The following is a 72,089-nucleotide window of genomic DNA, read 5'->3' on the forward strand; positions in this document are numbered from 1 at the left end:
GGTCCATAATACACTCAGTAGTTGTGCTAGGTCTTCTTTGAAAAATGGCGCTGATGCCTTTTTCAGTGAGGCCATTTAATGTGGTACATCCCTATAAGGAATTCTCACCGAATAGGTAATGCTCCTATTGAACACAGTCTCATGGTCTGAATGGTAGTTTGAGAACAGATCTTCATCTGTCAAGTCAATCAGTCTATGCCCTTCTCCTACCGCGATTACTGTTATCCACGCCCATCCTGTGTCATCAGGTATGGTATCAGACACTAAAGACAGACAGAAGTGATCACAGTTCAAGGGTGTTTATCAAACTTTAAATGGGTTGGTTGAACGATAATCTAACCCTAAAGCTCAAGATGGGAGCAAGCTACAACCATCAAATAATTATAATGCAGTCCTAGTGGAGTCTTGTCAAAATAAAATGGCCTATACTAATAAACCTAGTGCCAATCCATACTTCTAAATACAAATGGTGTGGAACGCAAGGTTATGCAAAAAGAAAATTGTTCATGAAATGAGATGTAGTGTAGCAGTTGGCTTCCCTTCCTCACGTTTTCAGCATGGGACATGGCAGCACACTCGAGCTTCGCACACACTCTGGCTTCTCGGCCACGAGGATGCAGTTCAAAACATCATTATCAGAGCCTTATGTGCCAAAGTCTCTTTGCCATTCAAATTCTCTTATTATAGAGGGCCTGATGCGACAAACAAACATCAAAGTTCCTTTCTTCTTAGGATTTTCACAGTCAGACATACTCAGATGATTCACTGTTCACCATGGTTCCCCCGCCACCGGGTTCAGACCCTCTTTAACACATTGGCCATGGACACCCCTCGTTTGGGCTCAGACCCCTTTAATTTCAATGTTCACAATACTACACAGCTTTCCTCTTTCTATCAGAAATCAGACTTTCGATTGTGCGATGGATTTCGCTTAAACCACTGCAGCACCACTTTGATTCACAGTTCCTTTTTCTTTCTCTTCTTTAACATTGACAACAGTATTGTATCGTTCCTTCTAAAAGTTCAAACATTCAATTTATCTTTACTCGCATCTATCATCACACGTGTTTAACAATGTTAATTTCTGCGCTCATTATACAATGTTGCCTCTTGCAACCTTGACTTCAACACAGACCGGTCTTGCATCGATCTTCCCAACTCATCGGCTGTGTTGATCCTTCTGGAGCTCATTTGTTCTTGGAGCCAAGGATGATACCAGGACGGCTGCTGCTCCTCCTCGCCTTGGTCAGCTAAGCGGGAGGGCCTTTGGTATCTTCGACACACAATGCAGGATTCTTCAGTCTGGTTTCCTGGTCTTAAGCTTTCTAACTTGAAGGTTTCTTGAAAATAACAGGTTGTTGCCGAAAAGGTCAAGGGTATTTCCCTCCCTGCAAATCCTTCTTGATTTGCCATCTTTCTCCCCTCTTTCAGCTGCCATCTTGAAACTGCTGTTCCTTTGTGTGCTTTGCCTTGCTCAGAGTGTGCTTTTGTGCTCTGTCTTTTATCTGTTTGGAGATGCTTAGTGGAAATCAGGTGTGAGTTGTTAATAGTAAATGCCTGACTTTGACTGACCATATCAGTAGGACATGTTCGGTATAATGCTCGGGTGTGAGTATGTTTTCTCCCAGAGCAGGTTGTCAGCGTGAAATTGTTCGTGTAGGGAAAGGGGGGGTAAAGTTCCTACGTATCCTACCTAGTAGGATGGTGTAGAGGTGTTACAGGGAGGGGGATACCGCGTCTCGCAATCAGGTGTCCTACTCTCACTCCCCGAAGACCACTCACCCAGGTGATCCTCCCACACTGGTCCACCCCCAGGAATTGAATCCAAAAGCGATGGCCATGTCCTGGCCACCTTGATGACAGATCCCTGGGGACTAGTGGGTGAGACCCATTCTGGTTTCTCACACTATCCTCTTGTCCCACACTGTAGCTGTCTCCAGTTCTAGTGGAACTCTTGCCCTTCCTTCTTATCATATGGGACCTCTGGTCTTAACAAAAATGTATTCCCTGTATCCCTGGAAGCAATGCTAACAGTACTTCCACTCCATATTGGAACAACCATGGTTCACTGGCTGCCCCCTCTGTACAATCTGCCCTTAATATTCCTGAATGAGTTGTTCCACATTCATGTTGTGAATTTCAAGAGATCAGTGAATGAGCTGGTCATGTTAAGTCGGCTCATCATGTCCATACCCATTATGTTGAACTGGTGTCTGTCAGGAAACTAACAATGGGGGTCATTACGAGTTTGGAGGTAGCCATAGCGCTATTAGCGGCATGGCTACCTCCAAACCCGGGTCCGGTCTCACTGAATGGGGACTTACCGGGTCATTCCAACCATGGAGTACCTGGAAGTCCCCATTCAGTAAACCATTCCCCATTCCCATTTGAGCCCCCATAAGGCTCAATGGGAATGGGGAAGGCGCTAATAATGGGCCCGCAAATTGTGGGCCCGTTATTAGCACCAAGGTCCCTTAACGGGTCGCGTAAATAACGGCTGGTCAGACCAGCCGTTCCTGCTGGGACCCGCTAAGGGACCTCGGAATAGGGCGGTAAGGGTTTACTGACACCGGCATCCTTACCGGTGCCCATAAACCCTTTCCGCCCAACTCGGAATGACCCCCAATGTCATGGTCAGGTCATGTTCCCCTATGGAAATCGGAAGCATGTCAGTGAAAGGAACCAAGTCTGTAGCCTCAGAGAATCCCTGTGCATTCATGGCAACACCTGATATCAGACATCTCCCTTCCCTAAAACAGGATCTGGTTGCTTCAGTATCTCAGAGAAAAGGGAATATCTTGTCACCTATGGTCACACCTAGACGTGGTTCCTCGTTCGGGTCCTGCGTACCAGATAGGATTTAACACATTAGGTCTGTCTGTGGGCTGTTCCATTGTGGGTGCAGTGTCATCCCTGTCCCTGTGAAGGGGTTACCTCCCACCACGGTCACTCCCCCTAGTTTTTGTACCAGAGTCTGCATTGTAGAATCTGTGTATCTTGTGGCTACAGCATTCTGCTGTGCTAGTGCTTGCTGTGCTGGTTGTGGTGACTGACACTCTCCAGAATCACAGGCAGGTAAAAGCAGGCCACTCGATCTTGACCGCTCCGCTTGGTGCTCAGCACTAGGAATGGATTTAAGTATTGCCGATACCAGCGCTGTGTCGCAGCAGCTCCTCCTTCAGGATAATAAAAATAGTAACAACACTCTCCAGAGTGACAAGCAAGTAAAATCAGACCACTCAGTCCCGACCACTCTGCACGGTGCTCCACGCTTGTAATGGGCTTAAGTATTGACGGTACCAGCACTGTGTTGCTGCAGCTGCTCCTTCAGGATAATATAAATAGAAAACACACTCTCCAGATGGAACAACAGATAAAAACAGACCGCTCAGTCTCAACCACTTAGCTAGGTTTATTTAGTGCATGCATTTTGACTCTGGACCCTGCAGAGGTCAGATGAGGCACCAAATTCTCTATCAGTTTGCCAACTTCAACCAGTAACTCTATATCATAGACACACCGCGTCATCACGAGTTGGGCGGTAGTCCTTAAATGTGGTGGTAAAAATCCTGCTTTTTGACCGTTACACTGCCCCCAACTCTAGGAATGGGAATTTACCGCTGTACCGCTACTCAGGATCCAGCGCTAATACCGCCCAACCCCTGATGAGGACCACTGTCTGAGCAGATAACTACAAGATTTTCCAAAATTGCCACATATATAGCTGGTTTTTTACTCTGTTCAACCATTCTAATCCATTTCACTGATTTACGGGCATGTCCTGCAAGAGCAATATTTTCCACCATCTTTGAAGCTTGTGCTGGTGGATGAGTGGGCCTCTTAGGACTGAGAAAAATACTCAGAGTTTTGTGGTCACTTTTGATTCTTTCATGGATCATGAACTTACTTACCCTGGCCCAGCCCTTACCCGAGACCATAATATAGTCAATGATGGTATGAAAGCGATGAATGCGATGAAAGTGGAAAAGGCTTAGTTCTCGGCTGGTAAAAAGAAATACCATCAAAATTACGAATTTAATCAAAGATCACAATATTTGCATATTTTCTTCAGTGCGCTCATCAAACGCAGTGCATTTCCAGGAAAGCACGTATGGTTGATCACGTGTTTTTTGCCCAGCATTGTGCTATGTGTGCCACTGGTTTTTGTTTTCATTCTGCCAGTTTACTTGTTCCAAGATGGCTGACTGACTTGCCTTTCAGTTGTGCAGCTTTTCCTGCTCCCCTTCCAGTTGGCTACCTTCTCATTCATTTCCAATCAGGGAGGACCGGAAGGCGGGAGCCAGACCACTTCTAAGGCCCCTGTCTGCTCCCTGTCCACTACCAGGATGCTACATGGAGATACTACCACAACCTGACCCTCCGTGGTGCTGCTAGTTCACTCAGCCATGACTTTGGACTACCAAGACATCTTGCTCTTCCGTCTCCTTGGAGTAGTTTCCTTCCATCTGCCTACCCTTCCCTATTCCCGCATTGATCTTCACTCTTCCCTCTGCTTGCTCTAACTTGTCTCCCTGTGTGCTTCTCAAATGCCCACGTCTTAGCACCTGCCTCTAACCCATGCTTCATTTCTTTCGCCTATGTTGCCTTAGCTTTGCCTTTGAAAGTCAAATTTGGGTGTGTTTTTGTAATTGGAATTTGGGTTGTCTTTCACATTACTTTTGTGGCCTCAATTGTAACCTGCTAGCCTGGTGACTTTTCCTTACTGCATTTCTTGCATATTCCTCCTACTTCCATCCTCTCTCTACTTGCTCATGGCATTATCTGTTTCCCCTATCTACTCTAACTGCTTCTCCATTAACTATCCTTCCCTTCTCACTAAGTCTGGTAAAAATATCTTGGCTGCAAATCCAAGTCTCCCCATTGCTGATACCTATTCCAATGCCTCTGCCAGACAAACCCTTACTGACATTCTCTTTTTTGTTCCTTCACCTGATCTATGATATGATATGATATGGCATTTATAACACGCCTATACACAAGTGTTTCAAGGCGCAACGAGGCAAGGGGGGGGAAACAAAGGGAGGACAGACAACAATCCTACTAGGCCAAGTGTCATTCAGATTGTGCAAGTGCATGGGAGGGGGGGGGAGGAAAGGTGCATGGGGGAAGGGAGAGGGGAAAGTGCAGTAATGGGAAAAGTGGAATAAATAAGAAACTAAATTAACGGCCAGCTGGTGGCAAGTGCAAGGAAGTGCAGATCAAAGTGCTGGTAGGGAGACTGTAGGGATACAGAACAACGGTCCCCAGGTGCAGGGTTTTCCAGGGAGGCAGTGCAAGTGGGCAATAGACGGGGCCTGGGCCAGAGATCAGAGAGGGTGGGCAGGAAACCCGAGCAGTTACAGTCAGGATATCAGCAGGGGAGAGGGGGAGAGAAAGCAGAGGCAAAGAGGAAGGTTTTGAGGAGCCTCCGGAACCGTAGATGTTTCTCCTCGTGTTTCAGGGAGGCAGGAAGGCTGTTCCAGAGAGAGGCCCCAGCCGAAGAGAGTAATCTGCCACCAACTCGTTGCTTGGAGAAGCGACTGACACTGAGGGAGTTGGAGGTGGATGAGCGAAGAGCTCGAGAAGGAAGATATTTAGGAAGAGAGAGTTGAAGGTATTTCGGCCCCAAACCCCAGAAGGCCTTGTGTACAATGCAGAGGGTTTTGAACTTAATCCTCGCACTGGGAGCCAGTGCAGGGATTTCAGTCCTGGAGAGATACGATCCCTGGGCTTGAGGCCAAGGAGAGGTCTCGCAGTCCTGTTCTGGATAAGTTGCAGATGGCTGAGAGTAGAGGCAGGCAGATTTATATAGAGGCTGTTACAATAGTCCAGCCTGGAGAGGACCAGGGCTCTGGAGACAGTGAGCTTCTGGGGGAAGGAGAGGAAAGGAAGTATACCTCTAAGGAGGTGCAGCTGGTAGTGTGTCTTCTTAGAGACGTCAGAGATGTGAGGGGAGAAGGAGAGAGCAGAGTCGAAGATGACCTCAAAAGTCACCTATGGACCCCTCATATGATCTCTGTGCTTTGCCCTATTTCCTCCTCTCCCATTAATGGTGGCACCCGCTGGGAAGTCCTCATGGATTTCTTTCACTCTCCAGGGTAATCATTAATGTCTACCTGAATGGCACTGTCATGGTGCAAGGCCCTCAGGCTAATCTACTCATCTTTGATAGATGGTTCCCTCACCTCATCAACTTCCTTTCATCTGCAGCTGTCCCCTACTCTCCTCCCTGGCCTCCTCCCTGGCTACCTTGCCCTCCTTTCCTTCTGCCTCTGCCTCATCTCCAGCAACCTCCACACCTCTGCAGAGTGTACCCCTGATTTGCACCCCTGCCCGGAAGGTTTTTAAGGCCGGCAACCTTCTTCATCTTGCCACTCTCAACTCTGCTGTCAAACACTCCTCTGACATCTGCCACATCCTAGAAGAACTTGACCTTGATGTCCTCGGTTTTACCAAGACTTGGTTCACGGCCAGCTCTGTCACGATTTTTGACACTCTCCTCCCTGATGGCTTCAAGATCCTCTCCGCCCTTAGATCCAACTGGCCTGGAGGGGGTCTAGCCCTGATCTTCCCCAAATGCATTCCTGCCTCTATCATCCCCACTCAAACTTACTCTTCCTTCGAATGACTTGTCTGCAGGCTCTCTCTCTCTTCTGGACACTCTCTCACTGTTGCGACTCTCTACCAGCCCCCTGGTCAAATGACCTCTTTTCTCTCTGAGTGGGCAGACCTCTCCTCCTCCCTCCTGGCCTCAACCACTCAAATCCTCCTTCTTGGTGATCTCAGCATCCATCTTGATTCTCCCTGTTCCTCATCTGCGCTCTTTCACGACCTCTGTGACTCACTCTCCCTCTCTATCCTCCCCTCTGGCCCAACTCTGCTGGTCACATACTTGATGTCTTGATCTCCTCTGGCCTCCCCCTCTCTACTCCCCTTACCACTCCTCTCTCCTGGAGTGATCACTGCCTCCTCTCATCCCATCTGTCCATCTCCTCCCCCCAAGCCAGGCCTTCCCCAAGATTGCCACCCACCTTCTTGGACATCCGGCCCATGAAGTGTGTGTCAATCGAGGCTTTCGCTGCAGCCTTCTCCCCCTTCCACTCTCTCATGCAGACTTACCCCCTGACACAGCCCTGTCCCTGCTCTAATCCTCTATTTCTGATACTCTTGGTGTTCTTGCCCCTGTCATGAGGCTCCATTTAAAGTCCAAAGCCAAGTGCAATTCTTGGTATGACTCGGACCTAGTTACACTTAAACGGAAGTGTAGGGTGACTGAAAGGAAATGGAGGGCTTCCTGCTGATCTTCTGACAAACTGGCCTGCCACCTGCTCCAAAGAAAATACCATCTTGCTGTCTGCTCCAAGAAGAGAGCCCACATTCAAGCCCATGTCTCTGCAGCATCTAACAACTCGGCCAAACTCTTTAAAATCTGCAAGGAGCTGGCAACCCTGCTGCAGTCTCCACCCCCCTCTCGCCTCCCAGGCTCTTTGCAATGCCCTTGCCTCTAACTTTAATTCCAAAACCCAGGACATCTTGTCCACCCTCTCCTCTGCCCCCCTCCCCTCCCCTCTCTGTCCCAGCTTGCTGAGCCTCCTTCAGCCACCCCCTCCCTCTGTCTCCTCCTTTCCTCTTTTCTCACCGGATAAGGTTGCTAGACAAGTCCGATCTATAAAAAGCCTCATCAAAGCAGGTCCATCTCTGTTCCTCTAAAACCATTAAGGACCACAGTGATACCCTTGCTCTGGCCCTTGCAGATTTCTGTAACCCTTCTTTTGCCTCTGGATCTTTCCCTTCCCTGCTGAAGCACTCCCTTGTGCATCCTCTCCTCAAGAAACCCCCAGCTGATCCATCTTGTCCGGCAAACTACTGCCCAATTTCCATTACTCCCTTTTTGGGGAAGCTCCTGGAAAAGCTGGCCATCTGCCAGCTAAACCTTCTTTCTGACGCTGTTGGCTCTCTCCACGACCACCAATCTGGATTCAAAGCTGCCAGAAGCAGGGAAACTGCTCTCCTGAACATCCGTGAAGACCTGCTCTCTAACTCTGACTCTAACATTCCCTCCATCCTCTTCCTACTTGATCTCTCCTCTGCTTTCGACACAGTCAACCATACCATCCTGCTTAATCGTCTCCATGACAACCTGGGTATCACTGATCAGGCTCTGGCCTGGCTGACCTCTATCCTTTCTGATCGACCCTCTCAGGTAACACTTGGGTACTTCCTTTCCTCTATCGCCCTCTTTTCCTGTTGTGTTCCTGGGGTATGTGAGTGAGAATTACACGCAATTTGGCAATGTGTGTCCTCCCGGGTGTGCCCTTCCCCCTCCCCATGCCCCACAGGCAGCCCAAACCACAGGCCCCCCCCTACACCCCTGTCATGCCCCGCAGGCAGCCCATCTACCCCGACTATGCCCTGCAGGCAGCCCACACCACAGGGGGGAACCCTGCAACCCCTGACCGTGCCCTGCAGGCAGCCCACATGGCACCATGCACTTGTGAGCCCCAACACAATCCCCCCCACCAGTTATGGGCACCTGCCAGCAGGCCCGACTCATGTCCCCCCCACCAGTGACGGGCACCTGCCAGCAGGCCCCGACACATGTCCCTCCACCCAACCCCCATTGACGGAAACCTGCCAGCGGGCCCCCACTCATGTCCCTCCACCCCGACTCATGTCCCCCCCACCAGCGACGGGATCCTGCCGGCAGGCCCCGACTCATGTCCCTCCACCCCGACTCATGTCCCTCCACCCCGACTCATGTTCACACCATCAGTGATGGGCACCTGCCAGCAGGCCCCGACTCATGTCCCTCCACCCTACCCCCATTGACGGCAACCTGCCAGCAGGCCCTGACTCATGTCTCCACCCCGACTCATTTCCCCCCCCCACCAGTGATGGGCACCTGCCGGCAGGCCCCAACACATGTCCCTCCAGTCCACCCCCATTGACGGCAACCTGCCAGCAGGCCCCGACTCATGTCCCTCCACCAGTGATGGAATCCTGCCGGCAGGCCCCAACACATGTCCCTCCAGTCCACCCCCATTGACGGCAACCTGCCAGAAGGCCCCGACTCATGTCCCTCCACCCCGACTCATGTCCCCCCCACCAGTGACGGGCACTTGCCAGCAGGCCCCGACTCATGTCCCTCCACCCCGACTCATTTCCCCCCCCACCAGTGATGGGCACCTGCCAGCAGGCCCCGACACATGTCCCTCCACCCCACCCCCAATGACAGCAACCTGCCAGCAGGCCTCAACTCATGTCCCTACACCCTGACTCATGTCCCCCCCACCAGTGATGGGTACCTGCCAGCAGGCCCTGAAACATGTCCCTCCATCCCACCCCCATTGACGGCAACCTGCCAGCAGGCCCCGACTCATGTCCCTCCACCCCGACTCATGTCCCTCCACCCTGATTTATGTCTGCCCCGCCAGTGACTGGCACCTGCCAGCAGGCCCCGACACATGTCCCACCACCCGACCCCCATTGACGGCATCCTGCCAGCAGGCCCTGACTCATGTCCCTCCAACCCGACTCATGTCCCTCTACCCCGACTCATGTCCCCCCCACCAGTGACGGGCACCTGCCAGCAGGCCTGAAACATGTCCCTCCACCCCACCCCCATTGACGGCAACCTGCCAGCAGGCCCCGACTCATGTCCCTCCACCCCGACTCATGTCCCTCCAAACACCACGTCATAACAATACAGACCCATGGCCCTAATGCCACCCACTCCCTAGTAAATTAACCATGCCATGAGAGTCTGAAAAGAACCAGCATGCCCATGAATAAATGTCCTACAGAGCCACACAGTGGCAACACATGACTGAGCCAATGCTCATAGAGACATGCACGAAACCAATGAGAGTAGACCACACCAATGATGGGCACCTGCCAGCAGGCCCCGACACATGTCCCTCCACCCCACCCCCAATGACAGCAACCTGCCAGCAGGCCTCAACTCATGTCCCTACACCCTGACTCATGTCCCCCCCACCAGTGATGGGCACCTGCCAGCAGGCCCTGAAACATGTCCCACCACCCGACCCCCATTGACGGCATCCTGCCAGCAGGCCCTGACTCATGTCCCTCCAACCCGACTCATGTCCCTCTACCCCGACTCATGTCCCCCCCACCAGTGACGGGCACCTGCCAGCAGGCCGGAAACATGTCCCTCCACCCCACCCCCATTGACGGCAACCTGCCAGCAGGCCCCGACTCATGTCCCTCCACCCCGACTCATGTCCCTCCAAACACCACGTCATAACAATACAGACCCATGGCCCTAATGCCACCCACTCCCTAGTAAATTACCCATGCCCTGAGAGTCTGAAAAGAACCAGCATGCCCATGAATAAATGTCCTACAGAGCCACACAGTGGCAACACATGACTGAGCCAATGCTCATAGAGACATGCACGAAACCAATGAGAGTAGACCACACCAATAATGAAGATTAATGAAATTTATTGAAAATCAAACAAAATGACAAAATGAAAACCACACATGCAAATGAAGAAACTATGAATGCAATATGAACAAGAAAGTAAAATCCAAGGAAAAATGAAAATCCAAGATGTGAAAAATGAAAAGTGGTCCATCGCCAAAGTCCAAAGAAATAAATCCAAAATTGAAAAGCATAAAAAAACCATTACTCCATGGGATGACTAAAAAAAGAAAGTATGTACATGTCCGGAAATATTTAAAATGATAGTCTGAAGGGTCCCTGATCCCAAAACAAAAAGAAACCTACAAAAAACCCTATCTAAAACACAACTATTTACAGAAAGTGGAGCAAAGTCTGTGGACTCCAAATAATAAAAAAACAAAATGAAACCTAAACCTAAATAACTATATACAAAAGCGGCAGACTAGTCCGACGACTCACTTTTTGATGTCCCGGGCCAGGGCATCATCTAACTCCATGTCAATGTTCCGGAGGCGGGCCTGTTCCCTGGCCTCGAGGTCTCGTAGGGATGCAGCCATGGTATCCTCCAACTCCCTGGGAGTTGCCTCGAGGCACTCAGCCCACCTCAAAGCCCGGTGCATGGAGTTATCTGGCCTGAACATTGTGAGTCATGCCCTCTCCACCTGCCGCCGCTCTGCATCTATTTGTTGGCCCAACTGCTGCCATACAAAAGACACTCCCAATACAGGGTGCTCCTGCCCGCCGGCCGATGCCTGCCCCCGGGATGTTGATGGCCCTGAGCCATGATGGCTCCCACGCTCAGCCTGCTGCTGCCTCCAATGCAACTGCCTCTGGCACCACAAGGGCATCCAGGATGATGGAATCCTCTGGTGCCGCCGTGCAAGTGCCCTGCTTGTTGATGCCTGCACGTCCCCCATTTGCTGGGGTCCAGTTGGTGGGGTGACCACCCCTGTTGGACCTCCGACTACCGACTGTGGCAGATATGTGTTCTCTACCAGCCTGGTCGCTGGCTCAGGGGCAGCTCCACAGGGGGCCCAGGTGATACTTGGGCAGGAAGATGGCACGGAGGACGACTGGCGCATAGGGGGTTCAGTTGAGGAGGGGGTCGCAAGAAGATCCAGCACACGGAGGAACCCAGTGCCAATGACCTGTCCTAGTAGTACGACACGCCCAAACAGGTATTCGAAATGACGTGCATTGTCCTGACGAGAAACATGCACGTCATCCCGAATACCACGTTGGCGCAACGCCACACCAGCTAGGACAGGCTCAATCCGGTCACAGATTGCCACATCCGCTGGGAGAGGAAGGCCAGTTGTTGTTTGCGCATCCCCTCCCTGAAAACTGGTCTGGACGGAGGCATCCCTGCTGGTGCCGGATGATGCAGTCACAGGATCGGGGACAGGATTACTAACAGGCACCTCCCTGTGCTGCCTCCTGTCCCTGCCCCTGGACTGCACCACTAGCACCAGTGGAATCCCCCTTCCAGGCCCCGTGCGTGGGGCTGTCACAGCCTCCTCCTCAACCAAACCCCCACAAACCTGGATGACTCCGTGCCATCTTCCCCTGTAGGCCCATGAGGGGGCTCAGCTGCCCCTTCTGCTGCTGCTGAGGAGTCCACCTCCAGCCTCCGCCTCTTGAACCTTCCCTTGGCAGCTGCGGCCATGGACGTTTCACCAGACTCCTCACTCCTGTAAGACATCAGTACCTGGAAGGGGAGCTGGGCCTTGTGTCTCCGGCTGGTGATGGGATCCCTGACGCTGTGCTCCACAGCACCGTCTCTGCCCTCTTCATCAGTCGCGCTGCAGACAGTAAGAGATAGAACACAGGCATCAGGGCACTGTACAATGTTCCGATACACACACAAGAGTTGCACATGAGTCGCAGTGTCAAACTTCACAGATGGCATCACACTCCCCAACACTCATATCATTTGAACCCACACACATGCACAAATAAACTGGTATCGTGCAACAGGCATCAGCAACAGGCATCAGCATCCATACACACGTAACTTCGTGTGGTGGACGTGTTTACGCCTGTGTGTGTCTTTTGGTGTGCGCGGGTTTCCCCTATTCGATTCCATGAATAAGTGTTGTTCGCGGGCGTGTGGGCATTCCATGTATTTCCCAGCAGTACTTCCCCAGTTACGCCCTCATTTTCACGCGTTGTTCCCCATTCCGCGTGTTCCGCTCCCTTTTTGGTGTGTGCGCTACACGTTGTGCACTTTCGCTGTGCACGTCACGCACAGCATTCTGGATGTCTCAGTGACGTTTGCGCCTGTGTGCGCCACGCGCAGTTTCGGCGTAGCTCCCTGGAAAAACACGCGCACAGACTTCCATGAATCGCTTGCATGCGATAAACACGCATGCGCTGGATTTTTCTCGCTTGCGCCACCGATTCCGGCGCACGATTATTCCATGAATCGGCCTCATACTGTACTCCCACCTCTCTATTATCAATTGGATTCACATTGTTTTTTCCACACTCCTGCCCTGGTCTTTTTTCAACCTCGAAGGGATCCAGTGGGTCCTTAACAGATCTACATACTCATGGTATGCAATCAACCCCTTTAGTTCGTGGGGGTTCAACGAAGGTAATCAACAAAGAGCCACAGTTCATATCTTGACCAACATAGTTCATAAGTGTCACCGCTTTATTGGCTGGACAATCTTTACCATTCGGGCCATCAATATCATTTAGCAAGTCCTTACTTTCAGTTATAAGTGTGTTGACCTTTGTGATTGGTTTAAATATCCAGGATTGCAAGAGATGCATCCAAACATACAGTATATAGTATTTATAACACTTATTTAAATAATTGATTGATTTAGTCCAAGTGTAAATCCACCTACAAACTGGTTTGACACTTTACAGGATGTGCAGATTACACCAAACTCTAGGGCGCAGGGGCACGTCGGACTGACTAAAGGGGCATCAGTATTCCGACTAGCCCCCTCACAGAGGCCAATATCCTTCAGTATGGTATATCCCACATAAGTATTAAACTATTTTTCAACAAATATATTCTTGATGAAACAGATTAATGATCAAAATGCTGCTACCATCTCCCGCCTCCCAATAATCTGTGGTAATACGTGGTAATTCAATAACAAAAGGGGCAGCAAAAGCTAGCAAACAGTATGCGGCTAATCAGGGGAGTTGCTAGGTCTGGAAAAGACCAGGGGCTAAGCTGATGTTGGAACTGTTGGGACTGGGGGCTAGCTAGTCTTTTGGCTGTAGCTCCTGAGATTCTATCCGGGGCTACAACCAAAAGATCAGGGGCTTTAGCCCCCTAACCCCCCCCCTAGCAACGCCCCTGCGGCTAATACAAAACAGGAAAACTCACAATGTTTTGAAGTTTCCCACAGGTTCTGTGGTGCCGCTCACACACCAGCAGGTCATCTTATAGGACTCATAGGGCGCCTTGCACCCTTTCCCCACCGCGGGTAGGCTTCCTGCGTATGAAGCAATTTTCACTTTCTTGTTAGTCTCTTAACAGTGTGGCCGGGTATAGAGTCAGGTGTGAAGACGGCGAGGAGTCGAAGATCACACTAGTGCTCATACTACTGCTGTGTCTCAGGCTCACACTCAGGGTTATACTAACTCACCTGCTGCACGACTGCCATGCCAGAGAGCGCAAAACAGCAGAATGGGTTTATCCTCCAGGCTTCGCTGCAAGGGTGAACTGTTTTCCGTTTTATGCTGGTGCTGGCGCTGCCATAGGGGGCGTGGCCTCACATGGACAATGGCTTCCTAGGTGCTCCCAGACAGGAACATGCAGCAAAAACCAGCAGAAAGGGCTTATCCGCCCACTCTTCCGATAATATTCTATCACACTTGTCTTTTTTATTCATATAATTTTGTGTTATATGCTACACTTCGTTGTGTTTTCAGTTTTTTTTTTAAAGTATTGCTCTTTATATTTGTGTGTTGCCTCTGCAAATGAGGTAAGATGGAAAACAGTTGAAATTAAATAAAAGTGATTTGGTTAATTTGTTGTTTCATAGGACTTTTTTTGTATTTCTTGTGTATTTTCCTCAAGTTCCTGTCAGTAGAGCATTGCAACTGTATATCTGTTTGACATGTGCATTCCTGCCAGAGCACCAACTGCCAGCAGACAGGTGTAGCATTCTAACTTCTGCACGCCTGATCTAAAAAATTGTAATTGTTTCCTTATCAGTCTAGTTGCTGGGTAGTCTCTAAGAATAAGGCATACCTGGTTATGGTATGGTGACTGATAATAACACACAATTATTCAAGCTAGCCCAATTTGAAATCATGCAAGTGTCAATCCTGTTAGCCCAGGTCAGTGGTGTCATGCACATGTGTATTCATGGCTAGCCTGGCTGCCTCCACTGCAAGTGAGAAATGCCACTTTTCTTTGTATCCCTGGGCGGAATGGCAATCTCCCATGAGGGCAAAAAGTCTCTCAGCAGAAGACCTCCATTGAACCCTGCTTCAATGGAGAACTCAAGTATCAAAGACCTGTGTCACATGGGAAAGGGGCAGGTTAGAGTAGCCAGCTGCACTGGAACCATGCACTTCAGTGGTGGGGAAGGGACCCCAGTAGGTGCCATCCACACTCCTTGGACTTGGAGTGAAGAGTAATAAGGTCTCATCTTGCCCTAGAGGCACTGGATTGGAACTCACACTAACCTGAGAGGTCGAAATCAGCAGGGAATCCTGTTTCACTGCTGCAATCCTCCTTTGAATAGCTTTGGCCACCATGCTTGATGGCTTTGAGCCATCACATGGCCCACAGTGCTGCTTCTGGCTATCTTTGGCGGTTCGAAACACTGACTGGATCTTCACACTGGTTTGATGCTGTATTGCACCAATAGCACTCCCTAGCTGGCCAAACTTGAGTGCAGACTCACTGGTCTGGAGACAGCCAACTCACCACATCTTCCAGCACTGCTTCGAACTGACAATAGCTCGTCCTAACCCAACCATTGGAAGCCATTTTGTCACACAATGACTCACATCAACTTGAAACCAGTTCAACCTCAAGGAAAGAGCAGCGTATCCCAGTTAAACACTTTAGAACCACCCAAGACAAATAATAAGGTACTGCCAAGAGGCCTTCTCACCCTGGTCCATGTTCTGGCACCATCGTGACTCATGAAATAGCTTTTCAATCCTTTTTTGATAGACATATCCTTCTTGAACAGTGATATTGCAGCAAGCTTCCTGGTCAATCCTGCTCAAGGATAAAAAAGTGCCATACTACATCTGTCTGCACATCTCTGTTCTTTTTACAGGGGGGGATCTCATTACTGTTTTTTTGTTATTTGTTTGTATATAGCATTGTTTAGGATTGTTTAATTAAAGTAAATATATTTTTATGGAACCTTGAGTGGACATTCTTTTATGTTGGTATCTTTGTACTAATTATTCTTTGTTCCTGCTATTATTACCTGACCCCCTCACCCCCCTTTGAGGGTATAGCCTGTCCCCAGCCCACATTGCCACAAAAGGCGTAGGAGGTAAATGCATCAGGCTGTGTCTGTTTACCTATTATTGGGATTTCTGCTGGTTTAGTAATCATTTGGGACTGAGTAGGTGGTTTGTCCACTACTCATAGCTACCTGTACTTCTGAAGAGCAGTAGCCATTTTGTCACACCCAGCAGCCAATTTGCAAAATAAACATCAGTTTTTTTTGGTAGATTCCCCTCTGTGTGACTGAAAAATGTGAACAACAGTATCAAACTTTTCAAAATGGTAGTTTGTACAAAATGTGTTACCTACTCCTCCAAATTTGGTATTTTATTTACATATAATTTCCCTGGACGAATTTCTAATCCTTTGCCAAATGCATCCTTATGCTGGAAAAAACATCTTCCGACACAACATTTCATGGCCCCTGCACGAAACATCAGCTTCAAATGCAGGCTTTACAATCTTATTTAATATTTGAGATCCTTTCAAAGCCAAAACTTGCTTGAGGCATTTACCCCATTTTTAGCACAACCATTTTGGAAACTGCAGTAGAAACACATCTCTTAGACAGACAGTCATCAAGTATGCTAAGTGACACCATTGCGCTTAAACAGGAGCAGTTACAAACTCTACGGTAAGAACCCAAAAGCTGCACAAACGTACTACCTAATGTTCAGAATAGCAGCTAAACTATTTATTTATTTATTTATTTATTTATTTATTTATTTATTTATAACATTTTTGTAACGCCCAGACTCAATGGTATCACAGTGTTTTGTATATGCAGACATAGGTAACACAGAAGAGTGGTAGGAATTGCAGAAATGAGGAACAGTTAAGGCAGACATTATTCATACTTACTGATATAAGGGTGGGAGAGAGTTCCAAAGTGCGGGGGCTGTTACTTTGAAGCTGACACCTCCATCTCTGGATTTCTTGAATCTTGGAAAAGAGAACAATGTGAGAATGTGTGCATGGAGTTTTAGGGTAAGGCTCTTGCTTATGTAGCTAGGGGCTGCATTGTGTATTCAACAGTACACCAAAGTCAGGGTTTTGAATTCTATGCAAGCTTTGATGAGAAGTCAGTGTGCTTTGTGTCTGGAGGCAGAAATGTGATCAGAGTGGCGCAGATCCAGCACTGCATGGAGAGCTTTGGGGGATCTGCAGTTTAGCTAGGTTTGCTGAGGAAGTGTCAGCAAGGAGGACATTGCAGTAATCCAGCTTGCTAATGATAAGAGCTAGAGACTGTCAGACAATTGGCAGGAGAGAAGAATTGTCTGCTCAGTGCTATCAGTTTGGCGGTATAAGCAAAAGAGGAGGCAAGGGCGTTGACATGTTTGGTCACGTTAAGTTTGGAATCCAGGTAGACTCCCAGGGTTTTGACATGTTTGAGTACAGTGATAGTGGTTCCGTCAATGGAGAAGGCTGTAAAGGAGGGTGAGAGCTTGCTGAGGTGGAATGGGGAGCCCACGATGAGTTCAGTCTTCTCATCTTTCAAACATAGATTGTGTGTGGCCATCCAATTCTGAATGGTGGCATAGATCCTGTTGATGGTGAGGGTGTCCAGGATGCCAAAAAGGCTTGGTATAGGTGTTATAGTGGGTGAGGGATAGGTCAGAGCCTTGAGGAACGCCCAGGGGTGCTGGGATGGAGTCAGCTGCTGATTTGCCAATGCAGATTCTTGAGGTGCATTCTCTGAGGAAGGATTTCACCCAGGCAATGGCTTCCAGTAAAAAGTGGGAGTGGGAGCCCAAATGTTGGCAGAGCGTGTTGTGATTGAGCAGATCAAACGCAGCAGAGAGATCGAGGAGGCGACGTAAGGCTACATTTCCTGAGTCCCAGACGCTATCCAATTGCAGTTACTGGTCGAGCAGGGTAGGGCAGACTTGGTGCTATGGTTAGGTCGGAACCCTGATTGTCTGGTTCCCAGCAGATCATTGACTTCTATGAACTGTTACACTCGGGATTAGGCCACAGGGTCAAGGATTTTGAGGAGGAAGGGTACGGTTGTGATGGGGCAGTAGTTGGTGGGTATGGTAGGGTCAAGGGAGGTTTTATTGACCAATGGGGTAACCAAGGTGGCTTTGATGCTTGCAGGAACAACACCCTTGTTGAATGAGGCATTGACAAAAGCAGTGATGATTGGCACTATAGTGGGTGCACATATGTTGATGATATGTGGTGGGCGGGAGTCACCCTTGCAATTTGAGAGTTTGAGGGATGAGATAGCCTTGAGAACTTTCTGAACAGTAACTTGGGAGAAGGACAAGGTAGGATGTTGGTGGGGAGAGATGGGAAGGTGGTGGGCTTTTGGATACTTTGGAGGCAAATGGTTTTTTCTTGTTGTTGATTTTGCTTCAGAGTAGATTAATTTTGTTTTTGAGGAAGTCCCGGATGGTTGTACACAAGGCATTGTCAGACCGCGTAGGTGTGGTGGGGCTAACTGGGTTCTCTAATTCCTGTAGAATGGCAAACGTTCTTGTGTGTCTGAGCTAGCATTGGCAATCCTAGCATTATAGGAATTGGCTTTGTAAGAGAAGGCAGCTTTTTTGTAGGTTTTGGCTGCAGCGGACCAGTTGTCATGGTTGGTTTGGGAGGATTTTTTCTGTAGAGATGTTTGCAAGATCTCTTCATTCGGTGGAGAGCGACTAGCTCATCTGAGTACCAGGGGTTTGTGGGGTTGTGCAGTTTGGGCGTTTATGATTTGAGCGGGGTGTGTTGATAGATCCTAAGGTGGAGGCTCTGCTGGTAGTGGTGAGCTAGGGCTTCAGGAGTGTTAATGGGCAGAGGGGAGAAGCAGAGTAGCGATGGGAGAGCAATTCAGGGTCCATTTTGGGGTGTTTTTGTGGGGCCAGGTTTGGGCTGAGCACTTTAGTGGGCTTGGAGCAAGGGGGAAGAGATGTGGTAAATTCGATGAGCAATTGGTCAGACCAGGTCACTGATGATATGGTGGAGATATCGATATGCAGGAGAGAATCCATTCTAGAATGAATCCCTTATTGTGAGTAGGGGAGTTGATTATTTGCGTGAAGTTCATCTCTTGGAGAGATTGGACAATCCTAGCTGCTTTGGTGTCGCTGGGGTCATTAAAAGCAGGGTTCAGGTCACCAAGGATGATACACGCTGTGGTGGGTTTGATCAAGGGGGTGATTCAAAGTGGGATATCAGCATCGGTTTGGCCTGTAGAATATGGCTGGCGGTAAATGAGGAGGAGGTTATAGGTGGTTTGAGGATTGAGGGCGAGTTTCAGGAGGAGTGATTCATAACCTGGTATTTGGGTGGTGTCAATAATTGTAATGCGCAGGGTGGTTTTGGTGATGAGTGCTACTACGCCATCTGGAGCGCTAGTGCAGTCCATCCTAAAAATAGAGTAGTTGGTGGGAATGCGTAGAGAAAGAAGTGGTCCTGAGGCTTCATGCGGCCATGATTCAGTGATGGCGAGTAGATTGAGGTCGTGATTGATAATCAAGTTGTGAATGTCAATGGCATGTGCCCCAAGGGAGCGTGCATTTATCAGTGTGCACTTAAGGGATGCCTCTTAGTTATTGGGGAGGAGGAGAGGGACAGGTGGGGGTGGGGTGATATAAGGGGGTTTGGTGGTGGATCAGTGCACCACCATAATCTGCTGTTTCTTGTGGAAACCGGGACGGGGTAGGTAAGTCGAGGATTGCTATTGTGAGTTAGTGAAGTTCGAGCATGCAATCCCTGGAGGCACTCGGTGCTGGTGATGGGCTGGGGTCAGTCCACAGGTTGTTTTAAGTGGGCTGGGAGGGTCTTAGGAAGGGAGTCAGGGGCTGGCATGGCCGCAGCTGGGGAGAAGGTGGGCCAGGATGTAATTAAGTTAGTGGTTGGTCTGTTTGCAGTTAAGGCGGCAGCAGCTACTGCTGTACCCAGTGTTATGGAGAGGGTAGCAGCCAATGTGCCAGTGCTGGGAATCATGGTGATGGGGACGGCTGAAGGTCTGATGAGAGCGGGTGTAATCGCGTTGCTTATGAGGGTGGGCTGGGTAGGATCTAGAACGAGGGTAGCAACAGGTATGGGGCAACTGTGGCCTTTGTGGCATTGTGGGGCATTGGAATGAGATGTGGGAGGGGAGAGGCTTGTTTGGGCTGCAGGCGTAGGAGACCTAATCAAACTTAGTGATGAGAGCGGGAGAAGGGTAGGTAGGTGGGCGAGGGGGTCATCGAAGGAGAGGTGCCAAAATATTTTAGAACACTTTTGTAAAATTGAACACCTTTAAATCAACATAAATATCTGACTCTTGGTCTACATACTGGACTGATCCACCCTGCTCATCACCAGAATGGGGGCAATTGAATACTGGTCTCAGGCATATTGCCATTATGCAACAGTGTGGATTACACAGGTCATTGCTTAGCAGCCCATGCTTCCGTGGTTAATATCATGACGACACTGGCAATGCTAATGTTTAATGTCTATCGTTTTCCTTTATTTACAATTGTGCATTTAATCAGACCTATCCACAATATAAATGTTATCATCACTATGCTAATCCTTTCACTTGACATGCAAATATATGAGGCATTTGCATGCCTAATATTCACGTTTCTGTTCATCTGCTATTTACTAGCTACATTTTATGACTTATGTATTTCTAGTTCTCGAAATTTATATCTGTGCTCTGACATATTTGCAGCCGGAGACAGTTTTATTGGCACTAAAAAAAGCCGAAACCTACAGCCACTAAATAGTAACGACATAAATGCTTTGCACTAATGCTTGCTGTTTTTATTGCAATAAAAACTTCAGTATGTTGCAATTACCGCTGCACTAAGAGTGATCCAATATATGCAGGAGCATTTTGTGCCATAATCACACGACATTCGCCCTGCTATACATCTTAGTGTAGTTTTCATTCGTTTGCATGTTCAATTCATCAAAGTTTGTTTAAATCAAAACCTCTTTAAATATACAGACACCATGGGCAAGATTGCATGAAATGCTTTGAGTTGTGCAAATGAAGGCTTTTGTGTTGAATTGCAATTTAATTCTTATGCTGGTCCAGATGGGCAAATAGCATCGTGGAATTTTCCACCCGGTAGCTGTAAATTGTATTTGATCCAGGGACAGGTTCAAAATCATGTGGAGACAACTCATGGCCTCCAAGGATGAGATGATAGCCATTTCAGATTGCCGCAGAAACCAGGCACACATTTCACTTTAGGGAATTAGCAGAGACAGTGCAGATGTGTTTGCCTTGCAAGACAAGGACCAGACAATACATATTCACTGCCCCAGAGCAGACAGCAGCAATATGACCAGCTCCCCAGATCTCCACCTTTGTAGATGAAAATAAAACCTAACAGAAACCTTCCTGAACGGAATGTTTTAGGCCTCTATATTGAGGAGTGGGCCCTTTACCCCATCGGAGTTTGTCGTTGACGCAGATGGCCATTGAATATATCACAAAACTGTTCTCTCTGAATGCTCCCACTAAAAGGGGCTTCTCAACCTCGCCTTTCATAACACATCATTGCATTCGTTAACAATGCGAATTTTTAGCTTTATGGTCTGTACTGGCTTCCATCGGGTGCTTTCAAAAGTCCTTCGCACGTGAATGTGCACATTAGCAGGTTTGAGTTAGTCCTTGTGTTAGGCAGAATTATATGCAGTACCCTTTGGGAACACCTCCACAATTAAGACTACAAGTGACAGTACAATTTCACCTTTGGTACAAGCCTGTACTACATAGTTAAAGTGGTAGCAGTAGCAGAGCAGCCAGACTTATCTCAAGAGTAAGTGAGCAGTATCACATAGTTACACAAACGACAGCAATTACTATGATTCAGGCAAACACTGACTCAAGGTTTTCAAGTAAAAGAAAATACATTTATTTCACTCTTCAGTTTTATAACATTGCATTATTATAAGCAGTTTAGCAATCACACTCTTAATACACCACACCACTTCCCTTAAATTCCAGACAAGTTAAGATCACAAAATGAAGTGGGAGCAAAATGGCACTCCAGCAATTTAAAATGGAGGGAAAGACAAAAGTTAACAAAAATGGATCCCCAACAACAGGTAAGTACTCAGGGCAAGCGAACAGGCGAGACTACAGTGATACAATCAGATAGAAAAGGCTTAGGGCCAAAGTCAATGGTTCAAAAGTCTTTCGCTCAAGATAATACAGTTCAGGGTAGTTCGCGGTAAAGTTTGTGGCACGGTTTCCGGACGAGGTTGGTTGGTAAAAAAGTTAGTTCAAAGAGAAGAGAAGGACAAGCCCTCGGATTGGAGAAAGATTTCAAACACTTTCACCGCGGCTGAACGAAACGCACAACCGGATTTGCTCAGTACCTTAAAACGGAGAGGGAGCTGTAGCTGAGGCAGAAGTTCCTGGTAGTTCCTGCAGGCTCACGGTTCTTGTAGCGACTGTTGGACTGATCAGAAGTAGGAAGACTGGAGGGTCCTGCACTACCCAGGGAAGAAACCAGCAGCAGATCAAATCAACAAATAAAAGGTGCGCTCCTTAAAAAGCAAGCAGGGTCCGACCTTCCTGGCTATCGGGCTCACTGTAGCTCTGTACAGCGAATTCAACCAGAGGAGGGGTCCTGGCTTGCAGTTTGGGTGAACTGGTTGGTCCCACCAGCTCAAGGGAAGAAGTTTCCTGGAGGATCTTCTCTGTTGTCGTATCCTGGAGATTCGGACCTACAGCAGGGCTTCACTGGGCAGTTCAGTCGTTGTAGGGGTCCTCTTCTTCCAGTTCCTCGTTGGTTCTTTCGTTCCAGTGGCAACTCTGCTCTTCCAGTCCCAGAGACCTGCTTTTCATGCAGGTTTCCCCCATTCATACAGCCGGGCTGTCAATCACACAGCAGGGTGGCTGGCCCCGCAAGGCCAGTCCCCTTAGACAATCAGACAAGAGTGCGACTTGGGTTACCAAGGGAACCCATGGCAGGGGTCCTAAAACCCCTCTCTCACATCCTGCCTACCTAGATTCTCAGGCGCCTAAAGGAGGGCTTCTGTGTGGAAGCCTGCGAAAAAGCGATGAACAAAGGGACTAAACCTGGTTTGGCACACAGAGTAAAACATGAGAAAGATCTTAACAAAAAGAAATGGTGAATAAACCCGGCCGGAGCCAAATTAAAATGTCTTTGGTCAAGCAGGTTTATGTTTGAGGCTAATATAATAGTCTAAAACATTACCACGTTTGTATAAGATAATCGCGGTAGAAAAGTTAGGGTAGATACCACTGCCACCAGCCAAGTCTTAAGGTAAAGGGAGCGAAACAATGCCACAAGAGGCACAGACAAAAAGGGATATGAATGAACCCTTTCCAATACTCCATGGAAGAATGAGTGTACTGGGTCTGTGGTTTAAAGTGACTAAGGTAAAGTTAATGGCAAGGTGTAGTCAGCCCCAGAAAATGGAGTCGGTGGGAAGTCTAAAAGACAACCCTGTGTCACTGCACGGAAGGTGCTGTGTAACACACATAAAAAATGTGGTGCCCTGGAGTAGGTGAGGCTCCAGTGCCCAAAATCACACAAAAAGTAGAAACACACATAGCAAAACACATGCAAGTGTGGGAAAAAAGGCTTACACTCTTACGAGGTGAAAAAAATAAATCCTAGAAATCCAGCAAAGCTGCTGAGGGACTCAGTAGGTAAGGGAAATCAACCGTTTATGAGAATTCTCCCTAACACTCGTCCCCCGCATACTAAGGGACAGGAGGAATGAATCCACTCCTGGATGAATCTCTACCTCTAGTCGGTTAAAAACATCCTAGAGAGATCATCAGCATTTTGGTGGTGACATCCTGCTCTGTGCTCAATGGTAAAATCAAACCCTTGCATGCAGATTGACCACCTTAGAAGTTTTGGGTTTTCCCCTTTCATTTGCATTAACCATCTCAAGGGTTGGTGGTCAGTTTGAATCACAAAAGTAGATTCATACAAGTATGGTCTAAACTTCTTCAAACGCCACACAATGGCAAAGCATTCACGCTCTATGGTTGCCCACCTTGTTTCTGATTCCTTCAGTTTCCTACTGATGAAGCAAATGGGGTGCTCCCTACCTTTCTCATCCAGTTGACTAAGGACTGCACCTATACCTATATTGGAGGCATCTGTCTGCACAATAAAGGGATGGTGGTAATCAGGAGCTTTTAAGACTGGAGCTTGGCAAAGGGCTTTCTTCAGGCTTTCAAAGGCTTGAGTGCACTCTTCATTCCATCTAAACATTTTAGGGAATTTTGGAGAGGAAACTACATTCAAGGGAGAAGCTATGGTCCCATAGTTCTCTATGAAATTCCTGTAGTACCCAGTGAGATCTAGGAAAGTTCTCACTTGGGTTTGAGTAGTAGTGGTGGCCCAGTTTTGCACAGCTTGTACTTTGCTGGGCAATGGCCTTATCTCACCTCCTCCTACCTCATGACCAAGTTAGACCACTTTACTCTGACCAATTTGACATTTGCTTGCCTTTATGGTCAGATGGGTCTGCTCAAGAGCCTGCAAAACATATCCTAGGTGGTCAATAGGTCCCTTCCATGTAGGGCTGAACACTGCAATATCATCCAAGTATGCCAAGCAGAAGTCCTCCAGCCCATTCAGAACTTGATTAACCATCCTTTGAAATGTAGCAGGTGCATTCTTTAGTCCAAAAGGCATAACCTTAAACTGGTAGAGGCCTGCTGGGGTAGAAAATGCAGTTTTCCCCTTGGCATGGTCTGTCAGTGCTATTTGACAATAGCCTGAGGTTAGGTCAAATGTACTGAGGTACTTGGCTGAACCAAGTCTATCCGCTAGTTCATCTGTCCTGGGTAAAGGATGGGCATCAGTCTTCGTAACTGCATTTAGAGTTCTATAGTCCACACAGAATCTCAACTCCTTGGACCCTAGCTTTGGTACTAGAATAACTGGACTAGACCACGGACTTGTAGAGGGCTCTATAACCCCAAGATCAAGCATCTTGTTGACCTCTCCTTTGATGTGGGATCTCACATGTTCTGACATTCTGTAACCTCTTTTTACAGGTAAACAGTCACCAGTGAGAATATCATGCTGGCCACAAGGGGTCAAGCCTGGTGATAGTAAAACAGGGAGGCAAACTGATTCAACAGAGCTTTGCACTCCTCCTGTTGTTCAGAAGTCAGCTGAGAACAGAGATGAACTCCTTCTATCTGCTTATCTAAAGGTTGGCCTCTGAAGAGGTGAGGTAGAGGTTCACTCTCCTCTTCTTCTTGAGCTGAAGCTAGAAGCAAAGCTCCTGCTTCTGGTCTTGAGACATAAGCCTTTGAACTGTTGGTGTTAAAGACTCTGGGAGCCTCCTTAGGTTTGCCTAAGTCCACCAGATAGTTCACCTCTCCAAGTTTGCCCACAACCTTGAAGGGTCCTATCCACTTGTCCTGAGAGGCCCTCTGCCTTGTTGGCACCATAACAAATACAAGCTGGTCTTGAGAAAATTCAACCATGCTGGCCTTCTGGTCATGCCAATGTTTGACCAGAGCCTGACCTGCTTTTAAGTTACTGCTTGCTTCTGCCATCATATGTGACATTCTCCTCCGGAGACCTATCACATAGTCAGTCACTCTGACTGGCTTGGGGGAAGGAGCACCCTCCAACCCCTCCTTGATCAGGGCCAATGGACCTCTGACTGGATGGCCATAGAGAAGTTCAAAGGGACTGTAACAAACTCCCTCCTGACGGACTTCTCTATATGCAAAGAGAAGGCATGGCAGTAGAAGGTCCCACTTTTTCTTAAGGGGTTCCTCTAAAGCACCTACCATGCTCTTCATAGTATGATTAAACCTCTCTACCAGTCCATTTGTCTGCGAATGGTAGGCTGTAGAGAACTTGTAAGTGACACCACAGTTTTTCCACATGGCTTGCATGTAGTGGGACATAAAATTGGATTCCCTGTCGGATATCACTTCCTTAGGAAACCCTACTCTGGTAAAAATACCAAGTAGGGCCTTAGCCACAGCCTGAGCCGTAACAGTTCTCATAGATATGGCTTCTGGATATCTTGTAGCATGGTCTACTACAACCAGGATAAACCCGTTCCCTGAAGATGTGGGAGGGTCACGGGGACCGACAATGTCAATTCCCACCCTCTCAAAAGGAACTCCCACCACTGGGAGAGGCATCAGGGGTGCCACATTCCTGGCTCCACTCTTGCCAGAGGTTTGGCAAGTGTGACAGCTCCTACAGAATGTGTCAACTTCCGAACCCATTTTAGGCCAGTAGAAGCAGAGAGAGAGCCTTTCCTTGGTCTTCTTGAAGCTCAAGTGACCAGCCAAAGGTATCTCGTGGGCTAACTGTAGGAACTGGAGTCTGTTGGAAAGGGGCACTACAAGTCTTTTGCAGTCCCCAGGGGTAGACTCAGTTGGTTCACTGTAGAAGAGGCCATCTTCCCAGCTTAACCTGTGCTTCCTAACGTCTTGCCCATCAAGTTGGTTAGCAGCCTGTTGTCGAAGCCTTTCAAGAGTAGGACACTCTCTCTGTCCTTTACTGAAGTCTGCCCTGTTGGGTCCACCTTCTGCCAGTAAAGACTGCATCTCAGGATGGTCAACAGGGTCAAGATCCCCAACTAAGACAGTGTCTTCTTCCAGATCTGACTCTTCAGAAACTATCTCAACCACACAAGGTTGCACCTCACACTCTGCCTCAGCAGGTGGACAGATCACAGGTGTGATCTTGGACAATCTCGGTTATGTCCTTGTTGGTAGCACAGGGGTGCTGTCTGTGTTTTTCCTGGAGGTCTTGGGTTTCCCCTTTGCCCCATTCTTTCTAGAAATAGCAGTGGGCAACTCCCGTGAAGTGGGAGTGATAGTTTCCTCTATCATCTCCTCTGGAGAGCCCCTCAAGGTTCTCTCCCTTGCAGATCTAGTGAGCTCCTGTCTCCTCTTACTGGGAGGCCTGGGGGTGCTTGACACAACTCCAAGAGTTTTCAGGTCATTACCCAACAGGACTCTCCCAGGTACTTCACTCTGCACACTAACAGGTATTTTGACAATCATCATTACACTTGATGAGAGCTGGTAACTGGGGAAGCATTTGCACAGGGCCTCCAACTAACTTGGGGAGGTGTTTGGGTGCCTTAGCAACATCCTCCACCTTGAAAAATGATTCATCCACCACAGGTATGCTGGCTCCAGTGACTCTGATGGCAGGAGTCTCCTGACCATTTACAAGAACACTATCTTTATAATAATCTTTAGTATTATCTGGGATGGAATTATAGACATCTAACTTCTGTTGATCCCACAAGCCCAGGAACAACAATTAACATTCTAACGGTAAATATCCTGAAAAACAAAAGTCTCCGGGTGGCACCTGAACATACATGGCTTTTATTGACCTAAGACAAGCCTTCGACCAAGTTAACAGAGCAAGGCTCTGGGATAAGCTAAGGTCTTGGAAGTGCCCAGTGTCCATATTACATCCGATCATTGCACTACACACGGCTACAAGGATACAAGTGAGGCTTGACAACCAAGGAGCACTTTCGGATGAGATTGCAACCAACAAGGGGGTGAAGCAAGGATGCCCGCTGGCCCCGGCTCTCTTCCTGGGCTTCATTGGAGACTACAAAGATACAGAAGACAAGGTTAGATCATTTCCGCCGCAAATTGGTCAAATGAAAATCTCAAGAATCATGTACGAGGATGACATCATCATCGCAGATCAAACCGCAATAGGGCTGCAGAGACAACTTAAGAATTTTGCTGAATACATCAACGCAAATGGTCTCAAAATAAATAAGCCCAAGACCAAAATCATGTTCTTTGGAAAAGGAAGAAGCAAAAGCGACCCATTTGTATGGTCTTTGGAAGGGGAACACATTGAAACGGTCACAGAATTTAAATATCTGGGCATTACGGTGGACAATTCGCCAAAGGAGATCGCAATGCAAAAACATCTGCTGCTAAAAATAAAGAACCTAACATTGCAGGCAAAAGCGATAGACAGAAAATATGGCCGCTTTTCCCTTATACCAATTGTTGACTTTTATAGGGCCAAGATTGTTCCTACACTAGTGTACGGAGCAGAAGCTATGCCTGGGTTACCACTTCACATCTGGACCAAACTTGAAAGCCAATTTTGGAGAGAAGTTCTAAATCTACCAAGCTCAACACCATTGGTCCTGATCAGACGTGAAATGAGCCAACTTTCACTAGTCTCGATAGTGGAAAGGAACAGCATGATGTTGTACAGAAAACTATTGTTGGAAACTCGCCCTAAGCTCCTGGAAGCAATAAACAAAGAGGCAGAAGGAGGTCGTTTGGCTGTTTTGAGCAAATGGTACAAGGTTCAAGAAGAGAAACTGGTCTCCCTCCATTGTTCCAAAAAAGAGCTAATGGACAACCCGATGAAAATCCCAAAAAAATTAAACGAGCTCGACTGGATACTCACTCTCGATCAGGCCGCTTCATACAAGTTAACCTCGCACCTGCCACAGACGACCCACAAACTTCACGAACTACAACCGTATGTGAAAAAATATCCAACCGTAAGTTGAGGAACATCTTTCTAAGAGCCCAACTCAACTTACTACATACAAATGAAATCCTGAAGATACGAGGTCTGGCCACCACAAATATGTGTAGATTCTGCAAAGATCCACCTACTGTGGAAATGACAAAACATCTGTTGCTAATGTGCCCTGGAGTAGAGGCTATCAGAGATCCTTACCTGAAAGACTCATTAGCTGCGGCTTACACCTTTGACGTAGAGACGTGGTGGTCGAGGTTAATTGGTGGTGGACGAACTACCTGGGTCACTGCAACAGCGAAAATTCTAGACACAATTCTGTCAACTGTAGAAAAATGAAAGTATGCAAATAACTTGTAAACTGAAAGGAACAAAATGCAAAAACTTTTAAAAACCCTCGGGTTAAATAAAGTATAAAAAAATAAAATAAAAATAAATCTAGCAATTTAAGCTAGCTTCACACACTCATAATCCATCCTATCCACCTCCCCCAACTCCATCGCAACATCAGATGCAACAGTGGGAAGCAGTTGATTCCCTGTGAGACCTTGAATACCATGGTTATACTCATACATTGCCAACCAATCCAAAATATGAATATTAACCTCATACATATCCACAATTTCTTTAGGCATACAGGGTCTCTTAGGACTGGAAGACCTAGAGGACTCTGGGAGAGAAACGTGATCAAGAGACAATCTTTTCATTTCTAGTTCATGACTCAACTCCATTTCTCTGAGTTTCAGTCCTTGATGGTTTTGTTCAGTTTGAGCATTTAAACGTTTGAATTCCAGTTCAAGCCTTATTTTCCCTAGAGCAATGAATTCAGGACTGAGTGTAGGACCTGTGGGGGTCTCAGTGTACACGGGTTGAGGTTGCTGAGCAGGCAAGGGAGCAGAAAGACCTACATTAGGAGACACATCTACTTCTTCCAATTCATCAGTGATATATACATTATCACCCTCAATACTTTCCATATTTGCTAAGGAGTCAGGCATTTCAGACCCACCCCGTAGACTTGGACTCTTTAACAATTTTTCAATCAATTCAGACTTTTTGCCTTTGGCAGAGAGTTTCCTTTCTTTACACATGTTTCTTAAATAATCAGCAGTGTGATTCAGGAGGGTCTCCTGACTGTGGCTTTCCATATCAGACATGATTAATATTGCTTTTTAGTGATGTTAGCATTGTGGTTAGTTGATCCAAGGTAATAGCAGCACTTTAAGTGTAATTACTATACTTTGATCCTCACCGCTCTACACCAGTGTTTGGCAGAATTATATGCAGTACCCTTTGGGAACACCACACACAATTAAGACTACAAGTGACAGTACAATTTCACCTTTGGTACAAGCCTGTACTACATAGTTAAAGTGGTAGCAGTAGCAGAGCAGCCAGACTTATCTCAAGAGTAAGTGAGCAGTATCAAATAGTTACACAAAGGACAGCAATTACTATGATTCAGGCAAACACTGACTCAAGGTTTTCAAGTAAAAGAATATACATTTATTTCACTCTTCAGTTGTATAACATTACACTATTATAAGCAGTTTAGAAATCACACTCTTAATAGACCACACCACTTCCCTTAAATTCCAGACAAGTTAAGCTCACAAAATGAAGTGGGAGCAAAATGGCACTCCAGCAATTTAAAAGGGAGGGAAAGACAAAAGTTAACAAAAATGGATCCACAACAACAGGTAAGTACTCAGGGCAAGCGAACAGGCGAGACTACAATGATAAAATCAGATAGAAAAGGCTTAGGGCCAAAGTCAATGGTTCAAACGTCTTTTGCTCAAGATAATACAGTTCAGGGTAGTTTGCAGTAAAGTTCGTGGCACGGTTTCCGGACGAGGTTGGTTGGTACAAAAGTTAGTTCAAATAGAAGAGAAGGACAAACCCTCGGATTGGAGAAAGATTTCAAACACTTTCACCGCGGAGAGGGAGCTGTAGCTGAGGCAAGACTTCCTGGTAGTTCCTGCAGGTTCACGGTTCCTGAAGCGACTGTCAGACTGATCAGAAGTAGGAAGACTGGAGGGTCCGGCACTACCCAGGGAAGAAACCAGCAGCAGAGCAAAGCAACAAATAAAAGGTGCGCTCCAAGCAGGGTCTGACCTTCCTGGCTATCCGGCCCACTGTGGCTCTGTACAGCGAATTTGACCATAGGAGGGGTCCTGACTTGCAGTTTGGGTGAACTGGTTGGTCCCACCAGCTCAAGGGAAGATGTTTCCTAGAGGATTTTCTCTGTCTTCAGATTCTGGAGATACAGACCTGCAGCAGGGCTTCACCGGGACGTTCAGTCGTTGTAGGGGTCCTCTTCTTCCAGTTCCTCGTTGGTTCTTTCATTCCAGTAGCGACTCTGCTCTTCCAGTCCCAGAGATGTGCTTTTTATGCAGTTTTCCCCCATTCATACAGCCTGGCTGTCAATCACACAGCAGGGTGGCTGGCCTGGCAAGGCCAGTCCCCTTAGACAATCAGACAAGAGTGCGACTTGGGCTACCAAGGGAACCCATGGCAGCGGTCCTAAAACCCCTCCCTCACATCCTGCCTACCCAGACTCTCAGGCATCTAAAGGAGGGCTTCTGTGTGGAAGCCCACGAAAAAGCGATGAACAAAGGAACCAAATCTGGTTTGGCGTGCAGAGTAAAACACGAGAAAGACTTTAACAAATAAGAAATGGTGAATAAACCCGGCTGGAGCCAAAATAAAATGTATTTGGCCAAGCAAGTTTATGTTTGAGGATAATATAATAGCCTAAAACATTACCACGTTTGTATAAGATAATCACGGTAGAACATTTAGGGTAGATACCACTGCCACCAGCCAAGTCTTGATGTAAAGAGAGCGAAACAATGCCCCAGGAGGCACAGACAAAAAGGGATAAGAATTAACCATTTCCAATACTCCATGGAAGAATGAGTTTACTGGGTCTGTGGTTTAAAGTGACTAAGGTAAAGTGAATGGCAACTTTACCCTTTTCTGGGGGACTATAGTCAGCCCCAGAAAATGGAGTCGGTTGGAAGTCTAAAAGACAACCCTGTGTCACTGCACTGAAGGTGCTGTGTAACACACATGAAAAATGTTGTGCCCTGGAGTAGGTGAGGCTCCAGTGCCAAGATCACACAAAAGGTAGAAACACACATAGCAAAACACATGTAAGAATGGGAAAAAAGACTTGCACTCTTACCAGGTGAAAAAAATAAATCCTAGAAATCCAGCAAAACTGCTGAGGGACTCAGTAGTAGGGATGTAACGGTATAATGGTATACTGTTAAAGATACCGTGAAACACTCAATTGAACAATAATAACCGTCACATTGTTTATACCGGTATACCGTTCATACCTTTAAGTGTGCTTTTCAATCTGATTTGGAAAGGCTGCAGTAAGCAAGTGCTGCACAGTCTTGGTCTTGCACTGTTGGATGTGCCATCTGCCAAGTAGTTTTAGTTGGAGCCGTTTTTAATGCCATTCCATAAACCACACGTGCCTCACACAAAGTCAATATGTTAGCAATAAGAAGAATAAATACAGTGCCAAGAAGGGAAAGGGTTTTTTTGGGTTGGCAGTTTTGGGGTTTATATATTTATAATGGATAATGTTTGATAAACATATGACAATGGGGGATTTCCCTGGATCTATCATTGAATTTACATGTAATAAGTCACACTCCATTGATCTGTAGCATGCAGGTTATAAAGATGGCAACATGTTCATCTTCACCAGTAGCCAGTGGGGGAGCTAAAAGCCAAAATGACCACTTAAGAAAAGCTATTCAGTTTGCTTTGCCAGCCGCAGCAGAGCTCCCCCCTCCTCCTCTTCACACGTGTATTTGTGTTTGGTGGAAGGAAGGGGTGGCATTTCAGTAGAAAGTATCTTGAAAAGCCCAATTCTGGCCCTGGGTGCCTGGTTTTGTTTGTGATGATAAATCTGACAATTTGTGATCTTTTAGAAAATATTTATTAAGATTGGTTAACTCCACCCGCTATACCGCGATAACCATGATATACCGTCATTTGGCAAGAAGGTTATCGTACCATCATAAAATTAATACTGTGACACCCCTACTCAGTAGGCAGGGGAAATCAACCATTTATGATAATTCTCCCTAACACCTTGCATAGGGGAAAGAAACACAACCTGGCCATAAAACAAGCATTTCTGGGAGCCAACAGTTTGAACATTCAAGATGCAGATAAAATGAGTCCACTGGAAAGAAAAAGCATTAGTTCGTAGAGAAAATGTTAAAAAAATACTGCATCGAATCAATCAAGCTTTTAGTAAAAACCATTCAGACAAGCAATCTGCGTCCTCATCCCCCTTTTTTGCATTGCAGAGCAACACAAAACATCCACTTCCCCTCGCCTTTTCGCATCAATTTCCTTTTCTAGCTCCCGATCAAAGTCAGATATCTCTCTCTGAAGTCTAACACTACAGTCAAGCCTCCCTTCAACAGTGGTTGAAGGTTTGGATGTGTACAGGTTAACATTTCGCCTATTTTCTCCACAATTGCAGCAGCATATCAAATCTAGTAAGACAACAGAAAAAAGTATCAAACTTGTAATGGCAGCTCTGACTGTTTTTTCTTGCTGAAGTTCAGATATCATACTGTCACAAAAACTGCCCAGGGTGGCGTACGGGTGAGCGACCTAAAAAGCCTGTTTTTCCTCATCAAATTATATTGTCTATCTGTCATTTTACTTTATCAATCTTCTGTATCTGAGGCAAGATTTTTGAGACGTTTTAGAAACTGTATGGTATTAACCGGAACCAGTTCTTTTTTAAATCGTGTTTGAGACTTACCAGCTCTGACATCTCCAGCTGCCAGTGCAAAAGAACTTCAGGAATCACGAATGGCTTGCTGAGCTCTCGCGGCCAAGCTTGGTACGGCACATCTTTGATTATGCTTGCGAGCTGATAATTTAGGAAATATTGAACTTCTGTACAAGCTAAGTCCCATTCCAAGGCAGCTATGATACTTAATTCACCAACATTTGTGTCAATTTTAGCTGTGCCCTGGTGATAAGCCCAGATTCTCTAGCTAAATGACCACAACAGTTATGAAGCGACTGTCCCTGATGGAGCTCCATTCCGCAAGGACTGTGTTTACAACTTCCCATGCTCTATCCCTTAAATCACTTCTTTTTCTTTGTGATTGTAAAAATTGCCACTGCTGGACCAGATGAAGGCACACATCCTTTGTGCAGTCAGGGAACTGTGAAACCAAGAAAGGCAGACAAAGGCTATGTAGAACGTGCTAAAGATGCATTATCAAGGGTATGAGCCTCATCACGACCCCGGCACTAAGCCTTAAAAGTGGCTTTAACAGATTTTCCATCACAATTGCCGCTCTGCCAGATCATGAGTCTGCACATATACCACTAACTATTACAGCTGGCGCAATTACATCCGGTGCAAATACTGCCAGCGCTGTTACAGCTGGCGGAATCTGCACTAATACAAATAAGTGCAATTACTGCTGCATCACAAGTCCCAGCACAGCAGAATTACAGCCAAGACATGGCTCTAATACCACCAAAAACACAGCGTAATTACCTCCAGCATCCAGGTGGAGGTAAATGCATACAGGAGGCACAAATGAAGCCACAGTTGAACCCAATACACTCAAGAGGGCTACATAAGGCACATCCATACCCCAAACACAATTCCCAACACCACGCTGCCAGTACACATTGTGAGATGGGACATGCAGCTGCTCGTGCTGGGCCTGGAAGTAAAGAGGCGGGACAACCAAAGCACAGGGTGCAGAGAGGAGGAGAGGGCAAGCAAGGTGTGCACCAATAACCTGAGTCACGCCCTCATCCTGGACCCTCACTGACAGTCAGTTGGATGCCCTGTACTGCATCAACAGGGAGACCATAAGCGAGCTGCTCACCACAATCCAGGGAGACATAGAGAGCAAGATCAACATCCGGAGAGCTGTGCCCCCCCTGCTAAAGCTACTGTCCGTCCTGCAATTCTTGGAACTGGCACGTTCCAGCACTCTGTGGCCATGCTGCCCGGCATGACACAGCCAACATTTTGTGCAGTGTTAGTCCACGTGCTGGGCGCCCTCCTGCGGCATGTCTCATGCTACATCTCACTGCCCACCACCCCAGCACAGGTGCACTCCATGGAGGCACTGTTCGCTGCCATTGCACAAATGCCAAATTTTATTGCAGCCTTGGAATGTACCCATGTGGCATAGGTGGCCCCCAGGACCACAAAGCAGTGTACCACAACAGGAATCACTACCACACACCGAAAGTGCAGGTGACCTGCGATCCTAACATGTACATCACACACTGTTGTGCCCGCTACCCTGGTTTCAGCCAGGATGCCATGGTCCTACGGAACAGTACACTGCCTGTATAGATGGAGAGGCACAGAGACAACGGACATGGATAGTGGGTGAGAAAAACTGTCAGCACACAGGCATTGCACAATGCATGCCATGACAAGTCAATGTACAAGACAGACCTGCCCACCTCCCGGACCAATGTCACAGTAACACCCAAAGAACATGTACATGTGAGACATACCTGTATGGAAACTGTGATGGACACACACAATAGTGACTACCAACATACACATGAATACAGGTACCACAATGCAACATGTTTGACCCGCTGCCCCCAGAAGCCTATGGAAGGCCAATAGTTAATCCATCAGGCAACATGCATGAAAGCAATACACTGGCACAAGGTAGCCACCATGTCAGCTGGACATGACGACAGACACATGATGACACATCTGCTGCAAGGGAACTGGGTGCATGTTGAAAAAATGCAATACATGAAGCGAGTGAACCAACATCAACAAGCATTGAATAAGACACATGCCACACAATGAAGCCTCATAGGCATGCACATGATGCCCTTTGCCCTGATGCCGTGAAAGGCTACCCCACACAATATACTGTGACTCATGGCTCTGCCTTTCTCCTTGCAGGTGACTCTGGATACCTGCAGCTGCCTTAGCTCATGACACCTTTGTGAGATCCACAGACATCACAGGAGTTGGCCTACAATCATGTTCACAGCAGGACCTGTGTCTGTAGAGAGTGTACCTTTCGCCTCCTGATGGCCCATTTTCGCAGCCTGAACCATACAGGAGATGCCATAATATGTAACCCAGACAAAGTGGGGGAAACCATGCTGGTGTGTGCCATGCTGCATAATATCTACCTCCAGATGAATGTCCCTCTACACCCTGATGTGGACATGCCACCCCCCAGAAAATGAGGATGCAGTGCCTGTGGCAGAGGCGTCTGCACGCATTGCTAGGGACGATGTTAGGGATGGATGAGTGGCTTGCCAGGAACCGATGGATAATCTTTTCTAAGACACTCACAAGCCACATACCATGCACTACTGTGTCCCACACACATTTATGAATAAACACTATGACACAATGAAGAATGTCTTTCCATTGATGAAGTTGAATTATATTTTATTTATTTAGTCCACAAGCTATCCCACTTCCCCCACCCCAACACCACCCCCAAAAGGCTGAACTTGAGTGTATGGACCCTAGACCACGGATGTATTGCAGAGTCAGTTTCATACTCTGCTGCATGGACTTCACAAAGGCAGAGATGCCCTCGGTCAACTCCCGGACACACTGGCCATACACTGTCAGTGTGCCAGTTGTTGCAGCTGCCTCTGCCCGGTTATGCTCCATGTAACGTACAATCCTGCAAGTGGCAGCCTGCCTGCAATCACGTGTGGCCTGGAGGTGGACGGAATGAGTATTATCAATGGTCTCCATCTAAATTTGCCACCTCTTCATGTCGGCCAGTCTCTGAAGGATGGAGTAGCACAGTGTTGGTGGGAAATGGGTTGGTGGCTCTGTGGTGAGGCAGGACTGAATCATGGAGACCCATATGAGGGGGGTGTCCATTTCACCCTCGGGTGTCTGTGCCTTCTGGCTTGGATGTATGCTATCAGGGCTATGTGGTCCTAGAGCGCCCTGTGGCTATTGGCTGGATCCCTCCTGGGTGCCATCAGCACTCCTGCCGGCAGGTGTGTCCTCGGTCACAGCTACTGCAGCTGGCTGTGTGTGTGCATGTTGTGTGGTGGTGCTCCCGGAGACACGTGGGGTTGGCACAGGGCCTTCCCTGCCACCAGCAGACTTGGTCTTGCTGGGGTCAGGTGGGCATGCTGAGACTTGTGCTTCAGCATCACATATGCCAGCCCTTCAGGGGTAGTAGTGGATGTTGAAGCTCTAGAGCCACCAGCCATTGATGGGCCTTCCCCCTCATCCTCCTCAGCCTCTTCCTGAGCTGCCTGAGTCCATGTAGGGGACAAATGACATACTGCCAGGCATTGTGCATTCACGTGGCTTGGCATGCAAGCCACAGATGCTATTGATCTGAGTAACACCCCACTCATGTGGCAGATGTGTATTGTTGTTCAGGGGCCATTGCATGTGCCCACAGCATTGTGGGAAGGGTCGCAGTTATGCATGTGTGACCCATGGCCAGGTGGCCTTTGGTGCATGTGTGGTCAAGGCGGCTATCCATGCAGGGGCAGCTGACTGGTTATACAATGCATGCATGGGGCCCTGCAGGGTCACACATTTTGGGTCATGCTCTCATGGTCATTTGCTGGCATGCACCACAGACTTTGTTCTTGCCGCACATGGGACGGTCATATGTGATCATGCCCCACAGCCCCTCCCCTGGCAATGTGTGCCTTGTGGGAGTGGGTTTAATAGCATTGTCTATGGCACTGCCATGGCTAAATGGGATGCTGCTGTGCATCCAGTAGCGGAGCTCGGTCTAGTTTTGTGTTTGGCTTACTGCACCCATATATGTGCAGGGAGTCATACACTGCCATAGGGCTTGTCTGCCATGACAGCATGGGACTAGCCAACTGGGCCCGCAACATGTTGCTTTGACAACTGCGCAGTGTCATGGATACTCACACGCCACACTCCTGCTAGCACGGAGACCTACAGCATTGGAGTGGGGTGCATTGCACTTGAATTGGCCAATTGCCACAACTTCTCACTTCTCACAACCACTATGGGATGCACTTGGTGCCCTCCCACCAGGCTGCTGTGGTGTGGGGCTGGTGTGACACCCCATCAGTTCACCTTTTCTTCTAGGCCAGATGCTGGACCTAATGGCATGTGTCCCTTTCCATTACTGCATTTTATGTTAAGGCTAACATTTATGGATGGTCATTTGCTGTGTGACTCACCTCCTGTCTCCTGGATGCTGGCACCTGTCTCCACTTGGGCGACTCCCTCAATACCCTCCATGTCATGTTCTCCTCCCATGGTTTGAGGACAAGGGGCTCAGTGGTTCACCTCCTGTGGCCATTGCCTCCTGCCAGTGTTGGGAGATGAGTCTCTGCACCGTGACCCTTAGGTCATCCCATTGTTTATGGCAGTCTTCTGCATCCAGGGGGACCATGCCAACCGCTGTAACCTTCTGGCTTATTGCCAGGAAGATAGCGGTTTTACGCTGACCCAAGGTTTTCCTCTGCCTGCTCCTGTATAACTCTTCGCAGCGTCTAACCACCTCATCTGCGAGGACTATTAGCTCCCCCTCACTAAATTTCGGCTTCCTGACCTGGTTTCTGAGCATCTTCCCTCGGGTCTGCTTCTGTGACATGTTCCCAGTGCCTTTTGGGGTCGCATGGCTGCAGAAAGTGGGGGATTCAGGGTGGATTCTGTTTTTAAAGGTGACTGCCACCATGTTTTCCATTCCAGTGATGATGCTATTTCCCCCGCCGCTAAATGCGCCGCTGCTATTAGTGCAGACGGATGGCCAGCAGTAGCGCTAATTGCCCCAGGGTTTTGGCAGAGTGCCTTGTTTCGATGCTCATTCAGCCGGACGGAATTACTGTTAACGTCAAAGTGGTGTGTGTGTTCACGCCAGGTTGTGATTTGGCGCTAACTGCACCACAGGTCTCAGCAGTAACGCTAATTCCGCTCTGCGGAATTTCCACCAGAATACCGCCAGACTCATGATGAGGCCCCATATGAGACCCAGACCTATAAATCTAACAAACCATTTAATACATAATGACTTTGGTGACACTGATTTTTCACCTTTAACTCTGTTACACTCACAGCATAAGAAATAAAGGCCTGCACTAGAGAACGCTAATAATGTCCTGCTTAGACATCATGATATCAATACAAATAAGGCTTACATACTGACACCCTTCTCACTACTGCCTTGTTTTTATGTGGTCAATTGAGATACCTAATAGCTGTACTTACCAATTTACCTATTAAATTCCCCGCCCACTTCTATTTCTCCCCTCCATATATGTCAATAGCCTACTATGGCCACCATGTCCATAACTTCAGAGAAATAAAGGCTCCTACTTGTTTTCTTCTGGGCTACTAAATGAGGCTTGATGTCCCATGCCAATACCTGGGCAGTAACAATCCTCTACCAGGTTGCAACATTTTCTTTGTACCAATCACCATCCATGAAATGCAGAGCAGAAACACAGTAGGAAAACAGATTAGACAAATGTGACAGCTTAGACCAGATCAATTAATTTGGGACAGCTGGCATATGAACACGGCCTGAGTTTTTTTAATCAGTTATATGATATAAGTCATTAATAACACGGTTGTACACAAGTGTTTCTAGGTGCGACAAGGAAGGGAGGACAGAGAGGGGACAAAACAATGATCTTACTATGCCTTGTGTCATTCAGATTGCGCAAGTGCGAGGGGGAGAAGTGCCAGGGGGTGTGAAGGGGGAGGGAAAGTGTAGGTAGCTCAGTAGTGCTGCCGGTAAGTGGCTCATAAGTGCAGAGAGTAAGGGGCCTGTAGGGTTGCAGATACAGACCCTTAACGGTTTAGGAGGCCCAGAGGCAGTGCAAGGGCAACTGGACATGCAGGAGCCTGGACCCGAAGTTTAGTGGGTGGCCAGGTGACCAGTTTACAGATCAATCAGGGACATCTGCAGCCAAGAGGGAGAGAGAAAGCAGAAGCGAAAAGGAAGTTTGTAAATTGCTTTCAGAACCAGAGGTGTTCCTGCTCAAGTTTGAGAGAGGGTATTTCAGAGGGAGGCCCCAGCAGAGGAAAGGGATCTACCCCCCACTCTCTGCCTGGTGAAGCATCTGACCCTCAGAGAGTTAGAGGTGGTTGAACGAATGGGCTCAAAAAGGAAGATGCTTAGGAAGACAAAGTTGGAGGTTGTGCGGTCCCAGCCCCAGAAAGCCTTGTGGACGATGCAAAGGGTCTTGAACTTGATCCTTGCAGCCACTGCGAGCCAGTGGAGAGATTTCAGAGCCGTAGAGATACGATACCTGGGCTTGAGGCCAAGGACACGTCTCTCAGTCCTGTTCTGGATAAGTTGTAAAGGGTGAAGAGTAGAGGCAGGCTGATTTAGAAAGCAGCTGTTGCAGTTGTCAAGCCTAGAGAGGACGAGGGCTAGGGAGACAGTGAGATTCTGTGGAAAGTGAGAAAAGGAAGAATATCTCCCAGTAAACCTACTAATGGGGGTCCTGTTCTTCCTAAACCTTTGACATAGGCCTCATGGACAACCAATTGGGAGTACGTAACACACAGGCTCGGACTGGCCCTTGCAGACCCAAGATGCTATCGTGGGCCTATTGGTTTGGTCATAGTGGGCTAGTTTTCTGGCCAAAATGGGTCAGTTTGATGAGTCAAATCCCTTTGCAGCTTGTAGTTTTGACCAAAGTTACTGAAGAAATATTGCTTAAAATGCAAAATGTGCATCACATTTTACTGAAAACGTCTGCTTGAGTAGTAGTACTCAAAGAGTTCTTCACAAAAGAAATGAATTGCCTTTTTCAGGTATCAGGTATTAATATTGCCACATATATGGTCGCCATAAATAATATCGCAGGGAAAATGTCGTGGCGATATTATTTGGGTGACCATATATGTGGCGATAGGGGCAAAAAAAATGTAAAAAAAAAAAAAACAAATGAGGGGGTTGCGGGGGTGTCCCCCGCATGTTCCATGCAATAATGTCGCCACAAAAAACGACCATTTTTCGGCGATATTTTTGTGGCGACATTATTACATGGAACCCTTTTTCATTGGTGCCCAAGCCAATTGTATGGCCTAGTTTGAACCTCTTGACAAGTGTGCACGACCTACTCTCATTTCACTTGGCCACTGAGGGGATACATCCCAAAATCATATTAAAACTGTATTCACAGATGTTCATCCCAGCCATGCCATAACGTACTGTATACAGTTTCAGGGCCGAGATTTCACATAGGAGATTGCAATGATGTTTGTAAAATTAACTCTCTCCTTGTTGACATCAATATGCTCTTTAGCTGCACTTGTTTCTGCCAGAGACACATGTAATTCAATACCATGGGAAATAACAGAGTCCTGCTCTCACGCTAATCATCAGCAGACTCCTCTCCATGTTATGGTGTAACCCTTCTCTTATAGCGAGAAGAGTGCACACATGTGGCCACCTCTCTAATCGTAGCACAGTCCCAGTAACCGAGATTGTCTGAAAAGGGCTGTGCCATATCAGTGCCAGTGCTGTCTTGCAGTGGAATTATGTTGCAAAGATATAGTACCAATGCTGGATGGAGAAGTCAGTCCTGTTTTCTAGCTGGCTATACTTCACATGCTAAATGACCATAATGGCATGGCTCTGGCCAATTGAGGGCAGTCTCTGAGCAGGGCTTAGCTAAACAATTTTTCACAACTTTCTTCTGTCTCTCCACCGTGGGTAGTGTGGACAGTGGAGCTTGTGCCGAATATTCATGGTGGTGCACAGTTGTTACAACTGGCCCGTGGAGTGCATTAATCTATCACCTTTTATGCTGGCTAGCACTAAAAGCTTTGGTATACAATCCCTTATTACAATGTCTCCAACATTCACAGTATCTGCCCTCCTACATTGAAAGGATTCACAAACCCATTATTATCTTATTAATTAGATCCTTTGCGCTCATGATCAGTGACGAGAATGTTTCTGTTATATTTAATGGTGAGGTAGTCGAGGGAACAGTAAATTGCTGTATAAAGGCAGGTAAGAGACTGTCAGAGGAGTTTCGTCCTTTATCCAAACGATGTGGATTCCAATGGAAATGGTTACCCCATTATTAACAAATATGTCACCAGTTAAATCATATAGACTAGGCCCAGCAGTCAGCTGGAGGGGCTTAAGGAGTACACAGAAAGGCAAATGATCACTTTCTTCACGGAATAATATTGCCATGTCCTCCACCAATGACAAGCCCCTTCAATTTAAAAAGACATAGGGCCTCATTACAAGTATGGCGGTAAGGCAACAATGGTGCCGGTAGCGCTACCGGCACCGTTGCTACCGTACCGACATACTACGAGTTCTGCTCGCGGGTGCCTTTGCTGCCACCAGGTCTGACCTGGTGGTCGTACCAGCACCCGCAAGCAGAACAGGACTGTAGCATTGGTAACATTATTAACGGTACGGGTGCTACCACCTTCCCCATTCCCATTCAGCACTATGGGACCGAATGGGGATGGGAAGTCCCTTATTACCGACACCCGCAAATGGGCAATTACCGGGTCTGCCAAACTCGGCATGACTCGGCAATTGCCCATTCGCGAGTGCAGGAAAAAAATGGATACCGGCGGCAGCCGTGCCTGTGCTACCGTCAGCCTCGTAATGAGGCCCATAGTCAATGGTGGAGGCACTATTGCCACTAACTTGAGTGTATGCCTTGTGTGCATCACCCGCACAAAAAACATTTAGGCTAACACAACCATAAGCTTCCAAAGCGATTGCCCATGCCCTACCTTGTCGATATGTTCACTGTCTGCCTTATAGGTGCAGATTCAGATGTCATGTTAAACTCATTATCACTAACATCAACAGCAGCATTAAAATCTCCCATGATCCATTCAGGAAAATTCTGCATGTTTACATCAAGGATGAGTTTCACAGATAACACATTACTATTAATGGCAATTCGTCTAGGTGGATCATAAACATTGATAAGGATAATGGTCGCCTTTGCATAGGACACTTTTGCAGATTGAACCATAGATGAAGACCCAGGCATCTCAGATAAGGACCAGGGGTGCCTAACCGATATCAATAAGCCACTCTTCGGACAGCCAAGTCAACCTTTTGTGGCCAATTTCTGCAAAGTAGTACGGCTGTTCAAATGAGTTCTCTCAGTGAGCGACGTTACCTGCAAAAAAATGACTGAAAACAAAACCATAGCGGACCATAAGCTGTCTTCACCGAAGAGGTGAGAGAATCCCTGCGTATTCCAGGAGAACAAAATGTTAGTGTCATCGAGACATCGAAAAGAATTAGAAGTTAAAGACAGACAGCAGCTATTGCCAATAGCCATCACTGGGGTCCAGCCACCCGCAGTCAGTAGCACCCTGAAAATTTCAGAACTAGAATTAGGAGGAGTCATTCATTGACTAGTTGATACACTGACAGTATGGTTAGTAGGGATTCAGCCGAGTTGGTACACAGCCGAGTTACCAGCAGTCATTGCAGGGGTTTCAATGATGCTGGTGCTAGGAGTACACCTCTTACTTTTCTGACTAGAGGAGTCAGATTTACTGGGTCTAAGTTTGGCTAGAGTTACATTCACTATGTTGCAGATATACCCAAGTCTATAAAGCTAAACTTCATATTTGAAGATATAGTCCAACGTAGCATCAGATTTGAACCATATATTAGAAATGCTGGTGGAAATGTTTTCAACCCGATCAACAATTTTTATGTCATCTGACAAGATGACTCTTAAGGCAGCAACAGAATGGAACATACTAAGAACAACAGATCTATCAAGAGGAGGAAGATAGTCCTTTGTAGACCCAGGCTGAAGTTATAATGCTTTCATATATACACCTGAGGTAACAGTGGCTGTGTTAGTTACAGCATTAGTGGGTTGCAAAGACGATGTACCCTAAAGATCAGTTAGTTTTGCTTGTCCAAGTTGCCCAGATGGAATAATAAGACTGGGGGCCTGTGCGGCACATACATTATGAGGGTCCTCAATTGCGCATATTCCAAAAGAGACATGCGTAAGAGTATTTTCAATACCGGGTAGTGGGAACGCAGCTCCCACTATGCTAGTGCCAACTAAGGCCCCACCATTTGACACTAGCGAAACTGAGATAACACCATCAGAAGGCATAGTTTTATTGCAAATCACAGAATCAATGGATTGGATAGTATTTCCAGGCATGCAAATCTCAGGTGCAATACGTCCATTCTTACGTATTTTTGGTCTTTTGGAATACATGAATGCCTGGGATGTGACTTTGGCTTTCTGTTTAGTTGTTTCCCATTGAGATGGTATGACCACCTTAGCAGTATAAGCAAAGGTAATGGTACTAGCATAAATGTTCAGCTCAATAGGTGTTTTATTTACACTAAGGGCATATCCAGATATCTTGATGTTAGAGCGCTGATCCTTTACAGTTATCCGGGCACAATTAATGCTATTATTGAGAAGTAGAGATTGGATATCAAGTTTATTCTTCAATTTCTCACACTTCTCGACCAATGTGGTCAGCAGACATTCAAAGGCCATAAACATTTCATTCGAAGTCATGCTCATCATGCTAACATCGTTTGAGGCAGAATCAATCAAATCACAGTTGGGAAGGTCCACCCCTTCATCCCTCAAACTATCTATGGGTGGCTTTATGAAGTCCTTATAATTCGTATGACCAACACGTTAGTTGTATTCTACAATTTTAGAGGTAGATCTACTTTCAAAAAAGGTTTGAGAGTTGATAGTCAAGGGACATGGAGTAGTTGTTATGTCTATTAGATCACCCATGTATTCTACCTCAGGGACTTGAGTAAGAATATCTAATTCAATTACGTATGTCTGAGGGACTAGCAAGCCCATCATGGGAAGAACTATGAATCATAGCGGTAATGATTTCTTTCACTGGCGTCACCACTGGTTGCACGATTTCCAAAACATTTTCCTTCTCAGTTACTTCAGAATTAGAAGGACTGACATGGGGTGGCAGAGTATCAAGTACAATAATACAATTCACGATTTTCGAGACTGTAACAGCAGACTCCAAAGGCATAAGGCCGCCTCTACAGCAGGCATAGATTGAAAAGTCACAGAAATAACACTGTCTATGCTAGGGGTGAATCTGCCGGAATTTGCCAATTTTCAGCGCAATTACTGTGCGGTAATACCCAATGGGGAATTCCCGAATGGGTCCAACGGGGAATGGGAAATTCCTGTTCCGCCAAACTCATGATCCGACGCTAATAGTGCCGGACCCGTTGGCGGTAGTGCTTTTAGCGCTTGAGGTATCTAAGCGGGAATACTGCTGGGATTCCGACCAACTCGTGATGAGGCCCCAAGTGTATTTAGAAGCCCTAAAGGAATCCTTATTTGAAGTTCAATCTGAGGTAACAGAGTCCAGGGTCCACAGCAGTCGCAGCCAACAGCACTTGTCAGGCACTTCCCAAATGAGCATGTGCAAATGCACGCTCACTGATCCTTATGTAGTGGTTCCGGGATCAAGGGGGCGGGGCTTCACACTATGACAGGATTATAAGGCAAACCTGCAATACCCTGTCTGTAGTTAAATCCGAGGTAACAGGGTCCAGGGTCCACAGCAGTCACAGCCAACAGCCAGGTACTTCCCAAATGAGGCTAATGTACTGAACTCTTTATAATAGCTACCTGTCTGGGCAGTAATCAGGGCTTCATGGAGGGTTGCTACATACTTATGATGTTTAATTGGAGAATTAGATGAACTCAAGAACCCCCTCTGTTTCCACAACTGTCCAAAAACATGTGCTGCACAGAAGGCATAGCAGGAATCTGTGAATATGTTGACTTTTTGTTGCTTAGCTAATTTTCACTGTGTGCCAGCATGTAAAGACTGGAGGGGGGTGTCTGTACTTCTGCTCTCTATGTGGTAGAGAAGAGGCACAGAGGACCCCAGCCAAGATTCTCTATTATTGGTACATGGTCGAGCAATCAAGGCCTAGCTTCTCAGGAGGTGATGCAGGCTGGTTCTTAAGTACAGTGTAGTCCCCAAGCCCCCACAAAGGAATGTCCACACACTGTATTACTGAAAACACAGTCTTTATATAATTTATATTCAAAGGTATGTACACTATCACAATAACTCACTTTGTACTCATAAGTCAACAATGGCAAATATATACAATTCTAATGTGGTACCACCAATATTATCAGACCTCTTTAAAGTGCATCAACTATACTGTTAAAATGTCACACAGATCCATAAAAACGAAACCAGCAATAGAGAGAGGAGGGAAAGCAAGATGGTTGAAACAATAGGCAGGAAACTGAGTCAGTTACCTAAACACAGTTCTGTGTGGAGATCCCCCCACCTGGGCAACCTGTAAAATAAAGATATAGCACAAGCCCAGTCCATATATTGCTCAATAGTCTTATTTCCTCCTATAAAGTTTTTACCCCCCCCCGCCCAGTGTACCTGGTGGAGCAGAGTTCTTCGAAGAAGCATCGATGGATCCTTCTTGAGTGACCCCCTTTCAAGCAGGAGTCACGGATCGTCGAGAGGCGTCGAAGGAAGTGAACTTGGCGTTGACGGCGTTGATGAGAAGTTCGAGGGTGCCGACACCACGCCGTCGATCCAGGCAGTGCTCGTCGGCGACGTCCTGCGAGGATGAGGTGTGCGGGGCACCTCAGTGTTTGATAGTTCTGGACCGCAAAGAGTTTCAGAAGAACTGTGGCCCAGCAAGGGCGTCGAGGCGTCAAAGTCTTTGTGGCCTTCAGGTGGCAGGAAACCCACCGGCGGATTCTCCTCGGCGCATCAGCGGCCTTGACTCTCTCCGGCAGGATAAAGCGGTCACCGGTGCGGACAAGGGAGTCCTTCGATTCAAATGTTCTTAGGCAAAGGAGCGGGTGGCTCCGGTCATCAGCGGCATGGCGTCAAGCAGTCCCCTATTCTGGGGCAACACAACTTCGACGGGCCTCCACCGGTTACACAAACCTGCAACCACGGGTCGACAGCAATGGACTTTGTAGGCGGCGAAGTCCTGGTGCTTCACTTGGATCACCTCGGCGGTCGGCAGCCTTTCGAGGGTCTGACCCCAAGGGAGCTTCGGTGAAGGTCAGCAGTGCTCGATGGTCCCTTTGGAGCACGGGAAGAGGGTGCCTTACCAGGTCCTCTCTTGGATCAGTGTTCGACGAATTCGGCAGCTTTCAGATCAAGTCGAAACAAATGCAACAGCAAGTCTTCTTCTTCCAGCTGAGCATCGAGGATCAGCAGTTCCAGTTATCCTTCAAGTGTAGACACAGCTTCTGGACAATATCCAGTGGTGAGAGGTCCCCAGATATAATATCCTGTCTCTCATCCACACTGCTGGGTCACACTCAGCAGCCACTCATACAGAAGGGCATTCATGCAATCTTCAGCCAATCAGGCACACAGTGCATTCAGGCCATCCTCCTCCATCTCAGACACTCACAACAAGAAATGTGGATTTGGACAAGTACCCAGCCATTGAACACTACACACTGCATTCAGGCCAGTTTCGGGCAGGGCTGTCTCAGTCTTTGCCTCTTATACCAGAATCCAGACAGCCACAACAAGAAGTGCATATTGGTCACACACTCCATTCACCCAGGTCCCACCCACAGGGTGTACCCACAACATACAGTCACTGGGAAGGCTCCAGCCAGTCTGGACTGGACTTCACAACAACACCATATATGGAACTTCCACCCAACGGTCAGTCAGGGGGAAGGGACAGAGTCAGGGCTTCCCAGGACTTTGCGAAAACAAGGTAACAGGCAATAGAAAGCAAGAAGCCACAGGGGCCATGTTGTTTTCTATCAGGAATCAACTGATTCCAATGGCAGGGCTTGGGTATCCCAAAATGGAGGATACTCAGAGAGCCTGTCAAATTCAGCATGGCACCAAACCAAAAACAGGAAGAACTGCACTGCCAGGAGTCCCACATGGACTCCTGGGCAGAAAACAATACAGAACACAAATGAAAAAGGACTACAGGACAAGGACAGGGAGGCCCTGTCCCTCCAATGCATTTCCAGCATCACACAGCACTAGTTTTTCGGCTTCCTGTGCTGAAGTGACATTGGAAAATCATCCATTCTCTTTTGCATGCACAAAGGAACAACTGGCATATACAGCCACTAAACAGCCTGCTTTAACTTTGTAACAAGATCTGCCCGGAAAGTTCAAGAGTTCGACAGTGATATGGTCATGAGGCTCACAGTAATGGGGATATTTGTCCAGTGCGGTATGTACAGGCTGAAGTAAGTACTTGGCAGTGAGGCAGGGTATGCTTCAATTACTTTAAGAGTCACATCTCATACTTTGTAGATGTCGATATGGATGTGCTGTGTTTTGGATTTTATTAATGAGGCAACTGTGAGGGACTGCTACTTCTTCGGCTTATCCTAATACTATATGCATTGTTGGGCGGATATGTGAGCTGCTCCTATGGATCTGAGGAACGGAAGTTGTCCTGCTGCAACTGGATATTGAACTGCACTATAATAAGTTATTACTGTTTGTTTCTCTGTGCCTGTGTGAGGATGACTAGTGCAAATTATTTTCATGACAATAAAGTATGAATATCTCCTTTTTTAATCTAGTTAACCTAGTGCATTTGCATACGATAATGCTGTTTTAAATTAAGTCAAATGTCCAGTATATGGGCTCTGATTTATAGTTTCAGTGCACTGATGTAGGGGTTTCACCATTTCTTCACAATCTAATATCCGTATGCATTTCTTTCATTAACCCACCATTCCCAAACATACTCGTTGTTTTATCGTTTGGGGTTTGCAAACCTTCAGAATGGCTTCTGCATGGCCTGATATGAATCTGTTCCCTAACATAAAATGAAAACCTAACTAATGGACTGTTGCCTTACATAACTGTAATTTGTATTTGGAAGATTTGTCTCTTATTAGCTAATGCAGTTCTTAGTAGTTGTATGTAGTGTTTGCAGTTATCATGTGAGGGTGAGGCAAGTAATTATAACTGTTCTTTTATAATGCGCTTAATACCAAAGAGGTTTCTAAGTGTGGACCCAGGATTCACACCTGTTTTGTTCTGCATCGTTTTGCTTCCAAGACGAGCATGTTGCCACTGATCTATACTACCCGAAGTAAGAGATTGGGCCTCATTACAAGTAAGGCAACAACGGCGCCATTATCGCTACCGGCCCCTTTGGTACCGTACCGCGCTACTAGGAGTTCTGCTCGCGGGTGCCCTTGCAGCCACCGGGTCTGAACTGGTGGCCGTACCGGCACCCGTGAGAAGAACATGATGGTAGCACCGGTACCGTTATTAACGGTACCGGTGCTACCACCCTCCCCATTCCCATTGAGCCCTATGGGGCTGAATGGGGAAGGGGAGTCCCTTATTACTGCACCCGTTAATGGGCAATTACTGGGTCCGCCAAACTCAGCATGACCCGGTAATTGCCCTTGCGGGGGCTGGAAAAAAATGGATACCGGCGGCAGTCGTGCCTGTACTGCAGGCACGGCTATCGCCAGCCTCGTAATGAGGCCCATTGTCTTGTTAGCAAACCTGAACTGACCAGGTAATTTAACATCATCTTAGTCTTTCTTAAACTGTTGTGAAGAGAATTTTATTGATTCTATGTACCCATGCTGTAGCCAACTTCACATATATTGAATTCCGCCATAGGAAATACGAACAGATACTGTCTGGGTGTATGGGTGCTGACTTAAAAGGATGAGCACAAATCGACTATTGTAAATTTTGTAGCTGTTGGGAAAATACAGGAAATGATGATCCCTGACTTTGGTACTACTGGAACATCTGGCATCACTAGTCCGTTAATGACTCTCAGGCCTGAAAAAAATCACCATTTGTCTCTTCATAGTTTTTTGAGTGGCAATATAGTGGTATTATAAATGCTACCCCTAGCGACTATTATTCCCTGCTTCAATAGGCTGTCTATCACATGGGCTACAATTTTTTCAGCTTATGGGCGTATTTGGTATTGTGGAATTCTGAGCAAATGCTTTGAGCAATCTATCTTAATCTTAACTGATTCTGCATTCCTTATGCACACTGATTGGCATGAGTGGACCGAAGTGGGTCAGGGACCTAATCTAGCAATTCCATTACATCTGGGGTCACTGGTGTGAATATATGGTCTATTGGTCTTGTCAGTGCAACATGTAACGTCGTCAGCACCGCTTCTCCATTTCTGCTTGGCATGTCTAGAAAAGCTCTGCCAGGTGTGTAATATATTATGCAGTTCAGCTTGCATAACAGGGCCTTTCCTAAGAGTGTTTGCATATAGTTTGTCCTAGCATAATGGGTACGGATTCAGTGAGAAGGTGTAGTATTGGTGCATTTGAAATGCCTAAAGCAATGACAGTCTCAGAGGATAAAGGAGCGCATGGGAAACAATGACACTGGATTTCTGATCTGCTGGCACCAATGTCAATTAAACACAAAATAGTTTCCCAATTACTTCACACTGAACCAATGGGATATCTCACTCTAGAGGGATAAAAAAAAGATTCATGATGATGTCTTCATTCAAGCTCTCCTTCTATTGTTCCTTATATAATGGATTTAATGGTTTGTGCAATGGCTTATGCAGACTGAACTTTGGGGTAATGAGATTAGAAAATGAGTCATGCTCCTTGAGTCGATGTGGATTATTCTGCTGCAATCTATGTGGGCATTTGTTCTATCAGTGAATAACCATCCGGTTGGACATTCTTGCACCTTGCATGTCCCATAAAGCTCCCTCTGAAAGACCCCCTTCCTACTTGAGGACCTCGCCCCTGGAGATTCTGCAGCTGTAACACCATAAGATTGTTCTGTATGTTCTCTTTCTTTTCCTCCTGAGAGCTGTGACGTGGATCACCACCATCATAAGTTTAATCAGGGAATGCTTTTATCATTAACTGGGTCAGTAGCTTTGGCTGCAGCCCTGTGATGACTGCATTGACTACTGCCTCTTCGGCGGTATCCTCGGGTTTGATTTTTCTAGAGTGCTGGATGAATTGTATATTCAAGTTGTCTAGGTAGTCTGCTGGTGATTCCTCTTTATTTTGTTTGCCATGGTTTAAATTGCCTCAACCAGTTTTCTGAGGGCATACCTCAGCGATTGTAGTTAACAGTCTATTTCATTGGTTGGATATTGACTGTTCGACAATTGGTCCCTGTGACCGCAGCTATCCCACTACATTAGAGGGTTAATTAGTCATAGTAACAGTGATAAGAGGTGATAGAAGAGGCAGTTGCGTCATCTGTGTACTCACCTTGGTGAATGGTTGTTTGTACACTTCCAAAAAAGTATGTGATATCCTCTGCAGTCTCCTTATCCTGCTTATCTTTTCCCTATTGAGGGTAAAGCACAGTGGGTGCCAGCCTCATTTCTTCCCTTAATCACCCTTTATTCTTTAGATTTGTTTTATCACTTAGCCTTTGATTCAAATATTTTAAAGACCTCATTTTAGGTTTGTTTTGTCTTTTGGATGCCTTCTCATGACAGACGGCAGAGGCCGTCCACTGCTTTATGATTACCTTATCCCCCACTTGAATCGAATATGCACTTCAAATTGGCTCACTGGTTTTGAATAAAGGTACCTTTGAGAGAGAACTGGTTATGCTATTCTGCCATATCGGATTGCGCCCAGCCTCTAAATGTTTGTATGGTGCACGATAAAAATTCATAAAAATGATTTATACTTATGTCCCCTTAGGTGGTATGGGAACTTGCTGAGACTGTTCCGTTCCCATTGCTGTCCCCGATTTTAGTTCCTTTCTCACAGAATTTGGTTGCTCATGGTTCAGAAATAGTGGGGTGGGGGTGATTCAGAGCATGATAATATAGTAAGTGATCCTGATTAACACTTACCCTCCATGTGCACCATCTTTCTGTACATGATTTCATCACCAGTTGCCCAAAGTAATACTGGTACCAGACTACTACTTACCAGAGATTACATCTTTCAAAGGAAAAGGTTATTATTTTTATATCCTGATCAGGCACTGCCTTACACCACTATTCTGTTTCACTGGGCATTTATTTATTTATTTATTTATGTTTCCATTTGTATAGCGCTCACAAGCCTGAAGGCATCTGGGCACTTATCAGTTACATGAACCCATGACAGGGTGAGAGCCAGTTTACAAAGTCAAAAGTTACAGTTACAGAGGAAGAAGCATGTGTACAAGCAGGGCAATGTGGTTATAAATGCATTACAGTGTTATAGTTTCAAGATGCAGTTACAGATGAGGAGGGACAGGTGTACAAGCATAACAATTAAGCTGTACCTCTCATTCTTAGGAGAACAACCAAGTTTTGAGGGCTTTCCGGAAGACCCAGTGGGATTCCTCAACCCTCAGGGCTGGTGGGAGGATGTTCCAGTATTTGGCTCGTTTATGCTTGGGTAGGACCAGGCATTAACAAAATGGACCTGAAAGTCTGTGTTCTATTGATGAAAACTCTCACCTCCTCCTGAGCAGATAGGAGAAAATGGCATTTATAGTCAGTCTCCTTCTGACCACCCCTCTGGTGTTTAGAACGTGGACTGCTTAACTCTTAGTTAGAAGCGCAAGATGTGTTCAGGAGAAAGTGTTCTGCAAGATAGTGGTGATACAACAGACTACAAGAGATCCAAATTGTGGCTAGAGAATTGTAGGAGAAACCAGGCTCACAATTCAGTTTAGCATAGTATCATAGACAGAGACAGCATTATTTGTCTTGCAAGATAAATACCACACAATACATTTTCACTGTGTGGGAAAAGATCACAAAACATGACCCACCCCATTCCTCCACTTTTATAGGCCACCATCAGATGACAGGATGAAATCAGACAAGAGCCATCTGAATCTGAAAGTCAAAGGCTTGTATAGTGGCAAAAGGGTCGGCCACCCCAATGAAGTCAGTCATTGACATATATGTCAATTTGAACAGTTACAGCATCCTCCTAATCCTCCTACTAAAAGGGGATTACCAACTCACCTTTCATAACATATCTTCAAACTTATTAACAATGTCCATTCTGAACTGTGTGCTCTGTACCGGTTTACATCATATGCTTACAAAAGTCATTGGCCTGGAAAAGCGCAATACAACAGTTTTGAGTGGTCCGCGCATGGCAGAAAGAGCCAAAACATTGTGCTATTGACTTGGCTTAGGCAGCTTTTGACACACTTTTATCCTTGAATATAAGTGTGAAGACCCCTTTCAGCCTACCTTTGTGTGTCTGCAGATGTGAACCATTGCCTGAGCAGTTTGGAGTCCCTTGTATGCTTGGGCCTTAAGGGAGATTTATTTGGGCAGTCAGGCAAATGATTGATGGTGGTTTGACTTTGCAGTCTGCCTGATGCCCTAAGGAGGATATACAAGTTTGCACAGAGAGATTTCTGAGGATAATCCATCTTTGTCTAAATTGCTGACAATACGAAGCACCACAAACTGTAGTATAAATAGGGAATGTGTCAGGTTGTCAAACTGTCAGACGGTCAGCCTGGTATTGCCCTTTATGATTTTCACAATTAGCACAAGAACATTTATGTTTTGGCCATTCATTGTTGAGATTAGAAATCTATTGTTGAGTTGAAAATACATTTAAACAAGCTCTATCTGCACCACTTGTGTGTACAATTCTTGATGTAGATCTTTTTGCCCGGGTAATGTTGTGGCTGTGATAATAGTCTTGCTTAATTTTGTGCCATTAGTGTCTCTGTTGATGTGGCTAGCTGACTTCACCGGGGGGCGGCCTGTTGGGATATGAACCTAAGAGAATTGGAAAGGTCCCTAAAATACCCCTGAAACTCATCCCCTAAAATCTCTGCTGAGCTGTGGGCACCAGATACTGTACAGGCAGGTGTAAGTGGAGCATGCAGCCTTCTGCCCACTACAATTTAATGCAGCGTTAAATGGTGATCAGAACCAGGCTGGTTCCTCAAAGCAAATAATGCCAAGGGCAAGCAATGCAGCCAGCTCTTGTGAAGTGTTTTGTACATCTTCGCAAGACATCCCTCTAGTAAGCCATTGAGATGCTTCACTCTCCAGTTGGCCTGTGGGTGGTAAGCCGAACACAATTTATGTTTTATGTCCATTAATTAAGATATTTCTTTGAAGAGGTCATTGGAAAAGTGTGGCCCATTATCGGACATCAACACCCCACAGACACATCACCATGGAAATATCTCGTGCATAAGGAATTTAGTTGTTGATTTGGCATTGGGGTGGACACAGGGACCTGCTTCAAGCTAATAGGAGAATGGGCACACAACAACGATCAAATAGTGAAAACTATTGCCTCTATTATGCATATCTACAAAATCTATACAGAGATGTCGAAAAAAAGTGCCTGAAGGTGTCATGATGCCTGCCCCCGGAAGACCAGACCAGGCCCAGCAGCCCGGAAGCAGGCATCATGCCACTTGGAGCATGCCCAAAAGCCCCAGTTAGGGGCTGTTTTGGTGCAGTCCTGGCGCCATGGGCGCCAGGCTCATTATTGATAACTTACCTGAAGCAGACCATGCTGCATACTCACCTGAGGCAGACCATGCTGCATGAAGACTCAAGCCAAATGAGGCTTAGGAGGGACTATTTTACTGAAGGGACTATTTTGTTACCTAAGTGGGGCTGTGGAAGAATACTTACCTGGATCTTCTTCCAAGGCTATTTAAACCACGCCCGGACAGCCACACGTGCTTCGCGTTATTCTGCTTGCTGCAGCGTAACGCTCACCGTGTTTTCAGCAGCTCCAGTCTTCAGCCACGCCCGCTTCAGTCCTGGGACTCCTGAAACAAGAAGAAAAGAAGGATAAGGGTTAGAACAGGAGTTTTAACTTTAATCCTTACCTGAATCCTGATCCATTTCGCCACGGAGCTGACAGACAGAAGTCTTTGAAGCATCACTTCGCATTCCTACGGCGCAGCGCTGAACTCACCTGCTTGGCGGTACTTCAGCATTCCATCACGCTCTCTCCATCTCGCGGCCGCCCTCCGACACCTAAGGAGACAAAGACAGCAAGGTGAGCAAGGGGACTCTCTAAGGCTATACAAGCTACCCCCAAGGACTTACCTGATTTACCACGGGGGGTACTCACTTCAACTCGGGTCGGCGCAGACAACTCTGCTTCATCGCCGTACCCCGGCCCCTAAGGGGAAAACCACAATAGACTTACCTGAATCTTACCAATTGCCATTTGGAAATCTTCGAGTGGATTAATCGGCAACCTGCAAGGAATCGGACAGAGTGAAGATCAGACATTTGAACTCTTATGAACAATTGGACTTTAGATTCAATAATGGAACTCACCAATTCCTCTACGCCAGTGAAGTAACTGGTCATCAACGCGCCCCTGCGGTCGACGCAGGATGGAGAGCTCATCCTTCCAAACCATCAGGTGAGACTAAGGAGGGGACATCAAGAGTGATCTGTGGGAAGACAACGGGAGTGGGGAAGGTGGGTTGACACTCAATTCCACGGGTGGTTAATTCCTCTTCTCCTTTGCAGAAGAATATTCCTGCGAGCCAGACAAACTAGGCTGAGCGGGCCAGTCCAGTCAGTCATCTCGGCGCTACATGTCACGCTGGTGGAAACAGCGGCCCAGTTCCGGTCGACGCCCCCGTGGAAACCAGGTGAGCGTAACAGAAGGGCTCAGCAATGTTGCCTTTACCCTTTTCAATGTGAGCCCATCAGTATAACATTGACATGTTACACAATTGGTAATAAACTCAGTCACATGCTCTGGAACAAACCAATCTTCATTCAAGCCAGCTGCAATGTACTCTTCAGATGTGTGTGTTGGGCAATGAAATTGTACAAGAGCAATCCTACATAACTCCTGGGGTATAACAGGTGTTCCTGAAATATTTTGTCACCAAATCAAATATGTGGAGGAAAAAGAAAAGCCTACCTTCATCCATAGTTCCTGCTCTTTCTGAGAGGCACTTCCCTGTAACTTTATTATCCGAGCCACGGGTAGGGCATTATAGGGTTCAGAAATGTATTCTTGCTGTCGCGGAATGTTTGTAAACATGTAAACATTTTCTGCAATGTGTGGTAAATATGCTGCTTCTTTTGCTGCTATGTCTGCTACATCATTGCTCTGAGATATGAAGTATGTACCCCTGGTATGGGCTACACACTTCACAACTGCTAATGCTGATGGCTGGGGCAGCGATTCTATCAATCTAGAAAGTAAATCAGCATGTGGCATGGGCGTGACTTCTGATTTTCTAAATCCTCTCCTCTTGCATCTGGACAACACTGAGTGCACTGTTGATGTGACGTGCTGGATCTAATTAAATGGTGGCGCAACACCCTTTTCACATTTCTACTGCTGGTATTAGTGCAACAAGTTCTGCTGCTTGTGCTGAATAGTGTGACGGAAGTCTCATTTTTTATATGACCTCAAACTCTTCATCCTCATAGTGTACCACTGCTGCCATGTGTGTCTGTAGCCCGTGTTCTGATCAATCGTTGATGATTCTGTACCATGAGGCCTCTGCCAAAAAGTAATCCCAAGAAAGAAAAGTAATCCAAACAAGAAGGGTACTCAAAGCAAGAAGTAACTCAGATTTATTGGACCCACACAGCTGGGAACTACATCGCAGACAGCCCCATGTACCTGAACTGAATGACATGATCTTGACATCGCCCACTGTGGATGTACGTTTTATACATGAATTCCAGATTTACAGAATTACCATACAATGTTGTAATAACAATTTTGTGAGAGGTCACCATGGCTGATTGGTGGAACTGCATGAAACCCCTATAGCAAGCTATATCATACTTGACTCTTATTGGGTGAAACATTTCATGGAACACAATCACATTAGCACCCCTGTAACCTCACAAACCTTCCCACCCCACCCCACAATTACGTGATTGTGCTGATCCATCAAAAACACATATTGGCGATTAGTTGGCACTGTTCAAAATACAAATGGATAAACTGATGCATACTGCTTGGACATGCCATCTTTAGATGTCAAGGGGCGAGACATTCTCACTGAGTTTGAGCAATGTTGGACCCTAGGGACACCAAGTCCACCCCACTCTGATTGGCTCCCTGTTGCATGCCCCACAACCCCAAGTCCATTGTTCTGACCACACTCTGCAGCCAAATATATTCTGAAAAAAACTGTATCACACCGTGGCTGGATTTTAATTAACTGCATTTGATTTCTATTTCTATGCCAGTTCTTCTCAGACACCCAGGTGCCTAGCCCAGTGGCCTCGAAAGTATCTCATAGAGCGATTTTGATGGAACTGTGTTCTCCTGGAAAACATCAGTCTTGAATCATGTCTGTGCACTGTTTCTGCTGGATATTCATAAAATTACATTTTCTGTCACAAAAGCCTACAGCCCTTTATTATGAGCTGTCTACACAAATGTTTTCCTAACCTGGGCCTAAAAAACATGTCTTCTATACTGGCCCACAGACCCCCACCATATTACACCACAGAACACCTTACACCCCTACTTCCTAGGTCCGTGCTACATCAGTTTAACAAATTAGCCCCAATTACAACCACCCTTTTTGGTTCTCCCATATGTCTAACAGCGCTGCTCCAGCACCTGTGTCTTGACAAACGCTAGTTATACTACCTGTACCTCATGCAGTAACATCACTACTCCCAATGTCACCTAGCACATTACCCTTGATGTCATGATGTTAGTTGCATAACTGGTACATGAGCCCCCCTTGGCAGCATTGGTCCTGGAACCTACAACAACCAGTCAACAAAAAGAATCTCCACTTATTTTAAGGTGTCTTACTAAATCTGGGCCTTTTCATCCACTGTCTTCTTATATGTAGAGCAGTCATGTACGTCATCACCCGACTGCACTGGCTGTGTGAAAAATGTCACTGTGTCAATTGAGTGATTGGACAATATCACTTCATAGCATGAATCCTGTTGGGTGGTAAGGTTAGATTTGGAATGTCCCTGCATAGCAAACACTGCACGCTCTACATAGGATCAGCCCATAGTAATGGTGGACAGTTTTGTATGGCAAATGCTGCTGTTGCAGGTGCTTGCTTACATGCACAATGTTCCTGCATGACTAGGCCTAGAAGACCATTGTAATAAGCCAAAGGCTTGTGTCCTTGTGAAGTCTTCTGGGTGAGGACAGCCATCATCACCTGACCATCAGAAGGTGAAAACAGGAAAAACACATTATTATAGTCAGGGTTTGCTAGGACAGGTGCATTAATGAGTGTGTTTTTTAACTCTTTGAATGAATTGATCTTTTCAGCTGTCCAAATTATGTGGCCCTTCAATTTTTGTGCTTCCGTAAACCCCTGTAGGACGGGCTTTGTGTAAGTAGAATAATCAAAAATCCGGGACCAGCAGTAATTCCACAGGCACAAGAACTGTTTCATCTGCTTCACTGTGCATGGCTGTGGTGTGTTTTACACTGCTGCTGCCCTTTCTGAGGTAACTCTTCTCTCTGTTGATGATATTATCTGCCGAAGATAGACAACCTCTTTCTGGCACTACTGGAGTTTCTCTTTGTCCACCTTCTACCCCTTCTCTGCCAATTGTGTCAAATGAGTCACTGAATCATTCGTACACTCTTCTTCCATGGTGCTACACACCAGGAAGTCGTTCACATACTGAATCACTGTGATACATTTCCTAACACTGTTTGTAACACTCTGTAATACTTGGGGACTCACAATACCCTTGTGGTAAACTAGTGTGATAGAATCTTTGCTTGCAATATATGTGAATGTTGTAAGGTACTGAGAATCTGGATGTAAGGGATTGGAAAAGAATGCTTTCTTGAGATCAACTAATGTGAAATACGTTGCTCCCATTGGTATGCTACATAAAATGGTTGCTGGATTGATTTTGCACTACTGGGAATTCAGTTGTTTAAAGGGTGGAGGTCCTGCACCATCCTCCAAGACCCACTTTCACTTTGTTCACTCAGTGTATAGCCGTGTTACAACAGGATTCTGATGGCTTAATGATGCCCTGTTACATAATTCTGCAATGGTGTCATAAATTCCCTCATCTGCTTCCCATGACATGGGGTACTGTTTGACCTGGGGCATCATTGCCCCTGCTTTCAGCTTGTTGCGGACTAACCCTATTCCTTTCAAGAGACCCACAACATGAGGGCTGCTGGTCCATATTTCATTAGCTACCCTGTCCAAATCCTCTTGTAAGAATGCTGGTAGTGTCTTTGAGAGAAGTAATCTTTGACAGACCTCTCTGTGCTCTAAAACCAACTAACTTATACAGTATACATATCCCGAACACCATTCCCCTTTGTCATCATCATCTTGTTTGAAGAAGCTATTCATCAGTCAAGTCTGTCAAGTGCTGTGCTTGGTCAATGATTAAGAACATGCACAATTCAATGCCATCTTCATCTGAACCAATTACCTTGTCTTTCCTTGTAAGTGCGACCAAAGTATATTATAATAGTGGTGCCTGGTGCTCCCTCCTTGTGAACTGCTGGGCTGAATATAAATTCTGTGGGTAATCAAAATGTGTGGTCTTTGATCCAGCGCACCCATCCTAACAGCACTTGCACCCCATAAAGGAATAGCTCAGGGTAATGTTGTGCAACTAGCTGAGCACTGTGAGTGAAGAATTATTGTATAATGCATTAGCCCATGTGTAATCTCTGCCTGTGGTGGTATACACTATGGCCCCTTCGGTGAATGAAATAGTCATGTTTAGTTTGCTCATAATATCTCTGGCCAATGTGTTAATCTGCATTTGTTCTTAATACAAGGGTACTACAACATCTTGTGTGCCTATGGTAAGGGGTACATCTTTAGTGGAAGGAACTGTTACAATAGCCCCAGAAAGCCCCTGCATGCCGATTTTTCTGCCCGACAAAGGAAACCTTCCTTCCTTAATACAAGACTTGGTAGCTCCTGTGTCGACCAAAAACAAGAAGGTCCTGTCGCTTATCTTCACTGCACCCAGTGGTTTTACTTCCGGGTCTGCAGTTACTCATAGAACTGGGCATATCAGAGCCCTCTGTGGGCTATCCTATTGGAAAGTCATGTCTCTGACTGAAAATGTAAAAGTGTTACCTCCCAACACTGTCACTCCTGTGTAGTGTGGCACTGCAGCCTGGGGAAACACATTTGTGTCCCATTGTTGAGCAGGGGCTTGCACTTCTGTATGAAGGGGATTCGGTTGTGGGTATTGGGGGAACTGCTGCTGCTGGACTGTATTCTGTATATTTTGGAGGCAGCTGTTGTGGGACGCTTTGTACATTTGGAGAAAATGGGTATTAAATCTGTGGGGGTTGCATCTGTGGGGGATCAATGACAGTTTGACACGCTGGGATACTCCAAGAACCATAAATTACCTGGTTTATGCACCTGCACTCACGCGCAAACAGTCCCATTCTCCTGCAAACCCAACACTGTCCAAACCTTAGTCTTAACCCTCCAAGTCCAAACCCGTGCCCCCACCTCTCGGAAAGCCATTCCTCCCTTGTGATAAATACCCTCCTTTTGGGATGAACCACCGATATGGAAAATACCCCTCCCTGTGAAAAATACCCCGTCCCTCTCCCCCTCCCTGCGGGGGGTTGTACTCGTGTTGTCCATCAGGGGCGCTTGCAATTAGTGCTCCTTCCATACTGAATTTTGCTAATTTCTTTTGTATCAACTTTGCCTCTGCCTTCTGAGCTTGGCCTACCTTACTTCTCTCCTTGCCCTGCTTTGCTGTGCAATGACCTAGTATGTGGGCTTGTATCTTGTATCATCCCTTCATCTCAATATGTACTACCTTCCCCAATCATGTCTGCAGATCTGCGGGGAGACCCATAGACAATATGTGATCAAAAACTGGCATATTCCTTTCCCATGATAGTCACATCTCTAACCACCACATCTTCTGTACCTGTTGAATGTACTGTGTGGGGTCCTCATCTGACCTCATTGTACGATCCAGAATGGACTGCATGTCTGATGTGTCTGGGTACATTTCCCTCAGTGCCTTCCATACAGGTGCTCAACAGTTATTGAATGGTGGGACGACATGGGCGTTGGTACTCAGAGTTACCACTCCAGATCCTGAATTTTTACAAAGTTCGTCCTATTCACCTAATAAAGAGGGGAACAAGCTCTTCATATCTCCTACAGCTAGGCTAGTCACTGCTGTCCTTTTCTTGAGAACATAAATCCACTTGCCTGTCCCTGCTTTGGGGACAGCAAGCTGTTCATAACATTTTTCTTATCCATGTTGCACCATGGCACGTACTATGACCCCCACTCGACCCTTTTGCCAATGGCGGAACTGCACTCCCCGTTCTTGAGGCGGCAAGGTCATCCCCTGCTCCTTACTCTTTGCTATTGCTATGCCATTGGGTGGTTTTTGGAGCCGGTCGGCCCATGAAACCCTGTGCTTTGTGCCCTCTGTCACTCACCCTCCATTGTTGTCTTCCACTTCCCAGTCACTACTGAATCACTATCTATCGATTTAGGGTGGGTAGGTCCTGCTCTTTAACAGTTTTACTATCGATTTTAAACAAAATCTGTCCAGCCCGCCACTGGTCAGTGGGTACCAATACTCACCGCCCCTCCGCGTTTTTCCTGTGTCACCTTTGCTAACTGTGCTTCTGCTTCTTTCAATGCATCTTATATCTGCCTTCATGCATTTTTCCCTATTTCTGAAAGTAATGGGCTTGTAACAGTGTCTGTTCTTGCATTTCTGGTAGCATCTTCTCATTTGTTTATGGCTCATTTTTATTGTAAATGACAAATGCATGACAGGCTGTAGAGAAAAGGAACCATAAAGGGGAGGGCAGATGCTTCAGTAACCTTCTCATTTGTCCTTTGATGTCATCATCAGGGGTATTAACCTCTTCCTCAAACATGTTCCACAATTCCAATATGCGTTGTCTATTCTTCAGCTTTTTCTCTTCATATGTGGACAATGAGTGTGTGTACATGTGCTCTAAATCATCTTTTGCATGTGTGTCCTCTGCGGGCCATGATTTAAACATTCTTCCTGCGGTCTCACGTGACCACTCTGCGTGTACTTTAATGTTTTATCCCTATACTGCAGAAGTGCCTTGCACAGGTGTTCCAACATAGCGCTATCCATAAAGTCAATGAATCCCACCCCTCCGTGCTCAATATCTACCAACACTTTTCCAGCAGTGTTGGGTACTCCCCCAAACTTCTATATCACTTCAATAAACCAATTTTGCTTAAGATTTAATTGTCAACCATTTTTTCTACCCCCAAAGGCAGGTGCACTCACACATCAACCTCTACTCTCCTTACCCACACATTTTTCGTGCCAAACAAACCATTCACATCCCAAAACAAAAACCTCTAAATACACGGCTACAACAAATTCAACCAATAATATTTACAAGAATGTCTTCCTCTCGCCCCTCACTGAGAGGGACGCAGGAATCCCTTTCTACTTCTACACTGCACTGGCCTTCCCCTTATAAGGGCAAATCCCACATCATTTCACAACTCTATTCAACCTATCACATCATGTTTCCCCACAACGGAAGAGATAAGCTGCATGAAAACATACACAATTATGCCTTTCGCCACTTCGAGCAGTTCCCGTTAACTGAATCTACTAATCAATATAATAACAAATTCAGACAAAACATCCTCACTGCTGCACTTTCATGCAAGAGTGCACTCACATGATATGGCCTCCGAGTTCCCTCAAGGTTGAGTCTCCCCTCTCAACTGCCTGCACTGCCCAGAACAGCGGGCCGCCCATGGGATGAGGCAGACCGGGTAATATGGTGTCGGCTCACCTCCTCGGTTTGTGCACACAAGAACTGTTCTCTGTAGGCTGATCCTGCAGCACAGGGCGTGCAACAGGGAGCACCCCAAATACTCGTGCACACTGAAGATCTTGTTGGTGCCTCCAAATGTAAAGGTCACAGATCTCAAAAGTAAGGTAAAAAGTAGTCAAAAATGGAGTGCAAAATTTGCAGGAAAAAAATGTTTTTCATTTGCAAATAAGGCTGGGAGAGTCAGACAGCTCTGTGGAACAGAACTGAAAAACATCTCAGCAGGCCCATAATGGGCCACAATTGCTATAGCTGAAAACGGCAAAATTGACAAGTTCTATAAATGCAATAATAATTCTAATTCTACCATTTCCATTGGCTACTCGTCACTAAACCCTTAAAGAATACTATACGTTAGGCAATATAATTGACTGTTTCGTTTCTCGTGACTATCAAAATACCAGCCCTCAAACATGACCTAATTGCGTGGACATCACAAAATACAGCATTTCATTTGGTTGGCATACGTCATGTTGCAAATGATAAGAAGGTCTTATTCTTTCCAGGTAGCCCAGACTGTATTATCCCACTGAGATGAACCAATTATGCAGTGAGCAGAAATCAATGAGGGAAAAACTGTGTCACAACCCATCGAAGACCAAAATCCCTTTGCCAATCATGCCTTTTGGCCTCCATGCCTCAAACCTGCTCATTCTGTGACTCCCATCTCAAAACACATTGCAACATTTGGAACTCAAACTCCTAGTTAACTTCTCACAATGAATAGCTGCATAAAAAATGTGACTGAAGCCCTGCTCCTGGAAATTAATTTCTCCTATATATTGGTTTTACCCAGGCACTTTACCACCGAACTGAGTGCCTTAACTTTCAATGGGGGCGCCTTGCTCACATCTTAGTTCTATGTTTTTGGCAATGCTGCTGCTGTGCCTTCTCGCATTCTTGCACAACCATTATGTATTCATTTGTGTATCGACAGGCAAGGCACCTGTTGCCTCCAGGCTCATGTAGGGCCCCTGAGAACTGCATCTCTTGCAGCAATGAACTGGCAACTATTCAGCACCCCTCTCCTCCATGACCCTGGCCACTTGAAGTTTTCTGTCCAAAAACAAGAATAAAATCTAGCAAATTAAGCAAAATAACCATGGCTCTGAAATGCATCCTGCCAAAATCAAGGGGGGTACTGGGAGTCCCTCTGCCGGATATTAATCCCAGTTACGAGAGACTTACACAGAGTATTTAGCTCACTATCTTTCACAGAGGAGAAATATTGAAAGCATATTAGTCTTTATCCTGCCTTTGTCCCACCCTGGGGTAGTCCAGCACCGAAATGTTAAGCAATTCTCCTCTGAACAAGAGTACCTACAGGAACCCCAGTCACGTGTTTCGATCTGGTTGGACCTCATCAGTAGGGTACTGTGGGTACTCTTGTTCTGAGGAGAATTGCTTAAAGACTATGGGTAAATCTCTCGTAACCGGGACTAATGTCCGGCAGAGGGACTCTCAGGACCTCCCTTGTTTTTTTGCATATTTAAGTAACTTTGGGTCTCACCCTAAGTTACTAGGGGAATCTAGACGTGGACCCCTTGCTCACTATTCTAAGAGAGGCACAGCTCCACCCTACTGATGAGGTCCAACCAGACCGAAACACCTGACTGGGGTTGCAGTGGGTACTCTTGTTCAGAGGAGAATTGCCTAGCATTTCGGTGCTGGACTGCCCTAGGGCAGGACAAAGACTGATATGTTTTAGATATTTCTTTTCTGTGAAAGATAGTGAGCTAAAGACTCTGGGTAAGTCTCTCGTAACCGGGACTAATGTCCGGCAGAGGGACTCCCAGGATCCCCCTTGTTTTCAGAAATGCATCCTATCTCACTAGAATAACAAAATCTATAACTGCTTGAAGAGGTTTATTCTAACATGGCAGGCCTCTTGCTCGTTTTGGCCAATAACGCCAACACTAATAAAACACAATCTATGTAATAGGAATAGCTTCCAACTGCAGAATACGTATGTTCAAAAAAGACAAATACTTTGCAGTGTGTTAAAAAGAATGCTTTGCTACACATTGCATTTACTCTGCCGCAAACAACCTAAACTCCCTGTATTGTGGCAAAACTACTTCTATTCCAAATATAATGTCACCCTACCAAAGCCATGTCACAGCTATGTCACCACTAGTGCCTAACACCTTTGTTAAAAGAGCTTTCTCGGACGCACACGTTCTGGACGGTACACTTGCATCTGTAAAACTACCTATTGCCCACCAAATCTGTTTTTTTCCTGAATAAATATGAATTCATGAGTGCAGCAAGCAGCATATATGTTCCATCCCTGTCTACTCCTCAGCTTCAATGCTTGTTGCTAGTTCATCTCAACTCTGCTATATTCCAGAGCACGACCTTTCGCAAGAAGACGAACACACAGAGCAATCACTTGTCTCATTGCTAGGAACTCTGTATTAAAATGCTGCAGCCACAAAGAGCAGTGACCACATGTGGTGCTACCTGTTGCCTATTAACTACACCACAAGGGCGCTTGCTGGACCTGTTCTGGAAGTCGTTTGGGAAAATTCACAGGGGTGAGCAAACTGAGCTTGCTTGTAACTATTAATTGCTTAAAATAGGCCCAGCGTGCACTTAACCATGAGCACATTGCTCTGTATTACTTCCATGTTACCTTCCCTGTCAGTCAGCACTCCTCGCGTTATCCTTCTCAGTCAGTACACAATGTTGAAACTAGCTGATTTGAAAAGGTGGGCGTATTTGTATCTGCCCCGTCCCCCACACCAAGAAGGTACATGAAAATGTATTTCCATGTGGTCTGCTGCATTGACGCAATAAAAAAAGTTCATTTTAATGCAACACTTCACATTTTATTCTAAACATAGGCAGCGCACAATATTGCATGTTGAAATCAGTTTCCCGGTGTTTTATATGTATTATATATGCAATGTGCACCAGTGCATGGATGTCTGCAGTGTAGTGTCTGTTTTCCCGGTAGCCCTGGGGAAACTTCGTGTCACATCTAATTTTTCACACAGCGCCGATGAGAAACACACTGGCCTGCTTTGAGGTCCATGTCCTGTGTGAAGGAGAATAGCAGCAATAAAATAACAGCACAGGTGGCGCAATTCATCGGTGGCCCAAAACATTTCCGTTGGATATAGTGAAAAGAACCCTGAAATATCTATTTTCTCTGGCCTTTTGCATTTGTTCAATTGTTTTCCTGTGGTATTTGGAAACGGGGATGCTGCAGCAGAGCACTGTGAGCCAATGGCACTTAAGCCAGGACGCTTCGAGTCCCGTGATCCATTGGAAGCAGCAGTTGAAGGCAGCTGTTCTTCTATGTTTCACTACATCCATAATGGAGTATTATGAAAGCGCCTGACAGTCACCAGCAACATGTCTTGCAAGCCATGTTTGCGTTGTGCTTGTGCAGGTGTTTCCCCAGGCTTTCCAACAACTGCCCGCCTTTTCTCTGCTACATTGCTTTTAGCATGGCCGTGAGGATAGCTGAAAGGCAATGCGTTTTCCCTGAAAACAGGACAACGCAGAACAATGCAGGTTCGAATCCCGGTCCTCCCCTTAGAAACTGGTTTCTGGTATGAAGCATGTTCTAAAATATTATAACGGAATCTGTAATGACTTTTCTCTTAGCAACTTCAGGTAATTCTGAGACTGAGGGCCTCATTCTAAGAATTGCGGAATGGGTTAACGGGTGCCGCTAATGGTGTCAGACCCGTTGAACCCATTCCGCAATATTACGATGTTCCCTCGCGGGACCCGATGTGGACGTCTGGTTTTACCAGACGTCCTTACCGGGTCCCGTGAGGGGACCAGGGAGCTAACAACGGGCCGGTCGTAATCGGCCCGTTGTTAGCTCCAGCGCCCATTGCCATTGAGCCCTATGGGGGCTCAAATGAGAATGGCGAAGATCCTGGCCTGGGTTCCCTGGGTTCCCTGAGAGAGGAATTACCGGGCCCTCCAAACTCGGAATGGCCCGGTGATTCCCCATTCAGGGAACCCGGACCCGGTTTTGGAGGCACTCATGCCCTTATTAAGGGCATGGCTACCTCCAAAGTCATAATGAGGCCCAGAGTACCTGGTGAACAGTTGCTGCTTTGGTACAACAAACTTGCTGGCTGAAGGCTGACTCACTCCAAGTCCACGGGTCATTGTTATTCAATTTATCAAACTGAGCCAGTCCACCAGTGCTACATGTGTGACATTGACCTAACTCATTCACTTGTCTGAATGCATTGAAGGTGATGATGCTCATGATGGACATATATGTTTGCTGCCCCAGTCTACTTGTATCTTTCATGCTCCTGCATATTTGTGTAGATGCGGGCCGGACCACTGGGCACATGCACTGCTTACTTGAATCGTTTATTTTCCCTGTTCTCATACATGGTGGGCAGCAAAATGCTGGTGTGTGCCAGGGCGCAGACTCAACTATCTTTGTTGTGTAGCATATATGCCCCCACTAGCGTCTGCAATAAACATTGCTTATTACATTAAGTCATCAACCTGTAAATTATATTTTATACAGTTTTAACAAAAAACTCATGTGTCTTTTAAAAACAATTGTTCCAAATCCCAAAATCCACGTGACGAGGCCGCAGGCAACAGTTAGTACTAAAATAAAAGAATGTTTTAGCAAGTCTCTATACAAAAAGGAGACTGTAATTAAACAGAAAATACATGCAACTAGTAAAACACTGTAAGGGAAGATACACAATATGCAGATTTTAAAGATGAGAGAGGCACTCTAGGTCTGAAGCCAAAGGGAGACAGGCAATATTTTCAGCAGCAATGATCAAGTTCATTGAAGATGTCTTCACAAAGGTAAGAAAAGTGGTCTTAAATGTTACGAGGACCCTTTAAGTCCTGACAGGAGGGCAAAACCAATACAAATACCTTGATGAAATGCTTGAGAGGCTTGACAGAGCGATTTAAGGCTTGTAGGTGCTTTCCATTGGGTTGAATAGGCACAGAGACAGTCGTGTCTGTTGTTCCCAATTGATCGAGTGCATTGAGACAGATGAGCTGGCTCGACACATTTCGGTGATGCAGAACTGTAGCAGAGATCAACTCGCATTGGGTGACGAACTGGCAGGAAATGGTTGAGTCGGCATCTCAAAATAGTCAAATCTGTTCAACGAGTTCAAACAATGTGATGCGGTTCTTCAATGCTGTTCGGCGTGAAGATGACTGGAACGCAGGCAAGTGATGGTAAAGTAAGCAGCTCAATATTTCGAGTTGGAATGAAAAGCGGTCAGTGTCAAAAGGAACTTCCAGGGTGCCTGCAGCAGCCTGAAAATAGCTCCAAAGCAGTTGAATTGGCTTAACAGCAGATTGAGGTGAGAAACATAACTCAGAGTTCATTCTTGAGTCCTTGATTGCTAGCGGCCTAGTCCAGGGACACCAGCGGTAAGAGGAATCCTTGTTCGGCCCTTCCCTGCCAGGAATATTGCCATGGACCACTTGAAAGTTGCCGTCACCTCCAGTGAGCAGGATTCTGTTTCCAGTTTTCAGGCACCTTGTCAACACACTAGTTCACCCCGAATGCTGCTCTGGGATGGTTGAGGTTAGGGTTTAGCTCCTTCCTTGGAAAATGTTATCTTTGCCTCTATGTGACGGAATTTGAGTTAGGTAGACTGCACTCTAAGATCCAGGTGAAATACTTCTTCTGAAGTCGATGTTTCCATTAAAAAAGTGGTTTCACTTCCTTATATGATTAATCTGTCACAGAGGATTGGTCCATGTCTAACCATCTAGAAGGTTTACATCCTGGCTGTTGTGATTAGTGTCTTTTCCTAGAGATGACAGTCCCAGGGTGTTTTGGCTGCAGGATGTGTGGAGGGAGCACATGAAGTCTGGGAGCCATAGGAAATTCCAAGACGTAGGGGCGTTGTCTGGACTTCAGCTGCTCTCCTTGGCTGCTCTAACTTCAACCTCTCCCCTGTCTGTCAAAGAGTCCCTGGTAGTTACCACTCTGGTGTATTTTGCTGGCAGAATGCCGTTTGGAGCACGGGTCCCATCCCGGCCCCATCGGGGCAGATCCTGCTGTCCCAAAAGGTAGCAAGCCTCCCAGAGAGAATTAAATGTTTGCTGGGGCTGATCCCACATTATCTGTTTGGGTGAAAAACAGTCTCAGACAGGTCGCTACACAAATTATGACAGGGGAAATGAGTCACTAGAAACCAAGCTAACAATAAAATGACACCAAAAGGTTTTGACCAGCATAATTGTAGATTCCCAGAGGCTACCATGTCAAAGCTAGATATGGCTTATATCATACACATGGTACTTTGGACCTCCAGGTCCCAAAATAAAAAGTCCCAGGTTTGATACCTCAACGCTCCTGGTTTTGTGGGCTTCATGGTGACTGGAACACTGCTTCTTCTTGGCCTGCACTAGTTGCAGGCTTTCTGGGCTACCGTACCAAACTAAGTAAATGATGCAGTGTTGTGAGCAAATGAATCAGTGTACATAGACATCAGGGAGACATATAGAGGGATATCTGGTGATGGGCTAGACTTACTCCCTGTAACTCTATCCCCTTCCTTTCCATCTTTTTTAAACTCATAATAGCCTCCCTAAGCCCAGTTTATACCTCCTCCAATCACCTGGTCCTCCCCACGGCAATAGACAAACCAGAACCTTGCTGTTCTTACTAGATTGTTCTGCCTTCACCATCTCTGAATCTTCGCATTCCTATATGCCTTAAATTCCTTTCTTATCATCTTGTCCTCCTCATGGGATTATTTACACAGTACCGCTGTATCACCTCTAGTATTACTGTCAGTTCCTATTCAGGGTTCTCTGCATTCACTGTTTTCAAGATTTGTCTCTGTAAATCTACCAGTCTCTGCTGTTGCCCCCTGCTCCTTCTCCTGAAATCATGCAACTTCTTCCTCTTCCTGCACCCCAACTCTTACCACTTACTCTTTAATTTCTATCACTGCTTTTGATGTTTTCATCTCCTCCTCCCACTTTACTGATGTTGCCACCACCTTATGTATTCCCTTATTGCTCACCAACGCCTTCTCTCTTTCTCCTTTTCATGACCTTCAGAACACGCACCTTTTGGACCTCCTTGTCTCAACAGGGCTTGCATTTTCTAATACTCCCAACATGGTCGCCCAGCGCTAAGACCCTTTCTCGCTCCATGCGCTGGACGTAACGTACTCTATTTATAGACCACGCCTTCCACGGCTCCGCGCGTCTCAATGCTATTGCAAGTAGCCAGCAGACGTGTGATCTGTAGCTCGCGGTATTCTTTCTCTGTCCTTGTGCACCTACGCGCTCCTTACCCCTTCCTTTCTTCCTGTTTCCTGGACTCGTGTGTCAGTTGCACTCATCCTAGATCCTTGGATTCCTGGATTCCGCGTTCCCGGAACTGAACACGCCCTGGAGTCGGAAGAGACTCGAGCAGCCTTAGTTAAAACCAGGACCATCCGTAAGAAGGCAGTGACCAAGGACCCCATCAAAGAACGGACCCAGGTGAGAAGGGTGGAACTCTTTGACAGTCCTTCCATTGCTACAACCTCTTATTTGGTTACATCATTCTTCCCCTGTTCACTGTCACTCTCTGATGTCACCACTTTATTCCTGATGATACACCCCACCTCCTTCTGGTTATATTCACCCTCCAATGTTACCATCCCCTTCTTGTCCCTTTTAGTTCTTCCCTGCACTGCTGCTACTTTTGCATTCTGTGCTTCTTCAACCATTCCCGTTTCCAGTTTTCTCCAAACATAAGCCGCCCACCACTAAATTATATACTGACTTAATTATCCACTTGGCTTTTTTTGGGTTAGAAGCACCCCGCCCCCCTGGTTGGTTTTCCTGGTGTGCAGCAGTGTAAATAACTGAGGATAGTGTGATGAATCCAGGGAATTCCGTCCCTCTCCCCAACGGGGATCCACTCCGTTTGGGACTAGGGAGATGAGCCGACTAAGCTTAACAGCCCCTAGAGGACAGGGCAATAAGGATCTCACTGAGAGCAGCCCCACCCTCTTAGAGGCAAGGAAATCCACAGAAATGGATATATCTTATCCTCCCTTATCCCAATATCCCAGTATCTTTTTTGGCTATATCAGAGTTAAGCTGTGTGATGACATAAAACTTCCTGGGCAAACCACTGGGTTGGTTTCTGACCCTCGGTATTCATAGTCTGTGCCAGGAATGAGAGAACAGTGGCCAATCCAACCACATTACACTGGGAGAGAAAATGAAACAATCAAATCTGCAGAGGTAGAGACGAGAAGTCTGCAAAGGTGCTGGAGCCGAGAGACCTCCTCCGGGGATGTGAAGAAGGACAGACAGAGTGAACCCCAGGCGTGGCAGACCCAGCTGTGGCCAAGCCTGCAGAACATTCACCAGAACTGTCAGGACACAAAATGAAAATGCCTAGTTCAGGAAACTGTCGAGAGTTGAAAGCTGCCCGTGAAGCAGATGATTGGCACGCCAGGGAGTCAACCCTGATGTCCCACTGAAAGCCAGAAGGAACAGAGGTCAAGAACTGCCCGACAGTCAACACAGTGGGGAAGCTGAAGGGTCTGTGTCATGTCACCCGAGCACACTTTCTCTGCAGAGGACCACTGCCAGGAAATCAGAGGTATGTTGTGACTCTGAAGAACCAGGAAGAGGGTGGTAAGGCACAACAATAACCCAAGACAGGTTGAGTTAAACCAGACCCCCAAGGTCGGGTGAGAGAAACGAGACACCAAGGCTGCTTGAGAGAAGTGAATCTCCAAAGTGGGGAGAGAAGAACCAGATCCAAGGGCAGGATAAGAGAAACCAGACCCCAAGATGGAGTGAGAGAAGTTGGACTCCAAGGTGGGGGGAGAGAAGCCGGACCCCAAGGTGGGGTGAGCTAAGCAAAACCTCAAGGTGGGGAGAGAAAATCAGACCCAAATGTGGGGCAAGAGAAGTGGGACCCCAGGGAGGGGTAAGAGAAACCAGGCCCCAAGGCAGGATGAGTTTAACCAGGCCCCAAAGCAAGATGAGCGGAGCAAGAACCAAGGCAGGATAAAGACCAGGAAATTGCCCAGTGGAGAGAACACCAGGAGTTTTCTTGGTAGGAAACACAAGGATAATGCTCATAAGGGGAAAAGGAGCTGAGAGTAAGACAGAGGGCAAGAGACATTTAGTGTACTTACTTGAACTGTATCAGGGACAGAAAGAATTGAAGAGACATTTAGTTTGCTTACTTGAACTATATCAAGAAGGGAAAGAATTAAAGTAACACTTGGTGTACTTGTTGCAATGTACTCTGTGGGTACAGGTATTGTAGGTCCTCATCCTGCATTGTTTGTCTCTGGAAGCCTGTCTGGTGGTGTTTGGTATCCCATTTATAACATGAGTGTGACAAGGGAATTTTTCTGGAGTTGTCACTTCTCCACAGTTTCTTAGCTTGTATGGATTCATGAAACCGGAAGCTCCAAATCCCTGCTGATAATTACATGTCAAACACATGCGCTTAAGACGTTTTGTAAACATTTTCTGCTTGCAACATCTGACCTTTGAAAGCTTGTAGGATTCATTGCATAGAATTTCACCTCATGAAATTCTGCTGAACAAAATGCACAGCATGGGTTTTACATTGGGTATCTCTTAAACTATCCAACGTCAGTCTGTGTTTCACTGAGTAGAGTTGGAGAAAGTCTGTTTTATATTGGGTTGAGATATTAGAAGCTTTAGATACCCCTGATTCTCATAAACAGAAGTATTGGAAATGCCAATGACGAAGGCTTTTTTCTCAGCGAAGCTATTCTTGCATGGGGGTACAATTATCACTCTCTCCTAGCCCTAAAAGGGTTTTCTGCATTGTCTAGTGGTCTATTAAGTGGTGTATGGTTTCTTATGGTGGCTGTTTTGAAGAATGGCACTGTGGCTATACACAAGCAAGGGAATCCTCTCCATACCAGTGCAGGGCCCAATGCCCATGGACCAGGGCTGGCCCCTGTATCATTGAGTCACCAAATGTCTGATCTCCGGAGCAGGGAGGAGACTTCATCACATTTCTCGCCATAGTAACACCGGC

Source organism: Ambystoma mexicanum, chromosome 1p (assembly GCF_040938575.1).
Source record: "Ambystoma mexicanum isolate Mex_15411 chromosome 1p, UKY_AmexF1_1, whole genome shotgun sequence".
NCBI classification, from domain to species: Eukaryota; Metazoa; Chordata; class Amphibia; order Caudata; family Ambystomatidae; genus Ambystoma; species Ambystoma mexicanum.